This window comes from Cupressus sempervirens, chromosome 8, assembly GCF_028749045.1.
Source record: "Cupressus sempervirens isolate cs-2001-9-10 chromosome 8, ASM2874904v1, whole genome shotgun sequence".
Classification (NCBI taxonomy): domain Eukaryota; kingdom Viridiplantae; phylum Streptophyta; class Pinopsida; order Cupressales; family Cupressaceae; genus Cupressus; species Cupressus sempervirens.
The window spans coordinates 38,398,587-38,470,675 of NC_143125.1; the positions used below are offsets into that span (position 1 = coordinate 38,398,587).

Sequence of the window (72,089 nt, forward strand, 5' to 3'; positions counted from 1 at the left end):
CTACCAAACAGAATAAAAAATCCAAATAAACTACACAATCATGATGGTCTCAGAATCATCTTTTTGTTGCTTCTTTCATATTGAAAAATGGAGTCTAGATGGACAAGTTATAGCCAAAAAACCACATGTAGGTCAAAAAGCACTAGAAATAAAAAATAAATAAAATTTACCGCCTTAGGATCCATGCCAAAATGTCCCAAAAAGTGTGGCCACTAGTACCAAAATTACCTTGGGAAGTGTGTCAATTCTATACCAAAGCTAACTTGATTTGTGTGCCCCAAAATTGTGATTGTTACACAACAAAAAAATCTCATTTTTTTGCCAAAATACAAAATTTTCACCTCAAAAGATGTGCCAAAATTTCAATTTGGATGAGCCAAGCTCTTAATTTTTTATAGGTTTTTGGTACCAAAAATCACAAAGTCGTTGCCTTGAGAAACATGCTAATAATCTCATTTTTGAAAAAATCTCAATTTGAATGCAAAATAAAAAATTGCCACCTCGAGAAATGTGCCAAAATCTCAAATTTTAAACAAAAAATCTTGTTTTGTGTGCCAAAAAATCTAAAAATCATTGCCTTTATAAACTTGCCAAAATTTAGAAAATCATCACCTTGGGAAATGTTTCCAATCTTGGAGCAAAACTTTTAGCCTCAAATTCCAACTATGTCCAAATTGGATAAATTTTATATGAAAATAGGGCTTTTTAGGTGCTCTGAGCTTAACGGTGATGTCCATTTGGGCTCAAAGTGCATAAAAATTTATGACTTCTTAGATTCAATAAAAAAAAAAATCTGAAAAATAAAACCCTCTAAACAAAAAGAACACATATAAATGCCAAGATAAACTTCTCATAAACTAAACAGGGGCATGAAGATCTAGAGCTCTGATACCATGTTGAACACTAATACATTTGGCATCGATTTGTGATGGCTAAGTGTCACAATTGTGATGGTAATGTGTCGCCACTGCAACAGTAGTAGATGTCATGTTTTTTAGTCGCAAATTGCGATGTTTATCCTTAGACGTCGCAATTTTGATGCCTATTCATCACAATTTCACCATTCTAACTCGGCACGGCTCCTGTCGCAATGCATGCATATCTCATTGCAATTTTGACGTCTTCCCCAAGCATTGCAATGAGGTGGCATCGAAATCTGCCCACAGGTTCACTAAGGCGAGAGCCTTTCCAGTTCTTCCCTAGGTGTCGCACTTACGACAGCCTTGGAAAATTGCGATGGGGACGTGACGGTGCTAGCGGCGCGGTAGTGCTGGTGTTGACATCACTGGCCATCGAAATGGCAACACAAAGTGAGGAATTGTGACAGTGTCGCTAAGCATGTGACACACATTTTTTCGTAATGCGTGGGCGAAAGTCGCAATTGCAACGTTTGCGATTAGCAATATGGCAGGGCCACTATGGCGGTGATGCCAACTGCCGTCACCGCCACAACGGCCTCGCCACAAGCATGATGCATCATGATCTGCTGATGATCTAGATTTACTGCATGACTAGCCAGAACTTGTGTTCTTTTCTAGACTTTTTGAAATGAAATTGACATTTGATAAATTTTCTACCTGTTGGGATATCTTGTTTACAACTGCAACACTAAAAGAGATTGCTGTCGTTTGGAAAGAATGCATGTCTTCTATCACCTGTGGGGCATATGAATCTTGTAAGTGGTTTTCCTTTGGATGTTGAATGTTCAATGTCACCCTCTTCTTTAGTTTAGAGCCATTATACTGAGATTTAGACCCACCTGCTGTTTGAATGCTATATAGAATAGCATGTAAGCTTTCTAGGAAAGCACACTTTTCTCACTGATTGAATAGACCTAGAGTACAAAATGTCATAAGAATAACTTCAATCAGTCTAAGAAACTTCAGTATAATTAGTGTTACCATATAAAGAAAAGGTTCTACATAAAATTGTAGTTCTTTTGTGTATCCTATTATACACAAATTATAATGAGCTTGCTCCACAAAATTAAACATGTCTTCACAACTGTAGCAAATGTATACCCGATTATCATCTAAAGCATGCCAAATGCCTATGGATGAACGAATAAAGCAGAAATAATGACCAGAATGTGTGCTCCAGCCATCATGAACAAGAACACCATAAAGAGTGTTCTTAAAATTGCCCTCCTATGATTGATCAATAGACAAAGAAACTAGAATATCATTCAAATGTGAAATATTTATTAAAAAACCAGTAGATATTACAAAAACTATATTATTAGATTCCACTGAAAATGCAATCCACTGGCAAATAATATTGTAAGGGCTACTTACATGTGAACTGCTAACAAATGGTTTGAGATCCAATGTACAACCTTAGTCTACTTTTTTGTCAATTTTTCCTCCAGATCCAACTACACTGAAGCACTTGAGATGAATTGTAAGAACATGTGGTGCTTTATCAATTTTGAGTTGTTTTAGAGACTTCACTTTTACTTTGCATTGTTCACATTGATCTCTTTTCACACCCCCATCTAACTGCTCCACTGCCGTGTAATGGGATAATGCTTTCAACAAGGAATCTGCTTGAATGATCTCTAGGCTCAAATCTAATAAAGGATCAAATTTATTTGAGCAATAAGAACATTGTGTGCACTTCACCTACAAGCCAGATTAAAGCAATTGTTAATGGATAAAATACTTTTCCAAGACTATAACCTAGAGTTCCTAGCATAAAAATAATTTTGAAAGGTTTAAGTGACTCAAAAAAGAAGAAATAATGACTAGAATGTGTGCTCCCACCATCATGAACAAGAACACCATAATCAATCATTTTCTAACATCTTTTTACCCATTGTGTACCCATTGCACATCAATGTAGTATTGCTAGTTTTTTATTCATGTTATGCATGGAAAAAGCATACAGTAAGGGTCACATCAAAGTTTTCATTGGTAAGGAGAAACCCAAAAAATTACCCACCATATTACATGGGCCTAAGGAAAGCTTTATGCTTGACCAAAGGCAAGGCACCTACAGCTAAAAGTCAGGATGATTGAACTGGAGTGAACAATGACTTTACAGAAAACACTTTGAAAACTTGTTAAGAAAATCTATCAATCTGCAATAAGATTGTATTAAAACTAGAATTATACAGATCCATATTATTAAAACTTAAAATACCTATCAGTATTAGGTGTTCAAAAAAGCACACGCCAGACACCTCTTGGAATGTTCAGGGCCTCCATAACCTTTACTACAATAAGAAAGAAATCCAAATAACATTAAATCTTTTTTGAAACTCCAACTCACAAGGATGTATAGTTATGTTCTAATAATCAAATACTAACAGTAAAAAACACAAAGCTGAAATGGATATGTCACTAGTTTTTCTCCATTCATTCATAAAACAAGCTTGATACTAAAATGTAAGTGTTTTCTCTTTAAATTATATCATGCTGATCACAAATACTAATCACAGATTAGTTATCCAAAAGGGTGCAATAATGATAGAGGAGCCAAATACTAAAAGATGCAATGAAGAGTTGCAATTCTTCAAATGATATTAAAAAAGCATCAATAACCAGTCCAAGGACATTATTTAGATAGAAGATTACTTTATATTCTATACAGACATAAGTGGTAGTAATCCACTAGACATTAGAAAGATAGATCCCATGAGTACAATGATTAAGATCAGGAATAGTGACATATATATCACATAAGTAACAAGAGTTACATTAGAAATTGCAACAGTACATATCACCCATCATTGGGTCATCACCATTACAAAGATATTATATCAGACAGAGATCAAATAAATATCCAACGTCTTTAAAAACCAAAAAAAATCAATCATATCACATTTCAATAAGGCAGATATCAGATACAGTGAATAACTTCAGACCAGTATGGTACATATCACTTTTACATTATGATAAATTTGTAACAGTGATTACTTGGTCTTGCAAATTGCTCTACAAAAATTCTAATGATACTTATTCCAGATCAGTAATCAACATTAGATCGTCAGGATCTATGACATTAGGTCATTTAGTTGACTATCACTATACTTCCAACTTCAATATATATAATCCTTGTTTAGTCTTTGATATTGATTGGATTGGGAATTTTCACAATGTCATTTCCATCATTATTGGAAGTGTTTTTGGTTATCAAAGTTTGATTGAAGATATCATAACTACTTAAAAAGACATTTGCATATTGTTCATCTATATTCTTTACCAAAGATTAGTTGCATCTCTCTAGCAGTGAATTAAAGAATATATCAGAAGCATGGGTGATATTACTTGTACATAACATCAAGATACATGCACAATTGCATTGATATATCTACCCCAAAAAAATATTGTTATTAATACCTAACATTTATTTGTGGAAAAATAAAGAATTGAGTATAAGTAATAATAGAAAGAAGTTTATTGTGATTTAAAATATAAGGATTTAGTCACAGACCCTTAGGATTCATATAAGGGAACATCAAACATTAGCTCTAACCTCAAATAAGGGATTATTAACAAGGTGAAAGTTATCCTTATTTCTGAAGTCAAATCTCTCTTCTTCCAAACTTTCCTTGTCTGATTTCTCTGGACAACGTTTCAGGTCATAGGTCTCAGCTAGATTGTCCACTTTATCATTTCTTCCTTTGTCTTTTGGTTCCTTGAAGTTTTTTTTTCCTACACCTTGATTTTCTATTTTTTATGTTTTCATGAACATCTATCAACTTATCATTTTTTCGCTTATATCGATCCAAGGTCCTACGATATATAGCTATTGATCTATTCTTGCTTACTGTCTTGTTACCTCATCCTTAAAGGACTTCAATGCTATATGTTGAGATTTTTGACAAGCTAAATGTTAGTGAAGTTCTTGAAGCAATATTTGAATTACAATACTTAGTCTAAACAATCTCTCCTATTTAATTTTCTACGACTTCTCTATTTCTTGTGAAGCTATCGTCTTGGCATGCCTAGATATCATAGAGCTCTTTCAAAATCTTCAACACGATCCCTTAATTTCCCTAGTTCTTCGCTTGCCATAGTTTCATCAAAAAAATTTCTCACCTACTTGTTCCTATCCTTCACTATCACATCTCTATGTCTATCTTCCTCGAGGTGATTAGATTTGACACACAATGTATTTTTTGATTGACTGACATTAGAAATATTACTCTTCTCATGCACAAACACTGACATGCTAGTCAATGTCATGTACTTTTTAAAAGGTGAAGGATAATTTTGATCAACATCCTTATCTCCAAGAAGCTTCACATAATCTAAATGATGATCCCTAGATTCAATCCCTACTATGTCATCCTCAATGTATGACGTTGAGATGCAGTAAGAACAATCTCATAATCATCATCAATCCATGTACTCATTTCATTTGTGATAGAAGGAGGACTCAAAAAATTAACTGCTTCTATTCCTTCCAAGTGTCAAAAACTATTTTCTCTCCTTGTATCTTGTTACCAGTATTTTTGGTGGTCTATTAAGGTTAGATTCTGAAAATCTTCCTCCCATTCACTTCCTAACTTGGTTTTTTCTCATTCTTCCTTTTTCAAGTGAGGCTTCAGTTTTTCCTCTTTCTCGATTTAAATGTTGTGGTTGTTGTATGGAGACAAGTAGCTTTAGGATTTAAATTCTCCACCTCTAGCTCATGGAAACCCTTTGCTTCTACATATGCATGAATCAGTCTTTTGTACATAGCACTATGCATTGGAGTGGCAGTTAGATTTGTACTTTTTACACCATTTACCAATATTTGGCATGAGTAAATTGAAAAATAGAAATAAACACAATTTGAAAGTTAACATCGTGGATGGCCCCAACACATGAATATAGAGGATGGTCCCTCACAATGACCTTAAGGACAAAATTTTGAAGAAGTTTACAAGGACACAGACATAAGGCTATTATCTTCAACTTTATACATTAGAAAAGTAACAACTTAGTACAAATAAATAAATCAATCAATCATTTACTAAAAATTTCAATTTATTTTCTAGCTTTTCAATCTCTAAATTTTGTATTTGTAGATTTGTAGTGAGAAGATTGTGGTGCATAGTCTTCAAAGTTTGCTAGCCCTGTAGTAGTTCTAGTTGTGAGTGGAATTTGAGCACATTTGAAGCCCTCCACACCAAGAAGTGCAAAATACTGACTCAATAGTACTTAAATAACCCTGTTCTTGTGCAATACATTTAGCATCTACCTCTCATTGACCTTCATGACATACTTTCATATTTAAATTTAATTGTCAATGATATGGACGAGCCTAAGAGACACTCTTTTTTAAGGAAGGTAAAACTAAAATTAATAAAGAAGTAGCAGAATGGGCAGAAGGTAGAACCACATAAGAAGGCAGAAGGTATGTGAATGGATGTAGTTGCCTAAAATATGCCTATTAAAGAGATAATATTTCTCAAGTTTAATCAATATCATCAACTTCAAGAGCACCCACATAGCCACTAAGAAGTTCTACTCATAGAAGAAATTTGTAAAATATTAATTGTAATTGCAATTTTTTTATCATATAACACCGTGATTGTATTAAGCTTCTTTATTGATTGTGAATGAATGACAAACCACTTATTTTCTCTTTGATATCAGTTTTATAAATGTTGTTAAATGTACTTTTTTTATGTTTGGAAATTTTGTTGAGATGAGTCCAAGTCAAATTTGGGTTTGTCAAGTTTTATAAAGTTACAAGTTTCTTAATTAGTAACTAAGGAATAAATAATGAATTCATTAGTGATGTCACAATCACCTTACTACTCATGAAAATTAACTCTTCTCCATTTTCACCCTTCCATGAGGTCACTTGTCCACCATACAGCAATACCTACACAAATATAACATTAATAATTTATACATATGACCTAAAAAAGAATTGATAAATTGAAAATGACATCAGAACCACAACATAGATTAATCCATTAATTTCTATTGACACAATGTTAAAATAAAGGGATAGAGAAAATAAAAAGGAAATATAAAGTGGATCTAATGAGCCATATCAAATATAAGATCAAGGTTACATTAAACCATCCTATGCTTTTAAACTAGTATCAGCAACCGGCAACAAATGACACAAGACCTACTTGGACTTGTTACAATCCCAAAAACTAGAACCAAATATTTTTTCCTTTACTCACAGGGTTATAAAAACTACCATAACCAAAGTCCAAAAAATCCAAAATCCAAAAAGGCATGAATTGGAGAGAAAACTCAAAAGCTTGATAGAAAGAACTTAAAACAATAGATCGTTTCAAATCTCAGTACAACCTCAACAATGAAAATAATTCAAGAACAAAACTTATTTATTGACCAAAAGAATACCTTAGAGCTTCTCTTAGATTGAGATTCTTGTGTAGATTTACTATTATTTGAACCAGACATTGATGTCCAGGCATGGTTCAGCATAATTTGAGTTTCTAAGCCTAACTTTCTAACCTCTGAAAATGGAAGTTCAAATGTTGATCCCCAAAAATTAGTTGAATAATTGACCTGCAATAAAAGAAAGTGAGCAAAATTCATATACATATTCTATTAAACATTTGAAGACATGAGATTTCTACATTCCATCAGGTGAAAATTGAAAAAGCTTCTAGCAATAACTGTGTAGAGATTTTTCAATCTAACTAAATCAAATTAAAACAAAAATCATGTTAAAACACCATACAATTAGAAGTTACAGACTACACAACATTTTTGTAGTAATAGAATCTCGAAAAAATTGTAAACCATATCTAATACAATGCAATTACATACCTAGGTCTTCACAAACAACTAAGTGGTTGGTCGTGACTAAAAATTTGAAGTACAGGATCAAACATTGTTGGATAGAAAGGCTTCCCAGCTTCAAGCCATCCAATCTCATGTTCATTTTTTTCCAGGACTGAATCCCCAGGTTTCTCCTCCGGAAACTCGTCCAAGAATTGAAAAAATGCCTCAAGTGTCAGATAGCCAACCTATTGGGGAAAACTAAAGCTTTCAGGGTGAAACCAATGATGTTTGTTGAAATGTGATAAATAAACTTAAAGTTTCATCTAGAGTTACTTGTTAGTGAATGTACATGTAAGTTCATAAGGATCATTGTGATGAAACTAATCATGTTTGTTGAAATGTGATAAATAAACTTAAAGTTTCATCTAGAGTTACTTGTTAGTGAATGTACATGTAAGTTCATAAGATTCATTGTGATGAAACTAAGTTACAATCATGATTCCAGGAATAACCTATCAAATAATAAACAAGTCAGAATATGAATTTTATTAATTTTTAAAAGTTTAGAGATTAGAGATTGGATCTGTGAAATTTTAAAAGGTTATTGTTTCAAGTGGTTCATTTAAAAATCTTGTTTCATTTGAGATGGTTAACAAATTGAATCTACCAAGAATAGCACATGTTAGGCCTTACAAAGCACAAGGATTGGATGTTGGATGTTGTGTTGATGTGAAGGAGCAAGCTTATATTCCCTTCACCATTGGATCATATAATGATGTTGTGTTATGTGACATTGTACCTTTGAGTGGTTGTCATATAATTTTAGGAAGGGCTTGGCAGGTTGAGAAGAGATCCCTACATGATGTCAGAAAGAACACCTACACTTTCACAAATAATGGAGAGAAGATGGTATTAACACCATTGGAGGAGCACAAGAAAACTTCGAAGGTGTCAGCGAGCATTGGCATCTTTGAGAGGGAAAGGTTCCTAAGAAAAGAGGAACATGGTGAGGCAATGGAAGATGTTTTGATAAAAAAGGATGATGCTTTGAAGCAAACAACTAATGAGAATGAGGTTGAGGAAAAGAACCTAAAAAGGGATGATATGAAGACAAGTTGTCCATTTGAAGGACAAATAACAAATGAGCACCAACCAAGTGTTGAAGAGCAAGGAGAACCTAACACCAAAAAGGTTCAAAAGGTTGTAGCAGAGCTAAAGAGAAAGGATGCTGATGAAGACAGAAAAAGATCAGGTCTTGAAGGGCTTGAGGGAAAGGAGATGATTGGAACAAAGATGAAAAGTACAAATGCTGATGTAAATAGCAAAGAAACAAGGCTTGGAGAAGCAGATATGATATTGATTGGTTCTATATGGTGTCCATTGAAAGTTGGACAAAGAAAATTCACAAAGACAATGATGACTGAATCGGATAGAACAACCACCAACCAAGAGTTGGTATACCAAGGCAAATGGTGAGGGTGTGAAGACATGTTGTATACAGTAGTAGAGGTCTCAAGGTGCAAAGATAAGGATGAGAAGACAATGGAGATGAAGAGCCAAGGGAAGGCTAAACAAGGTGATTATATTCCAAGCATGGAGAAGTATGAAAATATGAGTTGTTTTTGGTTAGTTATTATAATTTTGTTGCAGGCATATGAGAATATGATGGAGATTCCTAGTGTGGGGAAGATAGCAATAATTGGTAAGAGTTATGTTCTAGAAGGAGCTTGTTATTGCTTCTTTTTTCTACCTATTGTTAGTATCTTATTGAGCTTCACTTTGTTTCGAGAATAGTTTAATATTCTCTACTAAACAGGGCCAACCACATGAAGGTGGAAGCTCATTTGGCCCCACCCCCCTCCCCCTAACATCACTCTACATTCCTCGTTAACATCTAACATTCATTCATTCTTTCAACCATTAATAAAATGTAACATTCAATTAATATCACATGATAACATTCATTAACACATTAGATTCGTTAACATGCAACATTCATCAATATTCTGCATTAACACATAATTCATGAACATTCATTAGCACATAATTAGATTTATTGAGACATAAAATTCATTCATTATCAATTAAGGTATGTAGATGACAATCATTTGTTTTTTTCTTTCTATTTATTTTTTCTATGTAAGCTCTAAGAGGAGCATCAGTGTCATCATCAATTCCCTCCCTCATCAGTTGTTCCAGTCTCTGTTCTTGATGATTTCAAATTCTTATGCTGTTGCAAAGGGGGGTCCTCTGCAATAACAAATAAAAGAGTTAAATTAAAAATAATTTATTATAATTGTTACAAGTATTTAATTATTTTAAATAACATAACTATGGTGCTCTTTACCTGATCTGACCACATCATTTTGTCTGGACTCAATGTCAACACGGTCATGAACATCAACCCCTCGATCCTCTACAGCTACTATATAAAATGTTACTTTAATCCAAACACCAATTGCAATTATATATAAAAAATTTAATAGCAAATGTATACCTCCACCACTGGGATGCACATCATGCGAACCTTCGACATCCACAGATTGTGTAGAAGGATTGTCAGGCTGCATTCCAACATCCTACGCATTGTTATCATTGCTTTCTTAAAACAGATATACTCACTTTATATTGGAACTTAACATCAAATAGACTAATTGGTAAAGTATTCAATTTGAAATAAATTTCATTTAGCTTATTTACCTGTGGCTCAGATGCATCATTATTAGAACCTTCCACACTGATTTCAGCTCGTAGCTGTTCAGCCATGACTCTATAGCCTTGTTGGAAGCCAATTCTCTTATCCTCTTCTATGAGGCATCTCTTGAACTCTGAGCCCTGCATTTTTGCGTGGTATGGTGAATTTTACTTGCATTGTTTCATCAACCAATGGAGGGTAGTTAAAATATCAATAGAAAATCATCTATATCCATCACAATATAATAGGAGAAAAATCAAGCAGTTTTGATGGAGCAATCTACTATATAAATGTTGCGTGTTTGTATGCTTTGCATGTACCGACATATTTTCTCCAAATTCTTAAGTTGGGTAAGAGTTAGTTCAGCTCTTTGGAAATAAAAATGGTTGCAAGTGTTGTTGCATTCCCTCATTCTTTCAATCACTGCCTTTATTCTCAACTATTGGAGGAAAATTCAGTCTCAACCATGGCCTCCATTTGTGAGATTTCTTCATATGAGGATTTAGTGAACGAAGAGAAAAGTAAAATATTAGTGATTGGAGCCACTGGTTATATTGGTCGCTTTGTTGCTCTTGCAGTTGTAAATGTAGGCCATTCTACCTATGCTCTCATTAGACCCATCACTGCCCATGATTCTGCCAAAGAAAAGTGGCTCCATTAATTGAAAGATTCTGGTGTTAACATTGTCTATGTATGTCACTAGCTCTGTTCATAACTAAGGTTTTGTGGTAGATATGTATGGCACAGTTGTAAAGTGTGTGTACTTGTTTAAAATATTGATTTTACAGACTGTAGATTGTTTTGATTGGTCATATAGGTTTAGAATATATGATTAAGCTTTTCTTGTTTGTTCATGGTAACTACTATTGTAGCTATTTGCTAAATTGTTACATAGTAGTCATCTCACAAATAATCATGTTTGACTGTCTTGTTGTGAAGTTGGGTATTTAGAAATTATGTTAACAAGGGGTGTTTGGTCAGTGATCTCCTTATCAATGAGTCTAATTTGGTTGGGATCATGAGCTATATTATAGTTGTAAAAATTTGTGTTGTAATGGGTTTTATTAATGTCTACATGTTCTATAATGGGTCTTATTAATGTGCATGTATATTATAATGGGTGTTCTGCAGGGAGATTTAAGTGATCATAATTCAATGGTAAAGGCCATGCAAGGAATTGATATTATTATTTCAATTGTGGGCGGTGGTCAACTTACAGATCAGCTTAAGATTGTAGACGCCATTAAAGAAATTGGCACTATTAAGGTTAGAACATAGGACCCTAACATTATTACCATGAATTCTTGTTAATTGTAATAGACTTAAGAATTGTTGAACTTTGATGCAGAGGTTTCTTCCTTCAAAATTTGGGCATGATATAGACAGAGCCAATCCAGTAGAACCAGGGCTAAGCTTTTACAAAGAAAATAGAGTTTTTAGGAGGGCAATTGAGGCATCCAACATTCCACACACTTACATCTACTGCAATTCTATTGCTGGGTGGCCTTACTTTTATCATACCTATCCCTTTGAGCTTGCTCCTCCCCAAGATCAGTTTGAAATCTATGGAGATGGAAACATCAAGGGTGAGATTTTAAATAATGTCATATTAGTAAATGAAGGAATCTTCACTAATCTAGATTGCAGAGTCTGACTTCAATTGTTGAATTGTTTATATTGAATATGAAAATCCACTACTGTTATTATATTCTATTGACCTATTTATAATTGATGAGCTAAATAAGGAAGTCCTAGCATTTCCCATCACATTATATAAAAAATTTGATACAATTTTTCATTTACTAATACTTACAACTCTTTCTTGAAGTTTCAAAAAACCACCAGAGCCGAGCTTGTGTGTCCTATGCTTTTCTAGTCTTGCCTTTGTTGCCTTTGATGTGTCAGGAAATCTATGAAAAGTTTGAAATATTTTAGATAGTATAAATATAGAGGTTAATTAGTACATAATTAGATTCTCAAAAGTTTCACATACCTTGTTGTACTCTCCACTGATGTAATATTATTTTTCTTGTCAGCTTTATACTTTCCATCCAAAATTAGAGCTTGCCACTCAGCCTTGGGAACATAGGGTGGACGCTCGTACCTGGGGTTATCCCGTAATTTTTTTCTATACTGGTCCCTAATATACTTCAAACATAAACCAACTTTTTCAAGGAGCTTGTTTCTCTCGAATGCACGAGGTCCAAAGAGTTGGGTCATTCTCTCTATAAGATCATCCTTCAATGGTTTGCGTTGGTTATTCCACCTTTTAAGTAAAAAAAACATGTTAGAATCATAAACGAAGTGAAGCAACCTTTAATATAGTTCAAGAAATGGATGAAAAGGAAAACTATTATAGCAATGATATGAAATCAAAATAGTGGTTTGGGGTTTTAGTTAGGATATGATGTTCCACCAGGTACGCATGGTGGGCCTGAATATTCGCAAACACTCATCACCAAGTTTTCTCCAAAAAAGATCATTCCCTACAAAACAATCATGGGATCATTAGTCGATGAAGAGTGATCAAAAACTAAATTACTATTATATCACTATAGAATAATAATAATAACTTTAAAGTACCTGGAACTTTGGCTACTTTTAATGGAATGCCTTCATCGTCGCTGACGATCAATGTGACATCCTTCAGCATTCTCGTACTAGGAACATAGGAACATCCAAGAAATGATGCTGCAGCTCCTATTGCAAAAAGTTTCATAAGTTTCATAAGTCTTTGTCATGAAGTATAAAAGAACAAATGATAATTGATGTAGAAAAGTTGTAAAAAAAAAACTATTTGTTGCTATCATAAGAGAGAAAAAGAGGGATTTGTGTACAAGCAGATGGTGCAATAGTCGATGCCTATAAGCTGCGTGTTGCTGACTCAGCAGTCGAAAAGAGATTTATGGTTGTCTTGGATGGAGGCGGTGTCATCATAGGATTCAATTGATGTGAAGCTGAAGAATAAAATTGTTAGAGCATGCATAAATATAGAACGCATGGACTAGCATGGACAAGATTGTTAGAGCATTAAAAAAAGGATTGTTCAAGCATGTATTGTCAATGATTATGATCATTCCTATATATTCAGTGGAAAACAAAAGTGGGGAATGGAACATGTGATCTACCTGAACCACCTGCAACACCCTCATCATGGGAACGGGGCTCGAAATCACGCAAAAAAATTTGTAAAGACAATGCATCCATATTTTAATTAATGCCATAAAAGAGCATAACATAAAAACCATTGTTGAGCTCTTGTTATATTTAAAACTTTCATTAATACGTACTTTTAAGGTTTTAGAGGTGTGCATCAATTCAGCTCCCCTTTGTCTTATTTCCTGAGTAGTAGGCTTTATGGTTGCCAAACGTAAAATTTCTTTGCCAATTTTCTTTAGCAACTTTTTAGTCAAACCAATCGGGTCATCGGTGTCTGCTAAATCAATATAAAAAGGGTCCTCCTTAGGGGGGGGCTGCTAATTAGCGACTGCAAGTTCCTTTCCCTCCCTCCGACCACTGGCCCTCTATGACAACAATAGTATTAGCATTATTAAAATTACTCCAAAACAATGAAGAAAACAACATTAAAAAAATAAAATTCTGCTTCTATCTAGTTTGCACAATTACAATGAGTTTTACCTGCTCGTGTGTAGATGAGTCAGGAACATCGCCAGCATTCCCTCCGAGCGGTTGCTCCATATTGTGCTCCTGTGTCAAAGATCAAGTATAAGCATGTTAGCAAAAAATTTATTGACTAAATGGTATGTTGGAGTCATTGATTAGAAGTTGGTTTAATAGTATGTATGACCCCCATGATAGTAGCCTTGTTTTTATCTATGCGGTTCAAATTGTAATCAATAAGAAACTCTTCCCCTGCATGTATTGATTTTATGGCACAGATGAATACACAATTTCCCTCGCGCACCTCAAATATGCAATTGGGTTGCTTTATAGTTGACCCAAGTCATGTACTATTTATAAAACCCACAATATTCTTTGTTGCTTTTGGCCTTCCATCAATGTATATAGCCACACTTTTACTTTGATTATTGTCTTGATGTTGTATATAATTTTCCGAGAGGGCATACCTATGCATACTTTTTTTATATTTAACAATATGCATCCAACTTTTGTAATTGTAACATGGTCCAACACACTCCATCAATTCAAAAACTTTGTTGTAAGACACCTTTATGCTGTCTATAGAAAATAGGCCCAAACCATGTAGTGATGATGGTGCTATGCGATATATCCTCTCGTTAACACAAAAATCAATGTTTATTGGAGGAAGTTCCTTGGGTACCCAATATTTCTGTAGATGTTGGTACCTCAAGGGCACCTCGATGTCGCCTTCCATCTCATCATCATAAGAAAATGACCCCCCTTGAGCAAGGAAAAATTTCATGCGTTTATTGAATTTCCTTCTAGTCCCTTGACCTCTAGTTAATCTCCCTGTTCTAGATAAACTGCATGTCTCACTTTCCTCTTCTATTCCTATATTTCCCTCACTTGAGGAAGACACTTTTGAAAAATACCTATTCACTGGTACCTAAAAATGGGAGAGATCTTAGAAGAAATCAATCTTACTATTGATAAGTGTATTAAATAGATTGTCTATAAGGAGTATTGACTTATACCTGTCGATCCATGAGACTGTGCGGGATGCTCATGAAAGGGGTTCAATTTCCTGCAAATGTAATTCAATTATCGTGAGCATAATCACATCATAATCATAATAACATCCATCATTAGCATCACATAAAAATTAAAAACATTAAAAGGTACACAATAAAACACTTAAATCAGGCTCACATTATAAGCCTACTAGGGAAGTAGGCCTAGTGAAGGGCTAAAACTGGGTTTTTGTATCAGCTGATGAGTTGAGGGATTAGTCACCTTGGGGACATGCTATTTGAAGTTGTTTGATGTGTGTGGAGGTGGAGGAAACACCTAGTTAAGGTGAAGTCAAGTTTAGCGCCTATTGAGGCATTGTGAGCATTTGATAGTTTGTTGATTAGATTGCTTGGATGAATCTATTGGATGGATTGAGGGACATTCATGGGATTATTCCAAAGATGTAGAAACTAAGGCGGCATAAGGATTTGGTGTGCACTCTGATAGGTTATGGATTTTTCTTGGATCAAGGAGAGGGATCTTATGAAGATGCTTGGTTGGTGTTGTGAGAACACTATGGAAGTCCCTCTTGTTATGAATGATTGCAAGACCACCTAGGATCTCTGCATCACCTATGGAGGCAGAATTATTAACCAACAAATTGGGTAAGAACTTATATTATGTTTTCCCTATGATATTCTAGGTACAACTCCCTTTTATAGATATTTAATGAATTCCCTTTTCTAAACTAAACACTTACAAATGTTTTTGACCTGAAAGAAAATAAGGCTCAATACATTTATGCATCAATATGTGTTTTAAATAGTTTTATTTAATTAATTTAGATTAGCAGTATTCTATTTGTAGTTGAAACTTGTAGCTTTTAAATAGATAATGAATAAACTATGTAACCATATATATAAGACAAATATATTTCTATCAAGAAATGAATATTAAATAGATTAAGGATTGATGGCATACCTCTAAATTCCATCATCATCATCCTCATTGTCATCATCATCATCATCATCATCATCATTGTCGTCCTCATCATCATCATCATCATCCTCATCATCATCATCCTCACCATCATCATCGACGTCGTCGTCATCATCAACATCATCATCAACATCAACATCATCATCATTAGTAGCAGAATCATCGTCATCATCTTCTTCTTCTTCTTCATGAAAATTTGTGTCAGGAACATCATCCAAAAACTGTCGATCATGATCACCATCTACATCATCTTCTACTTCTTTTGTATCTTCTTCTTCCATCGCATTATACTTTTTGGCCTTCCTCTCGGTTCATGTCTAACAAAAAATGACCAACCCTGTTTATGTGGAACCTCTAAGTAAAATACCTGCTCACATTAGCTTGGAAGAACATAAGGCTCATCCCCAACTAGCTCAAATGACCTTGTATTAACCATTGTAAATCCATTATCATGTTTAATAATAGTTCTATTAGAATCATTTGGATTAAGTTGTAGCTTGTACCATTTGACAATGAAGATTACTAATTTGAAGGAACTAAAGTCACACTCAAGTATCTCATTCAAAATGCCATAGTATTGATTTTCGGACTCTTGAGGATGTAAGTCATTTCTAGATGAAATATTAGTCACTTGAAAGACTGCAGTTATTCCTAAATCACAAGTTTTCTTCGTGTCATCCAACACTTTGATGCAAAATTTGTAACCATTACAGAACATAGCCTTGTGGTGTTTAACCTGCAATAATATGTGAAACATATCAAAATTATTGTATCGTGAGTTGATAAACATACGGGTGATTAATAAATTTGTACGTACCTAAAAATCTCTTGAACCACCTTCTAAATCTATTCCCCTTTGCGTAACATTGGAATCTCCATTATGATGAGCTTCTTTAACTAATGAAGATACACCTTCCAATGTTAATGTGCAACCAAAATGTTGACATCGTTCAATCTGTACGTCATCCAATCAAGATTGTTTGCAATATACAAATGTAGTGCATCCCACTCTTGAGCACCTGTACAAAAAAAAAATAGACAACTTACAACCAATTTATTTTGAAGATTAAGAAATAATTTATTACAATAAATCTTATAATTTATTACCTCTCACTTTCCTCAATGTACCTTTCCCCATCAAGTAGTCCCCTTCTAATTTTTTAAAAGGCTCGAGATCCCAAATGCGATCTACATGGATATTTGATGCAAACTTAGGAAGATATTCAGTAATGTACACCATAGACTGGTATACCATATATCCCTCTACCATAGAACCCTCAGGATGTGCTCTTTGTTGAACCAAAGCCTTCAAATATTTCAAATGCCTCTCAACCATCCACATTGACCTAGTGTGTACAGGTCCACACAATTCAATCTCCTCAACTAGGTGTATGAGGTAGTGTTCCTGTGCATTGAAAAAAGTTGAAGAATTCTTCTCTTCCAATAGTTTATATCTTCTTTATAGATTTCTTTAGATGACAACCACCTTCGTTAAGAGATTTAAGTCACAAAAAAATATAGATATGAGACTTTACAAAATAATATACAATAGATTACATAGCAAGAAAAACAAATCATGAATATAATAAATATATACTACAAATTGAGCAGATATTACTGATTACCTCATATATTTTCCAAGATCGTATATCACTTGTTTGATGTTATTGTTGAAGTGCTCTGGGAGAGATAGAGGAAGAACATACTGTAGTAATTATAAACCAATCATTTCATTATTTTCTAACATAACATAACGAACAATACACGTAGTTTATGAATATATTGTAAATACAGAAGAACATAAGTTACCTTGACCAAAGTATGCCAATCATGCGTTTTGAGCCCTGGCCCAAATTCACTTTTTTTTGATATGAGATTGTTTATGTTCATAGAAAATCCTGTGGGAAATCGAATTTTTTGTATGACTTCTTTTATGGCATCACTTTGTTGCTCCGTTAATAACCATGGAAGGACACTTATATTAATCTAATCTCTGTTGCTATTTGAGTGAATGAAATTTTTCAATGCATGATTGAATTCATGTATGTCATTACAAATTTTGACAATTTTTTCTTTGTCACGCCTTCCATCCAATATTTTCCACAATGTCTCTGTTATATTCTTTCCAATATGCATAGTATGAAACAAATGCACAATTTTTAAGTGCTCATAGTAGGGCAACCTACTAAATTGTCTAGGATATCTTTTTAGTCCCTTTGGAAGGTTGTTAGTATCTCCTTGACGACCTTCATGATCATCAATTACACAATTAGTCAACAAAAATCACAATAGAAATATATAAAATTACAAACATAAACCATTAGGTGGAACGACATTACCTCAACGACTAATTCTATTATATTCCAACTTCCATAGGCGAGGTGTCATTCTTTGTGGCTTTGATGTAGTCTCTTCTTTCCCATTGAAAAGAGGTTTTTCCGTACTTTGATACTTATAATTCCTATGGAGGAAGTGTCTACACTCATCAAACACTTGCTTTCCTAAACTTTTTGAATGACGAGATTTCATCTTTGGACCACAAACTAGACATGCAAATTTTCCCTTTGTTTGATGACCTACAAGATAATGATGTAATTGGATTATTAAATATGTTGATTTTTATAATTAGAATTATTGTGCAACTTGAATTCATTATAACATACCACAAAAATGTGTTAGCCCTAGGGCATCATGTATTGTCCATGCAAGTATTGCATGGAATTGAAATTGTCTTTGTCCTATTAGTCTAGACATGTCATACATAGTGACACCGTTCCACAAATCCAGCAACTTGTCAATAAGAGGCTCAATATATACATTCATATCTTTTACTTGATATTTACCTACTTGAATGAACAGTAACATTACATAATTATTGTGATCGTTTTACTACAAGATTTGTAAGTACATGTAAATTAATAACTATCAAATGATAAGATACCTAGAACAATCATTGCCAACATAATGTGCTCCCTCTTTATTGACATCCATGGAGGAATGTTATTGTTGATAACAAAAACAAGCCACACCGAGTAAATAGATCTCATCTCTCCAAATGGATTGACACCGTTCGCTACCAATGAAAGCTCGAGATTACGAGGTTCTTCTTTGAAGTGTTGCCACTTTTCCTCTATGTGCATAAATGCCGAACCATCCACAGGGATTCGAATAATGTCATCTCGACTTCTATTGCATGCATGATAATTCATAAATTGATCCAAGCTACTACACCTGAATAATTGTCGCATCCGTGGAATAATGGGGATGTAACGAAGAACCTTTTGAGGTACCTTTTTTGTTAGTTGATCTATTCAATATCTACTCGTATGACATACAGGGCATTTTTTTGCAAATTCATGTTCTTTATAATATATAATATGATCATTGGGACAAGCATGAATTGCTTCATACTCCATTCGAATATCTTTCATAACAATACTTAATTCTTGATATGAGCAAGGTAGAATATTTGATGATTGTAACAGAAACTCACCTATCAATCTACAACAAAAAATATAAGTTGTTAACATAAAAAATATTAGTGGTACATTATTCACCCTTTGTTAACTATAAAGACATATATGACATACCTTAACATACGTGACATTGTTATGTTGGATAAACCATTCATAACCTTCAAGTTCAACAACAACAATACATCAGAGAGAAGAGTTGTTTGGGAGTCTTTGTATAGGGACTCGTATGCCTTCTAAAGTAGAGGTACATCGAGGCTATCATCATCATCATGATCAGATATGCTTAGACTAGATGTGTCATGGATCAATATATTTATACCATCCTCTTCAATTGTGTTTTTATCTTCACCTTGGATATTTGCACCTCCATGTTCCTCCACTTCGAAAACCATATTCTTCAAATTGTTGTGGTTCATATCATGTATTTCCCTAGGAAGATCAACCTATATAAAATTGATTAACATAAATAAACTATGATCATCAACTCATCATCAAGTGATTTCATATGTATATAAATTGTTAAAATGATATAATGAACGACTTACTAGTGGATGATAGTCATGCCCCCTTTCAATGTGACCATTCTCCCTACAATGTCTCTTAACTGTTTTGATTAGCAGTCTTCTACGGTTTAAGCCCTTACAAATATTGCAAGGACAATAACATTTTCCATCACCTTTTCTTTTCAAGTTAGACCACAATCTAACGATTGTCTCCCTATTTTGTTCTTCACTTATATTATCTTGCATGATCGTTCTTTGCAGGAAGCAAAAATCAGGCTATGAAAACTTCGGTCTACAACTTTCACAAACTAAGCAAAACTGTGAAAAGTACACAAATCTTCTTAGACCTAGCTAAATACTTTAATATTTTAAAAATACTTTCTTTGACTTTATTCCTAAGATTATTTGTAAAACTTTGACCAACTGCCTGAAGGTCTTATTTCAAGAGACCTTACAACATTAAGCCACTAAAAGCAATTTCAAAACATATAAGCTAAAAGTCTAGTTAAAATATAGATTAGAATTAAAAAAAAAAAATTCCATACCTGAGCGCATGGCTATAACTCATGCAATGGCCTTCTTGCTTAGCTGTAGAAGCTCTCCAGCAATCAAATTATACAAACTACAAGACCTAACAAAAATTTCAAAACATATAAGCTACAAGTCTAGTTAAAATATACATTAGATTAGATTCAACAATAGCAAGCAATGTTATTCAGAATTAGATTCAACAAACCTTAGCAGTGTAAATAGCCATCTCCTCTAAACTGGACTCTAGACACGAGGGGGCATTCACATACTCTTCCCCTAAAGGTATCCTGAAGAACAAAAGCCACTATTCTTGAGTTTGTGAATTGCACCTCGAGATGAATGAAGATTAAAAGGAATGAAAATTGTTTTCATACATTTAAATCAAGATGTAATATTTATTCATAAGTATATACCTTGCAAGCACTTAAAATTGTTGTTATATGTGTTGCGAGAAAAGAAGAAGTTTATACTTATGTGTATAGACGCACTTCCTGTATGCGATCCAAAGCTCAAATGTTATCAAGTGTGTCCAATGATGGGGAGAGACCTCCGTGCAAGTAGAAGATCTGCAATGAAACAAAAGAAAAGAAAATTTTCTTATAGTAAGAACAAGTTTGTTGTGCTGCACAGGGTACCAACAAAATAGTGTATAATATCTTTTTCTTTACCTAGCTTTCAATTCAGCATGTGAGCCTTTAATAGAAAAGTCAAGCTGATAACATATTTAACAAGAGCTGCAGGGAAGCATAGTTCCTACATAATCCAACAAAATGTGTGAGGATTGACATAGATTTGTGTAAGTCCAAGAAGATGTGTGAGCATTGACATAGATTTTGTGAACATTTTCTATGTAATGAAGATTTTAGTGCAAATGGAATGAACCTAGGGGTCGATTGGTAAACTGATTATTTGTATCAAATGGTGTAAAATTGAAACTAAAACCATTTCAACTGGCCATGCCACTCATGGACTGTTCCTCCATATGTTATAATACTTTCATCATATATCACAAATATGAAATAGAATATGTAGCACACTGAAATAAAGCATTAAAAGATAGTGTCTAAACGTAATTAAATAAATGGAACTGGTTATAAGAATCTGTACAAATCAATCAAAATGGGTTGAAATCAGTGCATCTTACTTCAGCATTTCATGTAACACAGCCAAATCCAAAAGAAATCTCACAGACAAACTACCTACAATTTATAACCTTTATCTTCCAATATCCAATGGCTCCTTATAGGCGTTAATACAAAGAAGCCAACTGTCAAAAACTATGGCAGTGATAACCATTTTGAAAAATAAAATTGTATTAGGTATAAATAAAAAATAGTGAAGAATGATGTAGACTTGTAGCCAGAAGATAACACAGTGAAAATTGATGAGCTCTTTGTTATCACCCACCTCAAAGAAACGTGCATACTCCAAGTGTCAAATTTCAGCTGTAAGTGCAACAATGCAAGTGCGACAATACGTGTGTTGAAAATATGATTTTTTCTTGATTGATTCGTGATAGTTCGATAATTTCTGAATCTTTTGGTTTGCCTTTTTTTACTAAGAAGATTTTTACTACTATGGTAGATAGTAGGAAACCACTGCAAACTTTCATTTACATAAAATATAATGCCATGATCAATAATTTCACAGGCTCTTTTAAAAAGAGAGAATTACAATTAACTCTTGAAATGAGCTAGCCTATTACAATTAACTTTATCAATGTGCTGGACTATTAAAATTTTGATTGGAATTACACGATATAACAATGCACTTGCAATCTGGTCTATTGCAAATTGACCACTATTTCCAAAAGAATATGTTGCATTTTTTCCATTACATAGAATATGATACTGCGAGCTTGCATTCCCTTCCAAAAACTGCATTGTATTATGGTTATGGCACACAACTTAGGAATTTGACTTCAATTCTTTTGGCATCTTTGTTGCTCTTGTAGAAAAAAATGATATTGCAAATATATAACCATGCAACTCAAGACAAAATTGTAAACCTGCTATATTATAAAACCCATTGCAACCATACAAACTCAAGAAGAGAATCATCTAGAGGACAATGCAGGGTTGTTGTGCCTCCTACCAACATTCCTTAAAGTGAACTAAAGCAATAACCAACTCAGATCACCTTGAAAAAAGAAGCGACTAGGTTACCCCCAAATTTTCTCAACAATTGGGTTGCTGCCATCAAGCAAACCCATAGTTAAAGAAAGCGGTCAGACCAACCATCGACCAAAAAGACTTGAAGGAGCTCAAACATTTGGACACTAAAATGAATGGGCATGCTTTTGATCCTAAAAAACATGGAGAATAAAGGACTAATGGGTTTATTTGTCTTACACCTTGCCGATGCGCGTCTCTGCCCGACCCTCCAAATACCTCAGGTTCACCTCAATGCCCCTCTCAATGCTGCTAAAGTGATCTCCCGCGCACACGCCTTTCCTTTTAGAAGAACCATGTGTCACGCAATTTTATTCAAATGAGGGTTTTTGGCTCTCTTTTTTTCTCTTATATCTCGTTGTCATCGCAATTGCAATGCCTATCATCGCAATTGCGATGGCATCAAGCTAAAATTGAAAAAAAAAAACCAAAACCACATTACCTTTTCTTGCCGTCACAAATTAACGTCGCAAATTGACCCCTAATGTATTAGTGGAAGTTGATGAAAGATGAACCGCATAGCTCCCAAGAATCATCTGCATGCAAACACCTATCACAAAAAGAGAGAAGCAAAAGTTATGGAGGCTAGAATTCCCAGATCCATAGATGAGACATTCTCGATGAGCAAAAAAGAGATAGCTATTATCAAAAGTGAATGAATAAAATTGCAAAGAGATAAATCATTATAAAAGGAGATCAAAACCCTAATAGGGTAAAACGTAGGTTGCATGATAACAATTAATAAAAGAATTAAATATTATATGCCTAAAGTTTAGCTTAAGTAAACTAGAGATAATAAGTGACTTAATAATTAAATAAAAATGATTTAATTAATAAGGAAATATCTTATTACTCTAATAGGTGTTCCTTCTAGTTTATTGATTTGAAGTAGACGACTTAGTTTATCATTAATTCCGTTACCATTAAAACTCAAGAACTAGAAATGCACTTGTAATTTTTTATGTTATTGTTGGCTCCCACTTATATTCTTGAAACAAACGCCTCTAGTATCAACACACAGCTCAGGGTCATATTTTTTCACCAAAACTACAGATTTTTGCTAACATGAAAATTAATTTTCAATGAAATGTTTATTTAATGTATCTCTCAGTCTATATTTTTAATCTATACAACCCAATTTGAATAATACACAACTAGCATTTTAAAGTTTGAATGAATTTTAGCCTCCTTTCTCATTATATATGTGTTGAAGTTTTAAGTAAAAGAAAGAATAGAGTAGGAAATTGAGGAACTTAAGAGGGTAGTGATTGATAAAGAAATGGACATGAAACTCTATCTCAAAGAAAAAAAACTATTAGTTGGTTAGGAGGATATTCTTGTTATGCTAGTTTGAGCTTCACTTAGTTTCGAGAATACTTTAATATTCTCTACTTAACAAGGCCAACCACGTGAAGGTGGAAGCTCATCTGGCATCACCCCCTTCCCCTAAAATCAATATAAATTCCTCATTATCATCTAGTTACATACTTCACATTATTTCATTCATCATTTATGAACTATAACATTCAATCAATACAATCACATAACATTCATTAATATGATATAAAATTCATTCACATATAATACTAATCAAGACTTCATTAACACATAACAATATTCATTAACATGAAATAAACATAAATAATAATACATAACATTCTAGATAATTATTTAAAACAACATTCTTTCATTATTAAACAAGGTTTATCAAAGAGCATTTACAAAAAATCATTTCTTCTTTTTGTTTTTCTTAGCTCTCTTAAGGAAAAGGCTAATAGTAGCGTCAATATCTTCCTCATTCTCCTTATTTTGTAGCACATGTAATGTCAAATTATGATGCCTCCACCTATTTTGATGAGTAGGTCATTGCTACACTAAAGGGGGCTTTGTTGCAAGAACAAGTAAATTGGTTAAATTGGCATACTCTTTTTTTTAAAACTATTACAAGTATTTAATTAGCCAGTACAACATATCATACATTTTTTTTACCTCACAATGCCACATCATTTACATTAACATTTTGATCTACTACCATGTCAACATTTTGAACACTTGGAACATGCTTCACTCCTTCACCATGATGTTCAACATGCTCTAAAATATTCAAAAAAAGTTGCATGTCAAATTGCAATTGAAAATGTTAAATTGTATTTGTAAATGCATAATTAATTTCCAATACCAAATTAATACCTCCACCACTATGATGCACATCATGGTCTTCATGATGTGCAGGTTTTGTGATAGGATATGAAGGCTGCAGTGAAATGTTATGCACATTGTTATGTAATCAATTTATGTTCAAAACTAACACCATTTTTTTTTTTCTCAACTATTCAATTTGATTTACTTTTCATTTGACCAATTTACCTATTTCTCATTTGGTGCACCAGATTCTTGGGTATGGCTTTTAGATTCTTGGCATAGGCATGCAACCATGACTTTATAGCCTTCCTTCAAGGAATTTTTTTTTTTTCAAATTCATTCGTGAGCTCTACGTTGAATTATGTGACCTATAATTTTTTGCTTAATATTTTCAAATTTTCTTGTATGATTTGATTAAACAAAATTATTTTCAACATTATATTAAAAAATAATATGAAATTCCATTGCTACTACTTACAAGTTGAGACTAAAGATTCATATAGCCACCAAAGCTAAGTTTGTTTTCGCCAAGCTTTTCCAATCTCTCTTTTGTAGCCACTGATGTGTCCTATAGTTTATGAACAATTTGAAACATGATAGATTATATATTTACAAATATCACTAATTAGTGTATGATTACATTCTACTTAATACTATCATGACATACCTTGTTTTTCCCTCTTCTGGTTGATTTCTTTTATTATCATGTAGCCTTTTCTCTTTTGCATCTTCTATTATTTCATTCCACTCCATTGGTGGAATCATAGACGGATGGCAATTTTTTGGGTTCTCCTTTAGACCCCTTCTATATTGGTCCCTCATAGTCTTTATATGTTTTGATGCTCTTTTAAGAAATAGGGCAGTGCCAAAAATATTTTTTCCAAAAAGGTCCTCAAAAGGATGTAATGAGTTGATTTTTTAATTTAGGACCTTAGTCATTCCATCTTTTAAAAAAGTAAAAAAAAATTAGATCAATAACTTTAATATGGTATAATAAATGGAGTAAAAGAAAAATATTGTAGCAATGTTATGAAATTATGTACCTTTTACATATGGTGGGTCCAAATACCATCAATGTCATATAAAAAAGATAATCAAAGAAAACATTATTTCCTACAAAAGCATCATGAGATTATTAGTCCAAAATAAGTTATTTATAAGTATTGGTGTAAATATGTATTTACTATTTAGACTTACTTAAGTTTATTTAGGTTAATGCATTATTTTATTATTTTGTATTATTTTATTATTTTATTTTTTGAGACACTTAGGATTTTGTTCACCTTTTTGAGTTGTCATGTTGACAACATAATTATTTGCACTCCCGTTTTAGCACATGTTATCTTACAACATTGATTTGCATGTCACACCCTTGTAGGCTTATCCTCTCATCATCACACTTAATTTCGTGCTTAATGGAGGATAACGCATATGTAGTGGACATGTGTCTGGTTGTACGACTTATCATGTAGCTAATTCAGATGCATTCTAGATGCATCTTAGAGGCCTTTATATATAGGAACTTCTAGTGTACTTCAAGGCATATTGAATGAATATATTGTTATTCTGATCATACTCTCTCTTTATGATCTACAGTTATGCTTGTGTTTGAGTTCTTAGTTCTTGAGTGAATTTTTTTGTAAGGAAAATTCTTACATGGTATTAGAGCTTGGAGATTTTCTCATCACATAGCCATTCAAGATAATTGTTGCTTCAACACCTCAACCCAAATCTAGAGTACTATAGAAATTGGGAGCATCTAGAGTCAGATTTGACCTCGTCATTGCATCTGAAATGTTGATTCAGTGAAGATCAACTATAAGCTCAGCTACCTTAGGCCGAAGTCAACTGTGAGGCAAACTTTTTTTGCAAATCGGCACCCGGAAGCCTCGATTTATAGTTCAGGTATGGTCTTTTGTAGATCTCATTAGTTGATTTTCATATCTATAATTTTTTTCTGTATTTTTTATTGTATTTTTTTGAATATTTTTTTACACCTAGTCAGGCTAATAGAGAATTTTTTTTAGCAAAACTAGGCAATGAGACCCTAGCTTTATAATTTGGAGGTATAACTTTTTTTTTGTAGAGCATATTCCCCTATGTTGAGAATATTTTGAGGAATATTCCTTCAATGGTGAAATTACAATAGTGATAGTATCACATATATCGACATCAAACCCTTCACTAGATTAGCCACTCACATAACTGGCGGGTGCTTCATAAGTTAAAGCAGGGAACTTGACTATTTTTACATTGTGGTGGAAATTCTTTCAAACAAGTCTAAAGACCTCTATGTAGTGCATGTGGGATAAACCCACAACACTCTTGCCAGCTATCCCTTCTTCTCCCTGGTCACTACTTATTTAAAACTGTCACCGCAAGGCTATTTCTATGTACAATGTAGTAACTTATTTTTTTTGGCATCAAAAATTTTAATTGGCACTCATTATCAATCTCTAGCGAAAATTAATTTCCAACCCGATGAGGTTTATTTTTGGAAGTAGAAACAAGCTTCCTGCCAATTATCCTTTCCCATGTCCTTTCAAGTCCATGTGGTAGAAAATTCCCTTCACACATTGACACACATCCGATTCTACATAGAGCCATGTGGAGATCTGCCATCAGTGCCATGTGTACCTATTGACAAGTCACTGTTGTATAGAAGCTTTCAGCACCACGTCAGCCACCAACTACACCTAACACATCATCAAGGCCCTATGCCATGTGTTGTCCTTATAGTACAATACATCTAGTCATCTAACACATCAGCCTATGCACAATTTTTTTTGCTGATGTAAGCAAGGCACTATTGCTAAATAGATTTGTCATTGTAAAATTTTCCCAATGGAGTGTATGTGGCAAACTGTTCAAAATAGTTGGATAGGCCCTTGATATGCAGCCTTCCTCTACATTTAGAGGGGCAGCTCCCTCATATGATATAAATTTTAAAGGGTTTTCAAATAAATAATCTAAAACTTTAAATATTAGGAGAAAGTTGTTCAAGACGAATGCACCACATGACCTTGCAACTTTCTTGAGTCAACAAGAATGACAACAAAGTTGATCAAGACCGACACTTGAAAAGGACCAGTATTACCATGCAAATTCATCATTCATAAACATTCACACAATACCATGAGAATTTTCACTACAAAAGAATCAGTAGTTAATTTTAGAACAAGAAATCAAAATCTTATCTTATTTCATTTCCTTGTACCAAGAACATAATAGAGATTTTTGATCTCAGAGACAAAAATTGTACATACTTTCCAAAATTTATCTCTTGATCAAAATTTCAGCATAGTGTTCCCTTATTCTAAAGCCAAAAAGTCCCTTTAAAAAGTTAAAAAAAGCCCTTATATAGACACAGAGGTTAATAACTACCTCTTCCTGGTTAATAACCACTCTCAAAATATGTAATTCTAGAGAGGTTAATTAACCTCAATAAAATCAACCTATTCAAGGAAAACTTTCAAAACAAAATTTTAGCTATAATTTCTAAGGATGTATACATATTCAATCACTGATCTTCTAACTATGAACTCTATCTATCTGGAAATGACCAACTTATCCCAAAAAGCCCTATAAGCATCGAGGATGATCATCATAGAATCATAATTTGGAATGAACACATTCTCCATCCTAAGTTTGGCTGTGAAATATTTATCCTACATCTCTTCTGACTCTTGTTGATAGGCTGAAATGTTGCAATCTTTTAGAGTGACTGTGACCAGACTGAGTTTCATCATAGTTTTCACATTTGATACTCAATTCTCTATTTTTCACTGAATCTAGATACTAAAAGAGTCAAGAATAAATTGGCAATCAATACATTGAAGATCACCTACTACTTACCCACTTGTGATAGTAGAGATTAACTCATCTGTAACTTTCATTTTTAGCTACTCCCAAGAAGTTATTAGTTTTTCAAATTTAGTGATCCCTTTGGTGATATTTATCATTTTCCAATTAACACTTTTACTCTAGAGATGTGTTTGATTCTCACTTGGATTACCAATAATTTTCTCAAGAACTAGAGTGCTTGCGTCTAACTTGGACATTTCTTGTAATTTGTCAGCTACTTTTTGCTAAGTGAATTTCTCTTCTTTGTTGATTTCTAGTTCTTTAGAAATTTCTTGTATCTGTTCAATGGCTTTTCCATATATTTCCTTCACTCTAGTTATGAGTTTTGAAGCATCTTCTATCATTTTTCTTATCCAAGTTTCAATCATCATACTGTGTTACTTTTGTTTATTTACTCTTTTAGCAACTACTCGATCAAGAATGCCATCAGGACCTGCTAAGGTTGGTGAAGTAACTATTGTCTTCTCATTAGAGGAAATGCTAATCAAATTGATGTAAGAGACTAGCATTTGGACTTTCTCCTTGGTTCTTTTCTCCTTCTTTTCTCTTTGTTACATTTTCACAATAGTCACTTCAAAATTTTGAACGTCTCTTTCTATAGTAGATGGACCAAGATCAACCTTATCCAGAATGAAATCTAACTCAGATGCTTCTTCAACATTCTTTTCAATTATGGGCTTGGTTATTTCTACACTTAGATTGCCTGAAGTTTTATCAACAACTAACCTGGACATCACTTTAGTCTTTTTCTCTTTAGGAGGCTTCTAAAGGAAACTAGAGATCACATCAAATGGAGGTGGGATCATTTGAAAAACTTTCTTCTTCTTTTGAAGACTAGATTAGAACCATGATTGCATAGCATCTTAAACTTGCATGTCACCTTTTATATTTTTAGAAATCATAATTAAATCTTCTAAACTAGATAATTGATTATCCAACTATGTGATGTCTATTAATAATATCTTAGAAAGAGAGAAACTCGAATGAGGGATTTCTACATCATGAGATGATGTAACAAGAATGTGTGGTTCAACAGCTTGGGGAGTTCCTTGATCCTTCATATTAGGATCATTTCCTTCCTAATTTGATCTAGTAGATTTACTTTTCATCTTTGTCCTCCTCTTTTTGACCATAAACTTAGCCGAATGATTTAGATCTTCATCTTGATCTAGAACACTTGCATCTAATTACTACATTTTCTCACTAGAAGTTTCCTTTAATTCCATTCGAGATGATTCTCCTTGATTGCCTCTTCTCTCCCTACTTTGGAATTTAGTTGTTGCTTTTTCTACTTTGACTTTACTGACGCAATCTCTTGTTTCTTTAAGGACATATGCAGTTGTTTCTTTTAGGCTTTTTAACTCCTGAATTGACCAATTAATAGGAGGAAGATCTAGTAATTCAATTTTCTCATAGTAGAGTTGATCGACCAAGGAAACTTCATCATCATCTACACCTATCACATCAATATCCACCTAGAAGTCTATTACCCACCTTACTATAAGTCACATCCAATCTCTCTATTAGACTTCAAAATCATTTTCACAATCCTCGCAAAAGTCCTCTAGAGCTAGAAAGTGACCAAGGCTAGGGTTTAGCTTTAACTCATTAACTTTATAGCCTTTACTATCATAAGGGAACCACATACTATAAGGATAAAAATTTATTGTGGCAACGGATCTCTCTATATTCCTTGCATCTGATGCAGTGTCATAGCTATAATATTCGATGTCAATAGGAAAAGGTATTTCATCTATCTTCTTGTTCCTGCAAAGTTTATTGATTTGACTAATCTACCTGCACATTTCAATTAGGAGCAATTTATCATCAATGAATCTAGGTAGCATTAGGGGACACCCATCATAGGCAGCTAACCTAATATAAGTGAACTTTGGGAATTGTATGAAGACACTTTCATATTTTTGTACTTTCATTACTGGTTCAGGTGAAATTCTAAGTCCCATGTTTCCTTGGATTTCTTTTACAGTCAGCATTGTGAATGCATCATTCACTCTTCTAAAATGTTGCAGGCTATTTTCATACTATATCTAAGGAAGATGACTATAAATCATGTTTGTATCATCATATATACCTTTTCGATTAAGCCCTAGCTAACTTTTGGTACTTGCAATAGCATAGAAAAGGTATGAGGTCATGTAGAAGCAATCATTTTCCTAAAGTTCCATGAGTTGTCTATGTAGTGAGTCACTGATAATTTCAGCCCAATCAATGTGTTGCTTCCCTTCACAGACCATGTTAATAAATAGGAACATCCAACCTTTGAACTCATGTGAATCTCAAAGTCCAGCTATCCTGCTTAATAGAGTTACTATGTTTGCTATGTCTTTCTTTAGCAATGATCTGTGGATGGATTTGGCCAACTAAGATTTTCCTTTCCTTGGTTGCAAGAGCCATGACCTAGCAACAATGTTTAAACACTAAGTTTCATTTGTGATAAAATACTCCTTGGCAGTTCTTAGATTGATGTTGGCATATTGCACCCTGGTAGGCAATTGGAAAGCAATGGCAATAGAGACAAGATCTAGATGAAAAATTACTTTATTATTTCATGAAATAGACTCTCTAGTATTTGGATGACAAGCCCTCATGCATTACAATACTAGGTCTGGGCACTACTATTCGAGCCAAATTTCTTTCCAATATCTTTTTGGTGAAAGGGCTCCTGTCTTCACTCTCAAGAGACGACAAAAAATCTTGAAGGAAAACGCTTCCTAAAATAGTATCACCAATGTCAGGAAGTGTACTTTTTAAAATAGGAGCATAATCTGGCCTTTGATATTTATACTTCATGGTTCGGCTATTGATACTTCCTATTGATTACTTTGAATTTCTTCAAGGTTCTTCAAAAATTGGATACTTCACAATTCTATTTGGAAACTATTCATAAAATACCTATGTATTGCTTGGAGTTTTCCTATTAAGGAAATCTAATGAATAACTGTAGCTTTCAGCTTGCATCGAAGCTTGGATGTACCTTTAAACTATTGCCCTTCCTTTATCTATGATATCATCGATTGGAATGTGTTCGTGTTTTCAAGTTTAATGTAGATGAAGTTGCCACTTTAATTCCAAGCATATGTATTTTCTTTGCATTTGATATTTCACAAGCTAGAGTGTTCATTCATGTAGACATTTCAGAAAATGGTTTGAGTGCCTTTCTCTATATTCTTGTGCTCTAGGGTGGTGAGTTGTCCAATACACTATCCAACACAGAAAAATAGTTAATCATATCATTTTCTTGCCTCTATCCTATACCATTTTGAATTCTCAAGCTTGGATTTCAATGTTCACCAAACATAAACATTTTCATGAATCACATGTCTTATCATTCATCCATTTGAAGTTTGGATAATTTTGTCAAATATTTGGTGTGCTATGTATGAGATTACCCTATTTGAGACATAATTTATCTTCCTCCATTTTTTGTACAAGTAAAAAGGAAATCATATTTGACATTTTTCATATGTGGAATCTCACAGAAACATGACTACACAAAGGTGTCGTATCTGCCTTTAGGTGATACTAGATTTCTTCTTTGCAAGGTTCACTCGTAATCCTTTCTTAAGAAAGAATGTGGGTGACTTATTATTAGTAGGTTCATATACATAAGTTTTCCACCTTTCCATTAGTGAACCCAATGATTATAAAATCATATTGAAAATGTTCATTTGGGTGCCTACAATGCATATAAAACTCTAAAACTAGAATGCTTGACTGAAGAAACATAATACTCCTCCTCCCATGATGTTGACTATAAAAATGACTTGCATCTAAATAATCTTAATCCTTAACCTTCTAAAAGGTTAATTTTTTGAACACATCTTTACGAATTTTTGGGCAAGTTAATGGTTAAGATTGTAAGCCTATCTTAACCATTTTGTTTGTTTCAAAAGATGGGTCAGTGGTTAATTTCATAAGCTCATATTAACCTCTTTTTAGAAGTTAATTTTAGAGGTCTGTATTAACCCTTTTTTTAAAAGGTTAACTTTAGAAGCTTATATTAACCTCTTAATGGTTGATGAAAGAATTGAAAATATGTATTTTAGGTCTTTCCATTAACCTACGGCAACTCTTGACTCAGAACCCAAATTTTGAAAATTTGAAGTGATGAGAGAAGATGAAAATGAGGGAAAAGATCTTTAAAAAACTCAAAGATGAAAAGACCAATTAAAAGCTTCGAATGAGGAAAATTTCAAAAATAACCAAATTGAAACAATTTGATAAGCGGGCAACAACTAGCTCTAACTAGGGACAAGGACTGAAAAGGATGAAGCTCAATTCCAGAACAATTAGAATAGTGCCTTATCCATTGGGCTATAAAGTAGAGTCATCTGAGGGACCAATTTACAAAAGAGGGAACATACATCAAAAATGGGACAAGGGAAAGAAAAACTAAAGCAACACAAACTGACAAGACCACACCAAAAATAGAACAACTTATATATGAAAATGTGTACTACACCTTCTACTAATGATAATGCTTCAAGTGTTTCCCATTATAAGGTAAGGGCAACTAGGTACCACTTAGGTATGAAAAAATAAAGGAGTTCTTTCCACATACCTCTTTAATCTATAAAGGGCCTCTCCATACAAAGTCAAATTTTCCATGTAAACCCTTTGGCTCTCTATGCTTATTCTAGAGCAAGACAAGATCACCTTCCTATAACACCCTCTTTTTGGCTTTTTTATCAAATAGCTTCTTTACATGAGATTGATGTTCCTTTATTTTGTCTACAACCACATCTCTCTATTCTTCTAGCTTGGTCAAATATAACATTCAATTTTAGAGAGCATCTTTGAATTTATAATTTTCAATAGCATCTTGTAGCTTTAGAGAAAATAATTCTAGAGGAAGAGGGAGGATTGGTTTAGTGGCATATAGGATCTCAAAGGGAGATAGTCCTATTGCTCTCTTCTTATTAGTACAATCTACCCATAATGCATCATATAAGTGTTTGTGCCAAGACCTTTGATTAACATCTATCAATTTCTGCACAACAGACATAATGTTTTTGTAGCTTCATTTTGCTTGACTATTTCCTTGTGTGAAATAATCTGAGGAATGAGTGAGAATGATCCCATATTGATAGAAAAAAGCTAATATTTCATGGGAGGAGAAATTTTTAGCATTATCGGTAATAATTTTGTTAGGAACACCAAACCTAACCAAAATATTTTTCTTGATGAAACTGCACACAACTTCTGAAGTTGTTTTTTTAACTAGGATGGCCTCTACCCACTTAGTAAAATAATTAGTTGCCATTAAAATGTGTGTATGTCTGACAGTGGATGAAGGATGGATAGGACCAATGAAGTCCAAACCCCATTGTTGAAAGGGTTCTTCAATCACTACTAGCTTTAAGGGAAGTGTTGCTAATTGGACTCTTCCTTTGAAATATTGACAAGAGTCACACTTCTTGACCCATTCTTCTACATCTTTGAACATCCTAGGCCAATAAAAATATTTCTCAAAATTTTGTAAGCTGCTACCGATGCTAAGTAATGACCTCCACATGCCTCATTATGAAACAATTGAAGCAAATCCTTTTTCTATTCAGAATCTACACACCTTAGGAAGGTACCATCTATTCCCTTCTTGTACAAAGCATCACCCCAGATAACATACTTTGCAAATTTCAATTTTAAGGTCCTCTTCTCTTTGGGTGACAGATGGGCTATACATTCTCCATAAGTCAATAAAAAGGTGATATTGGAAAACCAATCATCGGTATTACTAATGAATAAGACTAATGGAATTTATTTTTCTATCTCTTCTTTAGTTAAGGAAGATCCTTTTGTGATAGCTTTATGCAAACCTTTTCCTTTGATAAGCTTTGTAGGTTTGATATCAAGATCATATTCTTGTACTTTAGCAATCCAAGAGGCCCTTTTGTTCACACTGATCTCCTATGGTGTCAGAATAGTCTTCATTGCTAAATCAGGAACAAACACCTTGGAATGAGAGTTCAGGATGTAAAACCTAAATTGTTTCACTTCTCTAACTAGAGCATATGCATTCTTCTTGATCAAAGAGTATTTTAATTCATGTTCCTTAAGAGGGATACTCATGAATGCTATTGGGGCCTCAACATTATCTTTGTTAGGTTGGGTAAGTATAGCAGATAAAGTGTAGGGGCATTAACAATTGCAGTCTTGATTTGTTCAAAAGAAGCCTTACCTTCCTTTGTCCATTTAAAATTTGTATTCCCTTTCATCATATCTAAAATTGACTTTGTGATCTCAAAGAAGTCTAGTATGAACCTCCTTATGAATTTTATTTTCCCAAAGGACCTGACCCTTGTTTTACTCATGGGAAGTGATAACTATTGGATAGCTTTCACCCTTTTAGGGTTTACTTGAATTCCCTCCTTGGAAACTAAGTTTCTAAGTAGTTCTCCTTCTATCACTCCAAATATAGACTTCTTAGGATTCAACGAGATGCAATGGATTCAACATTGATGGATGACAACTTCTAGATGTTATATGTGGTCTCTTCTATGTTTGGAAAACACTGTAAGATCATCAAGGTACATGAAAATGATCTTGTTCTTGAGATTTGCAAATGAGTGATCCATTGCTTGCTAGAAGGTGGCTCTAGTATTTATCAAACCAAAAGGCATACAATTGTATGCACACATACCCCATGGAGTGGTAAAAGTTGTTTTATGTTGATCTTCCAATGCCACACTAATCTAATTATAACTAGAGAAACCATCTAACATGGACATGAGCTCTAAATAAGATACCAATTACAAAATATGATCCATGATAGGGATCCCATAATTATCTTTAAGTGACACCTGATTCAAATTTCAGAGGTTGACACATATTCTTATCTTAGGATGATATTGGCTACCTACATTGAATGGTGTATAGGATAGATAATCCTTGCTTTAAGCATTTTATCAACTTCATTGAATATAGCATTAGCTACCTTGGGATTGAATTTCCTTTGTTTTTGTCAGAAGGGAGTTGAACCAAGTTTCAATGGAATCTGATGTTTAAATTTTCCATTCATGAATTCCTTAAGGTCTTCATAACCCCAAGCAAAAATGACTTGATTATCCTTTAGCAAATTTACGAATTCTTCTTTCTCTTCTAATGACAAATTTCTCCCTATTAGGACCATCTTGGGATTTTCTTTACAACCAACGTTCATCTTCTCATAACCCAAAGAATTAGAAGATTTAGTATCTTCAACTTTCTCTTTCCTTTTATCTTCTTTATAAAAAAGACTCTCAAGGGTGACTAACCCTCTAGGAATAACATTACTTTGTAGTTGAATAATCTCAAGATTATCCCCCAGTGTCCCATCATAATTCTATGATCCTTCAAAATTCAAATCTAAAAATGGAGGTCTTCCCTCAAGAAACGTAATGATTTGTGCATCATCATCAAAAAGTTGCAAGTGTCTATCATTATTAGGCACACTGGGTCTATGAATCATCTCTACTATGTAAACATCTTTGTTGAACTTGAGATGATGAATCATGAGAGAGGCAAAGACTGCAAGACAATTAGCTTTGGATTTCTATTCATAAGGGATAGAAAATAAAGAAAAATCATCGAAATGTTCAATCTCATCCCACACTTTATTTCTATATGCCTTCAATTTGGCATTCTTTGTTTGATATTGTCTTCCTACCTGATTGACAACTAATTCTGCATCTCATGATACCTTGAGTTGTTTGATTCCTTTTTCTCTTGCATATTCGAGACAAATTAGAAGAGCTTCATATTCTATGGTATTATTAGTAGTTTCAAAAGCCAACTTATAAGCTTTCAGGAATTTCTCTCCTTTTGGTGATTTTAACACTATCCCAACACCTAAACTAGAAGAAGAAGAACTTCCATCAAACTCCATTGACCATAATTCATTAGTTATATTAGGCATAAGAAGCTCAACTACATCTTCTTTAGTGGATTTCATCATGTATATCCCATGTCCAGTATCAACATACAATATTTCCTCCCTTGGATCATCTAATTTCAAGACTGTATATTTAGCTTTAGGTTTTGGATTGAGTTTAACCTTTTTATCTCTAATCAGAATAAGGGCATGAGACATGTCCATCTTGATTTCACCACCAAGATCTTTACAAAAACTTCTTCTCAATAGCATCCCATAATTAGCTGGGATATTAGCAACAAAGATATTCAATTTTAACTTCTTCTCTGGATGTGTTGCAAGGGTTACTTGAGCATCTTTTAACTGGCCAACTAGCAGAACTTGTTTCATCTCCATGGAATATACCTTTCTTGATGGTTTGTTTAATAAGAGACCTAGTGAATGAATCACCTTCAAAGGCATGACATTATCAGATGCACCTAAATCAATGATACAATTGCTTAACTTGCATCTAGCTATATAGAGGTAAACATAGAAGGGATCAGGTTTATCTAACAAAGAAGCTACAAAAAATGATTCTTTATCAGTCATGAGCCCTTGCAAATTATCTTCCTCTTTTGGAGAAACTCCTGACGCATGGTTGATAGTGATTTTAGGTGAACCTTTACCTTTACCAACACATTGAATCAACCTTTCTAATTGATGTAGGTTGGCTTTTAGATAGTCCAACTGAGAAATTTGTATTTTGGTCTTCCTACAATGATCAATAAAATCAAAAGAGTCTTCCACGATGGGAGAAATTCTACCTTTATTTGTCTCCTTTTCTTTTGAAGGCTCTTCCGAAGTATGCTTTCGAGATAGAATTTTCTTAGCAGTCTCATTAGAAGCTTTATCCTTTGCTTCTTTTTCCCACTTCTCTTCTAATCTCTATCTCCAATTTGGCGTAGCTACATTGCAAGAATGATTATTGATATCTTTATCTTTGTTATAATTAGATTCATATTTTAGAAATTTTATGGAAGAGGTCCTAGTAGTAGGTTCTGTTACATCTTTAGGAGCCACATAGTCTTCTATTTTCTCCACTGTCAAATGCATTTGCATGAATCTAGCCATCTAAGGATAGCTTGCACCATCATGATCTTTTGTTAGGTGAAAATCACAAATAGCAACCTATTTTCTAGACAATGCAGGATGTTCAATGGCTAATCTTGGTGCTGACTTGGGTAGCCATTTAGCTTGTATATTTTGTTGATATGGCATATAATTTCTCCTTGGAATATCTTGATATAGAGGATGAGGATCATGGGGCAACTACTTTTTGATTTGTAACACATCATTAGCCAACTTCTAATATAGAGGATTAGGAGGTTGCTTACCTTTCCCCTTTTGTAGATCATGACTCCATTCTCCTGAACTAAGCAAGTCATCTTCCACCTTGATAGCCAAAGTTTGTGCAACAACCAAATTAGCGGGTCTTGCCCTTCATATTTGAAAGCTTACATCAGAAGGTTGAGTACTAATGAAGAAATTCATTTTATTTTCTTTAATGGGTCTTTTGTTGACAAGAATTTGATTTACTATCAAATTAAAATGAGCAATGAATTCTCACATTGGCTCATGAATTTCCTTCTTCATTTGAGTCAACTAGTAAAGAAGCAAATGTTCATCTTTGGCAGTTTTAAATCTCCTCTTGAAATCTTAAATCAAGGTTACCCATGATGTAATGGATTCAGCCGGTAGCTGACCAAACCATTTAGCTGCAAATTTTGTGAGTGTTTAACCAAAAAGATGAATAGAAACATCTTCATGTTGAATTGCAAGAAACTCGCTTGCCATAAAAAATGCACTAATGTGTTGATTAGTGGTAACTTTCACGTCCCCAAAAAACTTAGGAAGAATCTTTCAGGAGCCAATGGGCATGTCATGTAACTGGTTCCCTAAAGCTAAAGGATTGATAACAGCTCCCCATGGGACCAATGGTTGCAATGCTTGTTGTGCCATAGTTGGGAGAATGATGTTAAAATGCTACAAATTTATAGCTAGAGGTACAAGGGTACCTGGTAGGATCAAGGCTTCAAACATTGTAGGAGAAATAGTAGCCTTGGGTGGTGAAGATGACCTACTAATAGACTTAACCTTCTTCTTTTTCTTAGGAGTAACTGGCTTGAAATCTAACTTCCAAAGGGCTTCAAAATCCTTGTTTAATAGACCCTTTTGTCTGTCTACCCAGGTTTATGGTTTGTCAACCAACTTAGTGGTTATTATTTATTTGCCCTTGGATATGACCAAGATTTCCTCAAACTCTTTTTCTTCTTTAAGAACTTGATTTACTTGATGGTCTTGATGTTCACTTCATCTACACCTCCAAGCTAGGGTGTTCAAGTCTAAAATAATATCCTCCTAGGTATCCTAGAAGCCAAGATTTGGTTGGAGAGTAGGAAAAATGTTCTCACATGGTACCACCATTGTACTTCATTATAGGTGACTGTTAATCTTTACTCATTTAATCTCCCCAGTTGAGTTGCCAAAAATCTGTTGGTGAATAGATTTGTCACTATGAAAATTTGCCCAATGGAGTGTATGTGGCAAACCATTCACAACAGTTGGGTAGGCCCTTGATATGTGGCCTTCCTCTACATTTAAAGTGGTAGCTCCCTTGTATGATATAAATTTTAAAGGGTTTTCAAATAAAGAATCTAAAACTTTAAAGATTAAGAGAAAGCCATTCAGGATGAATGCACCACATGACAACAAAACTTTCTTGAGTCAACAAGAATGATAACAAAGGTGATCAAGAACTACCTTTGAAAAGGGCTAGTATTACCATGCAAATTCATCATTCATAAACATTCACATAGTACCATGAGAATGTTCACTATGAAAGAATTAGTAGTTGATTTCAGAACAAGAAATCAAAAGCTTATCTCATTTCATTTCCTTGTACCAAGAACATAATAGAGATTTTTGATTTTAGAGACAAAAATTGTACATACTATCCAAAGTTTATATCTTGATCAAAATTTCAGCATAGTGTTGCCTTATTCTAAAGCCAAAAATTCCCTTTACAAATTCAAAAAAAAGCCCTTATATAGTCACAGAGGTTAATAACTACCTCTTCGTGGTTAATAACCACTCTCAAAATACGTAATTCTAGAGAGGTTAATCAACCTCAATAAAATTAACCTATGCAAGGAAAACTTTCAAAAAAAAACTTTAGCTAGAATATCTAAGGATGTATACATATTCAATCACTAATCTTCTAGCTATGAACTCTATCTATTTGGACATGACCAACTTATCCGAGAAAGCCTTATAAGCATCGAGGATAATCATTATTGAATCATAATTTGGAATGAACATATTCTCCATCCTAAGTTTGGCTATGAAGTATTTATCCCGGATCTCTTCTAACTCTTGTTGATAGGTTGAAATGTTGCAATCTTCTAGAGTGACTGTGACTAGACTGAGTTTCATCATAGTTTTGCCATCTGATTCTTGATTCTCTATTTTTGAATGAATCTAGATACTAAAGAGACAAGAAGAAATTGGAAATCAATAATTTGAAGATCACCTACTACCACCCCACCTGTGATAGTAGAGATTAATTCATCTATGACTTTCATTTTTATCTACTCCCAAGAAGCTATTAGTTTTTCAAACTCAGTGATCCCTGTGCTGATATTTATCATTTTCCAATTAACACTTTTACTCCAAAGATGTGTTTGATTCACACTTGGATTAGCAATAATTTTCTTAAGAACTAAAGTTCTTATGTCTAACTTGGACATTTCTTGTAATTCATTAGCTAACTTTTTGCTAGTGACTTTCTATTCTTTGCTGCTTTCTAGTTCTTTAGACATTTCTTGTATCTATTCAATGACCTTTGCATATATTTCCTTCACTCCAGTTATGAGTTTTAAATAATCTTCTATCATTTTACTTATCGAAGCTTCAATCATCATGCTATGTGAATTTTTTTTGTTTACTCTTTCAACAATAGCATGATCAAGAATGTCATTGGGACATGCTAATGCTAGTGAAGTAAATACTATCCTCTCATTAGAGGAATTGCTAATCGAATTACTATAAGAGGCCATCATCTAGACTTGCTCCTTGGTTCTTTTCTCATTCTTTGCTCTATGTAACATTTGGGCACTAGTCACTTCAAAAATTTGAAAGTCTCTTTCTATAGTAGATGAACCAAGATCAACCTTATCCAGAATAAAATCTAACTCGGATGCTTCATCAACATTCTTTTCAATTATGGGCTAGGCTATTTCTACACATAGATTTCCTAAAGTTTTATCAATAGCTAACCTGGACATCACTTTAGTCTTTTTCACTTTATGAGGCTTCTAAAGGAAACTAGAGATCACATAAAATGGAGGTAGGATCATTTGAACAAGTTTCTTCTTCTTCTGAAGACTGGATTGGAACCATGATTGCGTAGTATTTGAAACTTGCATGTCACTTTTTATATTTTCAGCAATCATCATTAAATCTTCTAAATTAGATAATTGATTATCCAACTATGTGGTGTCTATTAATGATATCCCAAGAGGAGAGAGACTCGAATGAGGGATTGTTACATCATGAGAGGATGTAATAGGAATGCGTGGTTCAATAGCTTGGGAAATTCCTTGATCCTTCATATTAGGTTCATTTCCTTCCTGATTTGATCTAGTAGATTTACTTTTCATCTTTGTCCTCCTCTTTTTGACTATAAACTTAGCCAGATGATTTAGATCTTCATCTTGATCTAGAATACTTGCATCTAATTGTTGCATTTTATCACCAAAAGTTTCCTTTAATGCCATTTGAGATGATTCTCCTTGATTGCCTCTTCTCTCCCTAATTTGGAATTTAATAGCTTCTTTTTCTGCTTTGACTTTACTAACCCAATATCTTATTCTTTTAAGGACATAGGTAGTTCCTTCTTTCAGGCTTTTTAAAACCTGAATTTACCAATCAATAGGAGGAAGATCTAGTAATTCAATTTTCTTATAGTAGAATGGATCGACCAAGGAACCTTCATCATCATCTACACCTATCACATAAATATCCACCTTGAAGTCTATTACCTACATTACTATAAGTCACATCCAATCTCTCTTCCTAACTTTGAAATCATTTTCACAATCCTCCCAAAAGTCCTCTAGAGCCAAAAAGTGACCAAGGCCGGGGTTTAGCTTTAACTCATTAACTACATAGTCTTTACTATCATAAGGGAAACACATAGTATAAGGATGCAAATTTATTGTGGCAATAGATCTCTCTATATTCCTCTCATCTGATGGTGGTGTCACAACTATAATATCTGATGCTGATAGGAAAAGGTATTTCATCTATCCTCTTGTTCCTACAGAGTTTATTGATTTGACCAATCTACCTGCACATTTCAATTAGGAGAAATTTATCATCAACAAATCTAGGTAGCATTAGGGGACACCCATCATAGGTAGCTAACCTGATATAAGTGAACTTTGGGAACTATATGAAGACACTTCCATATTTGTGTACTTTCATTGCTTCTTTTGGTTAAATTCTAAGTCCCATGTTTCCTTGGATTTCTCTTATTGTCAGCATTGTGAAAGCATCATTCACTCTTCTAAAATGGTGCAAGCTATTGTCATACTATATTTGAGGAAGATGATTGTAAATCATGGTCGTATTATCATATATACCTTGCTGGTTAGGCCTTAGCCAACTTTTGGTATTTGTAATAGCATAGAAAAGGTATGAGGTCATGTAGAAGCAACTATTTTCCTAATGTTCCATGAGTTGTCTATGCAGTGAGTCACTGATTATTTCAGCCCAATCAATGTGTTTCTTCCCTTCATAGACCATTTTAATAACTAGGAACATCAAACCTTTGAATTCATGTGAATCTCAAAGTCCAACTATCACGCTTAATAGAGTTACCATGTTTTCTATGTCTTCCTTTAACAATGATCCGTAGATGGATTTGGCCAATTGAGATTTTCGTTTCCTTGGTTGCAAGAGCCATGACTTGGAAACAATGTTTAAACACTGAGTTTGATTTATGTTAAAATACTCCTTGGTAGTTCTTAGATTGATGTTGGCATATTGCACCCTAGTAAGCAATTGGAAAGCAATGGCAATAGAGATAGGATCTAGATTAACAATTACTTTATTTTTTGATGAAATAACTTCTCTAGTATTTGGATGATAAGCCTTCATGCCTTCCAATACTAAGTCTGGGCATTGTACTGAAATTGGGTGCCCTCTTGCTCGAGCCAAATCACTTTCCAATATCTTTCTGGCTAAAGGGGTCATGTCTTCACTCTCAAGAGATGACCATAAATCTTGAAGGAAAACAGTTCCTAAAATGGTATCACCAAAGTTAGGAAGTGTACTTTTTAGAATGGGAGCATAATCTGGCCTCTAAATTTATACATCATGGTTTGGCTATTGATCCTTTATGTTGATTACTTTGAATTTCTTCAAGGTTCTTCACAAATTGGTGACTTCACAGTTCAATTTGGAAATTGTTCATAAAATACCTATGTATTGCTCAAAGTTTTCCTATTAAGGCAATCTGATGAATAACTATAGCTTTCAACTTGCACTAAAGCTTGGATTTACCTTTAAACTATTGCTCCTTCCTTTATCTATGATATCATTGATTGGAATGCATTCATGCTTTTGGGTTTAATGTATATGAAGTTTCCACATTAATTCCAAGCATGCATATTCGTTTTGTATTTGATTCTTCACAAGCTGGAGTGTTCATTCATGTAGACATTTCAATGAATGGTTTGAGTGCCTTTCTCTATATTCTTGTGCTCTAGAGTGGAAAGTTGTCCAATAGACTATCCAACATAGAAAAATAGTTAATCATATCATTTTCTTACCTCCATCCTATTCCATTTTGAATCCTTGCACTGGGATTTCAATGTTCACCAAACATAAAACTTTTCATGAATCACATGCCTTATCATTCATCCATTTGAAGTTTGGATAATTTTATCAAATAGTTGGCATGCTCTATATGAGATTACCCTATTTGAGACAAAATTTATCTTCCTTCATCTTCTGCGCAAGTAAAAAGGAAATCATAGCCGACATTTTTCGTATATGGAATCTCACAGAAACATGATTGCACAAAGGTGCTATATCTACCTTTAGGTGATACTAGATTTCTTCTTTGTAAGGTTCACTTCTAATCCTTTCTTAAGCAAGCATGTGGGTGACTTACTGTGAGCATGTTCATATCAATAGAATTTTTCCACCTTTCCATTAGTGAAGCTAATGATTATTGAATTAGATTGAAAATGTTCATTTGGGTGCCTATAATGCATATAAAACTCTAAAACTATAATGCTTGACTGAAGAAACATAATATTCCTCCTCTTGTGATGTTGACTAGAACAATGACTTGCATCTAAATAAGCTTAATCCTTAACCTTCTAAAAGGTTAATTTTTTGAACACATCTTAACCATTTTTGGGCAAGATAATGGTTAAGATTGTAAGCTTATCTTAACCATTTTTTTTGTTTTGGAAGATGGGTTAATGGTTAATTTCGTAAGCTCATCTTAATTTCGTAAGCTCATCTTAACCTCTTTTTAGAAGTTAATTTTAGAGGCTTATATTAATCCTTTTTTTTAAAGGTTAACTTTAGAAGCATTGAAAATATGTATTTCAGGTCTCTCCATTAACCTGCAACAACTCTTGACTTAGAACCCAAATTTCAAAAATTTGAAGTGATGAGTGGAGATGAAAATGAGCTAGAGATATTGAAGGAAAAGATCTTTTAAAAAATCAAAGATGAAAAGACCAATTACAAGCTTCAAATGAGGTAAATTTCAAAAATAACACTAATACATTAGGGGTCAATTTGCGATGGTAGGCAAATGTGATGTGTTTTTGGCTTTTTTTTTTCTATTATAGCCCGATGACATCGCAATTGTGACGCTAATGGAATATAAGAGAAAAAAAAAGAAAATGTTGCTCATTTTTATATACAGACAGAGGATATTAAATGCTAACAGGATATATAGACAGAGGATATTGAACCCGTTCCGCTACAAGACACGATGTCAATGGATGGATGGATGATTTAGGGCAAGTTTGAGGTGAGGCCATTTTTGGACTAAGTTGGCTTTGGTTTTGCTAGTGAAGGGGAGCAATGGAGCTGCTAAAGAAGCAGACATAGTGGAAAGCCTCCCAGGCCAACCCCCTGTAGGTTTTGCTTAGTTTTTCTCCATAGGTCTTGTATTATTTTGTGAGTATCCACACTTCCTTTGTTTCATCTTTTGGCTTCTTTAAATGCCCTAGCAATTGACTTAGATTTGTATTGATTCTTTTCAAACACTTATATTAGGTCAGACATCTCTAGTCAATTTGTACCTCAATGTAGACTTGAAATTCTCTTGCAGCATTAGTGTTTAGTAGAATTGTCTTTTGTGTAGCATGGTGATGATAAGATGTCTAAAGATAAAGCTAAATATATTTTTTTTCATGAACACTTGATAGAAATTGAACAATCAAGCTTTAGAAAATGAATAATATCAAGGAAGAGATATTAAAGGCAATTTTCTATCACATTGCAACTCCATAAACTTATGGCAAAGGAAATCTCAAATAAGATCTAAAAAATATTGGAGGAAAAAGCATCAATATAACGCCTCAATATAATGCCTAATTCACTAGATGATTAGGAATGTGACCTTTGCTATGTAGGATTAGAGTCTAGAGAGAACCATTTGTGAATTTTTAATTTAGCTGTCTATAGAATTGATTGTTCATATGGTTCCCTTAATATTGGAGAAACTATCCACTTTATTGCTCTCACAAATAAAGAACATAATGCTGACATTACACATGAATACATAAACTAATATGGACTTTTAAGCATTGTTTCAATACAAAATACCACATTGATTTCGATGAAACCAAGTTTCTCCATAAGGAAGAATATTATTGCAAGTGGAAATTAAGAGGTATTGTTGAAATTAATAGGCATTTGCATAATCCTAATAGAGATGAATGGTGAGGTTTAAGTTACTCCTCGCAACCTATTGTAAATGCTCACAAATAAATTTGTACACATTCATTGGTTTCTTCTTCCTCCCAATTTATTGCAATCTCTTGGCTTTTTTAATATAATTTTTTTGTACTTATTAATGCACCTGACCTTAAAAACACTATATCACACACTTATTTTTTCTTGCAATGAATTCTGGCATCAGTAATGTTAAAGATTTTAGTTGTGATAGAAATATTATCTCTAATTTTTCTCTATGTATTGAAATTGAGATAATACCTATGGATTCTATTTATAGTTAGATATTTGAGATAATATTATATGAAGTGACATGTTCCATGCATTTGGAAATATGAAGAGACTTGTATTTGGAAATTGAAGAGAACATTGGTTGTGATATGAAGAGTCTCTCAATTATATATATGTGATTGCTTTGTGTGTTGAGATAACGTATCAAGTTGAAAGCATTGTACTTGAACATTTTTATATCAATAAAAGATATATTTTCCTAGTGTGGTTGGGTCTTTCCCTTCAAGCCAAAGTGTTCTCCCAGAATAAATGTCTTGTGTCTTTTGTACCTTTTTTGTGTTCTTTGTTGCTATTTATCCCTACTTCTGGGCAAAACATTAAAAATCAAGGGGAATGAGGCAATTTCTACCAAGATTATTTGGGAATGGAGAGATTTATGGTCCAAGCGTGAATGGGTAATGAAGGTCTAATACAACACACAATGTCTGAATCAACATTGGAATTAATTAGTTTTACAAAATGGTTGATATTAGTTCCCCATGTTGATTGTGTCCTAGGTATAGTTGGTTCTAGTATAAGTCTATAAAGATAATACAAAAGATAAAGCAACTTAAGATGTGTCAAGCAACTATTTTGTTAAGGGTCATAGTTATCCTTATTTAGGATTGCCATAAAATGATGAATAGAAAAACCCTTGATCTCTCCTTAGCAAATAAATCATATACCAATAATCTAAGTGCATATCAATCCATTGAACAAAAGTCATCTTATGTAAACTAAACTTTTGTTTTGTTGCAAGATGTCCAAATAATTAATCGGATGCATATATGCAACAAATTGAATAAAAGATATTTGAGGTAAACTTTGAAAAAAGTAAATGAATGTAGAGCTCATAAGTATATTTCTAATTAAAGATAGCAGGCTTCCACAATCCACATTGAATTCTGTAGTATGTTTCTAGAATTTGATTGTGTAATACTATTTTTATAATTAACATTTCAAATCATACACCATGATCCAATTTTTGGTTCATTGAACTCTTTCATCCTAATGATGGATCATGGAGTATGATTCAAATGGTAGAAAGCATGTTTTGGAGCTAGAGGCTTCTATCTTAGTAGTATGAGTAGCAAAGTAGCTAGGAGCCAAAAAAACTTCATGTTGAGGGTGATTCACAAATTGTTGTAAATGCAATAATAAAAGGGACCTGACGGCTTAGCACTTGTAAAACTACATAGATCAAATTAATGCAGAATTAGATTCTTTGGATTACTCCAAATTATCACATTTGAGAAGACAAGGCAATAAAGAGGTCAACACCATGTCTGATTGGGCACTATCAACTTCATCCATTGTGATTATTTATTTCCTTTCTTTTATTGGCCACCACCAACTTCATCCATTTAATGAGGTATGTAGGCAACGATAGTGATGTGATGGGAGTTCTTGGCGATCCTTGCCAGAAGTGCCATGTAAGTACCATCAATTAGGTTGATAATAATTGAGAATGTTTGTCTTGTGTGCCCCAAGAATTGAATCCTCGATACAAGCTAGATTTGGTAACCACTGTATTGTTTGAGAGGCTTTTTGCAATTGGAGTGATGGAAATTGCTTTCACTCTCACTTGCACCAAGTAACAAAATTATTATAATGGGAAGAGTAAGAAGACTAGGGTTGATAAAATGTTCAATCTTATGGACAATAAATTAATGGAGAGTGTTTTTCTTTCGCTAAGGGAGCTGTTCCACCAAGTTGAGAAATGTCACAAAAAAAACACTGACATCCATTCCAAGATCATGTTATGGGCTCTGTAGTTGGATAATCATGGTATGGGCTCTACAGTTGGGCATTGGGTGGAATGGAGGAGCTTTTTGCAAAGTCCATTCCAAGAATTGGGGTAAATTTGGGTGAAAAGAAGAGTGGACTATCAAGGATTAAGGCACCAAGTACATGTCATTTTTGGTGGTTTGATGAAAGATTTAGAAATAAGAGGTTTATAGAGGCCAGAAAGGGATAGTTTACAATGAAAATGGTGGTAACGATCAAGTTCCTGGATGAAGACAAAGAGAGCTATGTTTTTCACTTTGTGTCACATTTTTCATATTATTCAACATCCCTGAACTCTCAAGAATCATTCCTCATAAATTATTATGAGATTAATCTATAATTTGAAGATTCTTGAACATAAACAACTTTGGTGAGAGAATCTTTTACAACTCATTAAAAGACAAGTTGAGAAATCGTAACTCTACTAGTTCTCCAATCCAAATTGAGATACACCCTTGAATTTTTTTTTGCAAGTCAAATACTCTAATTTTTGTGCAATTTGCAATAGGAGGAGGAATAATAGCTTGCAATTTTTTCTTTACTCAGATTTAGTGTCTCAAGTAGAGGAAGATTCCCTAACTCTTCTAGTACCCCACCTTTGAAATAATTTTGAGTCAAATTCAAAATTCTCAAAAATTATTATTCAAAAATAATTTTTATTCACAATTATTCAAAAATTAGAACTTTTATAGTCCTACACATATCATTGAGGTTGCTTTTGGAATAATATATGTATGGAAATGTATTAGCTGCTATTAAGGCATTCCTATTCAATCTGAAAGTGATGCAATGATTCAATTGGAATGGAGTTATGTGGATCTAGGATATATATAATATGAAAATATATCTCACCATGTTGTACCCAGATCATTCTTGAAACTTTAAGTGTTTGTGAAGATTCTAAAACAGTGGATAGAAATGCAAAGGTATGCAATACCTAGAGTACTAGATACTTCTGATATTGCTATCAGGATTCAATTGAGGATTTTTTTTTTTTGTTTTACTATGTACCTGTCATAATTGCAACATCAACCACTAGCATTGCAATAGGGTTGTTGTAGCGGCAACACCATCTATCGTTGTAATTGCCAAGGTGTCTGTCATAATTGCGATGTCCACCACAAAAATTGCGATAGGGTTGTTGTAGCTATGATGGAAACTACTGTTGCAATTGCTAGGGTTTCTGTCACAATGTTGACGTTGGCCATAAGAATTGTGACGGGGTTGATGTTACAATAAAGTGGTTTCATAGCGATGGATAGGCATCGTAATTGTGATGGTATAGGATAGACATCGTAATTTGTGACTAAAAAACAATGACATCTATTACTGTCACAGTGGTTACACATTTCTATCATAATTGTGACACATAGCCATCGCAAATTGATGCCAAATGTATTAGTGTAACCAAATTGAAACAATTTGATAACCAAGCAACAGACATGAGGTTAAAATTGATGGCCATTTGACCATCAAAACCAAGATATTTTGAATTGCTATGATAGCTATTTGACTATCAAATTTAAGCAAGTAGTTTTCCTGCCAGACCCCTCGTCAGATGCATTTTTTATTTGGCAACCTGACTTTGTGAGGCCATAACTTGGTCGTCCAGACTCTAATTTAGGTGCAATTTTTTTGAAATTGGGTAGAATTTCTTGAACTTTCTAGTAATAGAATTATTTTCTATTTTTGGTGCAAGAATTTTTCAAAAATTACATTTTTTGATGACTATACCTACTTAATCCTACATTTTGCAACTTTAAATGCTCTGTACGGGCTCATTTGGTCACTTTTTCAAGTTCCATTTTTTTTAAAGTGTATATTTTTTCATCTACTTTCTATATTTGTAGTCAAATTCAAGGGTTGTGTGGACAAAATTCTCACTTTTAAAATTTAGTTTTTTTCTATATTGTAAATCTTTGATTACTTTTCAAAATTCTTGTACATCTAAGCTATAGTGCTTAGTGATAGATTTGGGCCTCAAAAGGTAGTTATAAAAGAAAACTCAAAAAGTCCACTTTGTTCATTTCAACAAGTGGCCCATTGTACATGCACTATTTATAAAGTGTCAAAAGCATCTTTTTTGGGGTAGTCTTTTGATTGAGTGAAAAGGGAGGGGGGGGGGGGGGGGGGGGGGGGCGGGGGTGTGTATTGTGCTCTTGTGTCTCCCTTTTGTGCTCTTTTCATTTTCTACATCATGGATTCATTTAAATGTCCACCTCTAACTTCATGCAATTATTCTACATGGAAAGATATTGCATGGAGTAGATTAATGGAAAAATGTTATAGTCTTTATGTTGAGGGTATAATTACCAAACCTATTGATGGTAAAGAACTCATTGAATGGAAAAAAAACAAGACCAATAGGTTTTAAGAATTATCAGGAGTTGTGTACATAGAGATCTCTTCTTTCACATTACCAGTTTCACAGAATCCAAATCAGCTTGGGACAAACTTGAATCATTGTATGGTAAGGTAGATGAAGAAAAGGGATTTCAAATTGAGGATGATCTACTTCTCTTGAATCTAAAGAACTTTGACACAATTTAGGATTACTATAGATGCTTAAAATTATCCTAAACACTATATTAATTGATTTAATATTTTCTTTGACATTATAGTTAATTGTTTACTAATTAATTATATTTATCATATTTTTCTACTTATTTAATTAAATAGGTTCACTTTCCTAATTTATTTAAATTTAATTTTAATACTTCCCCCCCTAATGTATTAAATTGATTTAATGCACAGTGCTCCATAAATCCCCTTTTAAATAAATCTTATTTATTTAATTCCCTCCATTACATTAAATTCTCTAAACCTATGACTAAATTAAATATTATTTAATTTAGTCTTAAACCTATCCTAAAACCTAGTCTACACCCATCATTTTCATCCTTCTAAGCATACCCGCTACTTAATTCCACTTATTTATCCTAAATACCTTGCTAAACCCCTTTTAATTCCTAAGTGTGTGCTCACATGTGTGAGAAACCCTCACACTTCTCGCACCTCTCATGCCTTTGACTTGTCTCCATGTCTCCCTTGTGGCACCTATGTGGATTTCACCTCCCCAAGACCTCTCTCAAGCCTATAAATAGAGCCCTTGTCTCAAGCATTTTACATCTCCCTCATTTGTATTGCTATCATGCTAGTTTGTTGTTAAAGATCTTTAGTGATTTTTAGAGTTGCATTGTTACTAACCTTTGGTAGTTGCTAGATTTCTATTTCATGTGCATTGTTAGCTTAGTTTGTTTCTTTCATCCACACTCATATCCTTAGAATTCTCTCAAGCATGGTTGCTTCCATAGCCATTGTTTGAAGCATTCTCCACTCATTTAGCATAGTATCATCCTCATATTGCATTTCTTATCAAAGAATTCAAATAGTTGTGTTTTGGGAGAGCACACCACATTTCTCCAATCTAAAGTACACCAATAGGGCCTCTTATGGGTGCCTTTGTTGAGCTACTTTGAGGTTGCACGAGGACTTTTATTTTTGGTTGCATTGAGTTGAAAAATTCAAGCATAGTGTTAGTTATATTTTATTTTATTTTGAGTATTTGATATATGTATACAACTAACATTTTCTTTTTTATAATTACTTCTGACAGGTTAGATTTCTTGCATACAATTACATCAAAAAAGCCAATGAGTATAGGACACTACTTAAAGATTTTGGAAATCACATGAAGGATGAAAATTTGATTCATCACATCCTTAAGAGGCTGCCTTTAGAATATGCTTCCTTTTTTTTGAGTTTTAATACTAGTAGGTTGACCATGGGAACTACTTACCAAAAGCCTACATTTGATGCATTTATAGATATTTTGATTGTTGAACAATCTCACTTGATGGATTTAGGACTTCTTATGACATCAAAGACCAAAACCTTGGTGGCTAGTGATGAGCAACAATCAAGTCAAGGAGGGAAAAGTTAGAGCAACAAGAAGAAGAAGTAGTGGAAGGAAAAATCACAATCTAGGACACAATAATCCTCCTTATAGCAAGGCAATTCTTCTTCGAACAAGAAGGGAAGGAATGAAAAGAAGGGAAAACTTTTTTGTGCATATTACAAAAAGACAAATCATGACATGCATCATTGCAAGACTAAAAGAATCAATGAGTTGGAAAATCTACTCAAGAAGAACAAAATTCAAGTGTCAGGTACTTACAAGGATTCAACTCCAACCTCTTCAAAGGGTAAAGGGAAAGCACTTATGGAAAACACAAGTTCTTCTTTAGAATGGATACTTGACTCAGGTGCCTCCTACCATATGGGTTCCTCAAAGGCAGATTTTTTTTCATTGAAGTCATCAAAGGTATTGCACATATTCATGGGAGATGATACCAAAATGGAAGTTGAAGGAAAATGACATGTGGAAATGGAAAATGGGGAATTCAAAGATGTTCTCTACATTCCAAACCTTAGCTCTAATCTTCTCTCAATTTACCAAATCACTCATCTTGGAGATGGTCATAAAGTTGAGTTCCTTCCAGATTCAGTGATGGTCCATAGTCTTAGAGATGATTCATTGGTTGTAGTGAGGAAAGTAAATGATGACAAGAGACTTTATTCATTCTCCCACTTTGTGCCTAAGTCTCCTTCTCAAGCCTTGTTGACTCACTCATGTCCACAAACCAATTTATGGCATGAGTAGTTTGGTCATCTTGCCTTCTGCTATCTTTAGAAGCTTTTCTTTAAACACATGGTTAAAGGTCTACCTAACATCAACTTTTCTAAGGGTGAGTGTTCATCATGTTTAGTGGATATACATGTTGGAAATGATTGAAAATATCATGAGGAAAGTTGTTGGAATGATCATATGGAACTGGTAAAGAATGTTCTCAATCATTGTTTTGTCATTGATGTCAAACTTGCTACTTGCAGGAATGACAATTGCTTTAGTGATTGAAATACTATCAATTAGTTGATTGACAAGAAGGAGGAAATCAATAAGATGTAACTAGAACACCAAGAGAAAGGTTGAAGTTATGATGTTGTAATGAAGTACAAGGTTCAGTCAAGCCATTGATCAAATAAGTGTGTTGATGACATACTATAAGACACAGAGAATGGGCACACTAAAACATATCAAAGATATAAGGTTTTAGCTAAGACATCTGTAAAGTCTAACTAAAGTTCATTAGAGAAAGGGAGCCGAGCAAAGCTAGTAGGTGCTAAACAGATTCCTAGTTGAAGCCGAGCAAGTTAAACTTTAGATGCTGAGTGATATAGAGTTTATCAAGTGCTGAGTAATATCAAGTGTCGAGAAAATACAAGTGCCAAGCAAATACAAGTGTCAAGAAAATACAAGTGTTGAGCAAATACAAGTGCCAAGAAAATACAAGTGCCAAGACGATATAAGTGCCAAGTAATATAGAGGTGTTGAGCACAGTAAAACCAACAGTGCCGAGTAACACAGAGGTGTTGAGCACCAGTAAAACCAACAGTTTCGAGTAACACAGAGGTTCTGAGCACTAGTAAATCAATAATGTCAAGTTGCTGCATTATTTCAAAAAATAAAGATTTGCCAGATCTAAGCTGACAAGGTTGTTATCTAGAAGTATTTGAATTAAATGGAAGATAAGAATGATGAGCTGGTGGCACAAAACACCATGTAGAACATTTTTGAGGTTACAACTGGAACCTAGATGAAGTTTCTAGATAAGAGCAAGATATGGGGTAGATACATTGTATCCTACCTAATCCATTAGAAACCCTAAAATTAGAGAGGGAGAATCAAGTGGCAAAGGCAAATCAGATTTTTATTTAAGAAGTCATAAGTTCATGAAGGAGAGAGAGAGAGAGGCGGTCAAGCATAAAATCATAAAATGCTGAAGGAGATGCTAAGGAGGAAAGAGAGCATAGTTACTCTGTCTCAATAAGAAGACCTCAGATATGGATGCATTGGTATGATGAGTAAGAAGACTTGAGGAGATGAAGCTTGAGAGAAAGACAAGCAGTCAGAGCTGAAGTGATTGAAGCCAAGCAAAAGATTGAATTGAAAAGTGTGATCTAAAACTTGCAAAGTATGTTGTAAGTTGTATCAAATCAAAAAGCCATTATTGTTACTCTCTAGTAATTGTAACAGATAGTTTAAATCCTATGGACTTAGGTTGGTTTAATAGCCATGAGATAAATCCTTTAACAAGGTAACATTCCAAGTGAATGTTCAAAAGTCCTTTAACCAGGCCCATTCCTAATAGTTTGGTGAAATCCTCTAACAAGGTCATATTTAACAGTGTGTTGTAAGCCTTTAACAGGGCAGGCTTTTAATAGGGCATCACTTTAGAAGAGTGAAAATCAAGTAGCATGTTACTAGTGGTTTTTTCCAAATTGGGTTTCCACGTAAATCATTGTGTCATGTGTTGATCTTGCATGTTTTATCTCTGCATGTTGATTTATTGTAATTTGCTAATATGGTTGATTTAAGTTTGGATGGATGAAAAGTGTATAGATTCATTAAAAGTAGTAAAAAAGTGTTATTAGGGCATTTGGACCTTGAATAACTGATTCACCCCCCCTCTCAGTTATTCTAAAAGAATTCTAACAATACATCTTGAGGAGAAGTATGATAAAGGAAAGTCTTCTAGAGCACCAGTTGTTCTCCACTTGGTTCACATGGTTTTAGCAGGTCCTTTTGGAATGACATCAGTCAGCCAAGGCCACTACATCCTTACTTATGTTGATGACATTTCCCATTTCACATGGGTCTACTTCCTTCATTACAAGAATGAAGTGGTTCATAAGCTTCAAGCTTTTAAGACTCATGTTGAACACAAATTTAGGAAAGCCATCAAGGTTCTATGGGTGGACAATGAGAAAAAATATGTGAATAGAAGAATTAGAGACTTTTGTAAATATGAGGGAATTGATCTTCAAAATCCACCAACATTACATCCACACAAGATAGATGTTGTAGCTATGAGGAATAGGACTCTCAAATCCATGGCAAGTTGCATGATAAAAGCCAAGTCTCTTGATCCAAAACTTGAAGTTGAAGCCATTAGTAGTGCTACTCACATACTTAATAGGTCTCCTCATAATGCCCTAGATGGGAAGACTCTTTTTGAGGCATGGTGAGGCATGGTGTGACTAGTTGTGATTCACCTTAGAATCTTTAGCTGTCTAGCATGGGAAAACCTATCTTATAGGGGATGCGAGGCACTAACACCTAGGCCTTGTAGTTTCATCAGTTATGAAGACAATATAAAGGCTTACACACTTATGGATCCTAAGACTCATGAGATTTTTGTGGAGGAGGATGTTCATTTTTAGGAAAGTTCACCCAATTTATCCTCTACTCCTCTTTGCACTTCATACACAATGGAAATTGATAGTGACATCAATGATAGTGCTTCAATAGATTTAAACACATGGAATTCTATCGACAGTTGTAGTTAGAGGTCATGACATTAGTCCAGTCCACATGCTTATATTGCCACAGTAAAATTTCTAGTATAGTGGGGTACATTTTGTCTTCTAGCTCCAATTTCAATTGATGAACGCATTGCAAACTTGGGAGATAGCCTTGATGATTTACATCTTTTCTTTGATGGAGATGATCCTTCTACAATTGTTTCGAGGGCTCACTCTGACCCTCATGTCCATTCCCTACATGATCAATCTTCACAGGTTGACATGAGTGTGGATCCTTATGTACAAGAGTTGTTAGAGGTCTCTTTGTCAGTTAAGGAGATAGATGGTTCATTGGAATAGGTTCAACAAATATCCTTTCCATATCTGCATTCATTCTTTTTAGCACATTTGGAATGGGTGAACATCAAGATCAACACGAGGATACTTGAGCAGGTTTCAGGGCCACCATACATCTTTAAGATTGTACCTTTGTCTTTGTTTCTTCCAAATGGGAGGAACGTCATTCTGCACTCTTGGACCAGCTTCTTCCTTGGATCAGCTTTCATTGATAGGCATTCTTCATTTGGGGGGGGGGGGGACTACCTTGTCTCTCTTCCTCTTCTTTCTTATGGGGGGAATTTTTTCCTCCTATGAGGTTTTGTTCTTCTCATTCTTCACTTTTGTATATACTAGATGTATGTTGTAATGGGGGGGTCTTGATTACTCCATCCATCCATGCATCCCTATTCATCTCTCTTTTTGGGGGAGGGTTTTTCCCATGAAGTTTTCCCTCTTTCTCTACCTTATGAGAGATTGCATGTCATTATGTACATGGGTACCTAACATGGCCTAGTAGCTAGGACCCATCCTACATTTCATCCTCATTTTCGTAAGCTTAAGGGCATTCCCCTAAGTTGCACTTAAGGGGGGGAGTGTTGGTGCAAATACATATTTACTATTTATAGTTACTTAAGTCTACATAAGTTAATGCATTATTTTATTATTTTGCATTTTTTTTTGTGAGACACTTAGGAGTTTGTGCACCTTTTTGAGATGTCATATTTTAGCACATGATGTCTACAATGCTAGAGTTTACATCATTCACTAAATTGAAATGTTGACACCATATTTATTCACACTCCCTTTTTAGCACATGTTATCTACAACATTGATTTGCATGTCACACCCTTGTAGGCTTATCCTCTCATCATCACACTTACTTCCATTCTTAATGGAGGATAACCCATATCTAGTGGACATATGTCTAGTTGTATAACTTATCATGTAGTTGATTCTGAAGAATTCTAAATGTATCTCAAAGGCATTTATATGTAGGCACTCCTAGTGTACTTCAAGGCATATTGAATGAATATATTGTCATTCTGATCATACTCTCTCTTTTTGGTCTACAATTGTGCTTGTGTTTGAGTTATTAGTTCCTGGGTGAATTTTTCCTAAGGAAAATTCTTATAATAAGTAAACTACAATTACACTTTAAATATTAACAATTTTAAAGCACCTAGAATCTTTCATAATTTTAATGAATTTTTTTTTCTTATTCAGCAATAATGTCCCTGCAAATGAACTAGTACTAGTCACATAGACTACTCTAGGAAATGGATCAACTTCCATAGTACTATCATTATTGCTTTATCGACTGAAGGTCTATCTATTAGTGCACAAAATAGGTACATGAGTATAAAATCCACCCAAAAAAAAAGCAATGCATGATTAGCACATTACAAAATATAGAAAAACAAGGTTTTACCAACTATACTTGGCATAGTCAAGGATGTTTGCATGCTCCTTGTTGCCAATTATGCACTGAGCAATACCAAAGTGATGACTAAAGGAGGCATCTAAACTTCATCATTAGTTAAAGAATACAACATTTCTAAAAAAGAAATTTGTAATGGATAAAGATCAAATAGGATACTAGCTGAACCAACCAAAAATAAAAGTTAAGTGTTATAATGTTGATGAAAACAAGAAATGTTGCACTAGTTTCACTTTCAACATTAGATGTCCTATATCAACACTGAGTAGGATAGGCTAAAAAGTCAACCAAATATAGCCATAATAGTCATAAGGTTATAACACAAACACAAGGACTAGGTTAGGTAAGACAGATCAATTTTTTTGTACTACATTCAAAATGGTCCACCTATTGATGCCAACACACATAATCGACCTTGCTCATGTACCTAACTTTTGAAACACATTAGTAGATTAAATAAATTTTGTTGGTCTTAATATATTGTCGGTACCTATCTCTAATGTTACTTTTATATTACAACTTTAAACTTTTATGAGACATCTTATACCTCTAATATTACTTCTTTATTAGAATTACAAAATTTTATGAGACATCTTAAACCTCTATTTCTTTACTTATGGTCGCTTACAATATTGCTGAACACACATTAGATATATTCAAATTCAAAGGAATTCACATTTAGGTCACTTGGTTGAGTCTATTAATTTTAACTCTAAATGAACAATTTTAATAAAATTAATATAATAGGTGAAGTGGTATTTTTCAAAAAAAGGGTATTGATTGTTCTTTCAACAACAATCTAGATGTATCTAGAATTGAAGAATATTCTAAAGAGGGTTGAAAGAAGATAATATGTGATATGATATGAATTTCACTAGTTTGATATCTATTTTAAAATAGTGGGAGTTTTTAATCAATGAATTCTAAATTAAGATAATTATACTCTTTTGAAAAAGGAGGATTTAGATAGTGATGCTTTAATCCTCCTTTTATCCCATGTGGATCTTGTGTTGCTATATTTTAAGAAATCAAATATACCATGAATCAACATCCATGAATGTATAATTAAATACTAGACTTTGTTGAAGAACTAGAATGTGCAAGGAATATTACAATGTCTAGAAACCCTGTGCCTAATTTAGTGGATTATCATTGATTTACCTAGTGTAATATTTCTACTACATGGATCTATTAACAGTAAATAAGTTCTTAGTTGAACTTGGTGGTCATAACACTCTTGCCTTTCATAGTCAAACACAACCTAAACTAGTTCAAATAGAGACCCAAGAATGGAATAACACCTAGTGATAACTGAATCTACCTTAAATAAAATCAATGGTGTAATAATAATGTAATTTTTAGTAATGTTGTAAAGAGAAAGTGTTACTTACATGAAGGTTGTGTGCTACAACCATCACCATGTTCACCATGTAGTCTCACGGGTGTCACAATTTATTGTAGAAGAACACATAATATTTTAGATCATGATTCATAAGATACTATAAAATATAAGAATCTATTGAAATTCTATTATTTCTTGAGATTAATTACTACTTACCTTCAAAGATTAAACTCTATGGACCAATTCTTCTTTTAGTGCTTCTGTCTCCTTGCTTGTGTCATCCTCAATGATAATGTTAAGAATTTTATCACTGTATCTTTGTATGAGTTACTAGGCCATGAACATGGGGTCAACACTAAGGACGATGTCATCTAGAAATGGCGCTCGTGTTTTTTATTGCATTTGATCTATTGTCATTTTAGCTTTTCCCTATCAATAATTATCAAGTTGTGACATCAATATTAGTAAAAATTTATCAAAATAAATCCAAAGACATAAAGAAAAGAACATAATAATATGACTTTTTTCTATATGATTTGAACAATTACAATAATTAAGGTTTACCTTTGCTAAAGAAGGTGTGTGAGATGGTGCATCCCTGCTTGTTAGTGGTGGTCTATCCATGTTGCCCTATGAAAAAGATTGCTAATTCTTAGCAATCAACAATGAAATGAAAGCAATAGACTTACCAAGAAAAATTATCAATGAAACAATACATTGTATATTGGAGTCAATATTAATTGGAAGCAATTGGTTTAAATGTTATACTTACTAGTCCCATGATAGAATTTTTTTTGTATCTACACAATTCAAATTGTAATCTATTAGAATATCTTCCCTTTCACTTATTGATTTTATCACACATACAAAAACATGATTTCCCTCGCATGCCTTGAATATACAATTTAACTACTTATTAGTGGACACAGGTCAAAAACTATTTATAAATCCTAAAATATTCCTTGTTTGTTTTGGCCTTCCATCAATATACATAGAAAAAAATTTACTTTGATCATTTTCTTTACATTGTATATAATTTGTTGACAATACATACTTATGCACATTTTTTTATATTACACAATCTGCATAAAATTGTTGGAATTGTAACAAGGTCCTACATACTCCATCAATTCAACAACTTTATTGTAATAGACCTTTTACACCATCCATTGAAAATAGGTCCAAACTATGTAATGAAGATGGAGTTATGTTATATATCCTTTCATTAATATTAAAATTAGTGTTAACTAGAGGTAGTTCCTTGGGTACCCATTCTTTCTAAAGATGTGTGTACCTTAATGAAACCTTCCTATCACCACCACTCTCATTATCATAAGAACATGACCCTTTAGCAAGAAAAAATTGCATTCATTTATTGAATTCTGTTATAATATTTTGACCTCTAGTTGATCTTCATATTTTAGACCTACTAGATGTCTCAGTTTTGTCTTCTATTCCCACATTTTCCTCACTCAAGGAAGACATATCAGAAAAATACCTATTTGGTGATATCTCCAATCCATAAAATGAGAGACATACTAGTACTAAAGTTGATGTTTATATGCAAATAAAAAATTGTATATATAGGGTCTATTGACTTATACATGTCGATCCATGTGACTATGCAAGATCCTAGTCAAAGGTGTTGAATAGCCTACATATGTAAATCATTTATCTTAAGTTATCTAAAAATTTGGTCAAATTAATGTGTATATCTACAAAAATATTGGACATGTTGTACTTAATGTTCATATCTACACATATGTCTTTGAAAGAAAAAGTTGGTCACCTTTCTCGTCAAATTCATCCATATTGCAATGAATGAAAAGTTGGCTTCTTACAATGCTCTATATACTAAAAATTACATAGATTAAAAAAAATACATAATGCATTCATTGAAATCACTATATATTTTATAATTCCTTACCTCTACTTTATGTGCGATAGCTATACAATATCATTGTATATACTCCATGACACTAGAGTTCAACACATAATAAGTTAATTATAAAAGCATACAAGTCAAACAAATTTCTATAAATAAATAATGACCCCATCATACTTGACACTGATCGTACCTCAATAGACATTTCATTGATCATCATCTTCATCCATGTCATCATCATCATTACTATCATTATACTTTTCACTTTGATCATCACCATCACCACCACCATCTTCATTACCATCATCATCATCTTCATCACCATTATCATGACCATCATTGCCTTGATCATCACTATCTTCATCAACATGATAATGATTTTCATCATTATCGTTATCACCATCATCATCAACATCATCAAAATCATCATCATATTTTTCTTCTTCATTCTGTAATAGTCATTTGTGATCGTCATTTACTTCATATTTTGATTCTTCAATATCTTCTTCTTCCATCATATTATACTTTACTGGCCTTCCTCTTGGATCATGTCTAACAAAAAATGACCAAATTGATTTGTATGGAACACCAAAGTAAAACACTTTCTTGTATTAGCTTTGAAGAACGTAGAGCTCATCTCCAACTGGCTCAAATGACCTTGTATTAATCATTGTAAATCCACTATCATGTTCAATAATAGTCCTATTGGGATCATTTCAATTTAGTCATAGCCTATACCATTTGACGGTGAATAGAAAAAAATTGAATGAATTAAAGTCACTCTCAAGTATATCATCCAAAATTTCATAGTATCGATTTTCAAATTGTTTAGGATGTATGCCATTTCTAGACAAAATATTGGTGACCACAAAGATTGCATTTATCCTAGAATCACAAGTTTTCTTCATTTTGTCTGACTTTTTTATGCAAAATTAATGGCCATGGTAGTGTATAGCATTGTGGTGTTTGATCTACAATTATTCAAACATGTAAATATTATTTTCATCAATTTGTGAGTTGATATTAAACTCATGGGTCATTATTAGTAATTTTCTATGCACTTTTCTATCTCTTAATCCATATGCTAGATCAAGTACCATTGGCATAACATTGGGACCTCCACTATGATGATCTTCTTTAACAAATGATGCAATGTTGTCCCATGTTAATGAGTGACTATTTTCTTGAGACTATTCAATCCATTTATTCATCCAATCAAAGATTGTTTACAATATACAAATGTAGTGGATCTCACTCATGACCAACTATAAAGGAAACAACTAGACCATTTAGAAATAACTTATATTGATGATGGATAAAAATTAATTAACTACAAAAAAACTTATAATTACCTCTCACTCTCTTCAATCTACCTTTTCCCATTCAAATACTCCCTTTCAAATTTATTAATAGAATTAGGATCCCAAATATGATCTACATGGATATTTTATCTAAACTTTAGAAGATATTCATTAATGTACACCATGGTCTAGTATACCATATATCCCTTTACCATAGAACCTTTATTATGTGCTCTTTGTTGAACCAAGCCCTCCATAAATTTCAAGTGCCTCTCAACCATCTACATTGACCTAGTATGCACAAGTCCATATAGTTCAATCTGCTCAACTTGATGTATGAGGTAGTGTTCTTGAGCATTCAAAAATGTTGAAGGTAAACACTTTTGTATTTCACATATAAGTTGTGGAATTTTTCTTTTCAAAAATTTTATATCTTTTTTATCAATTTGTTTAGATGATAACCACCTAAAAGATATTCAACATGAAAGAACACATAAATGAGATTTCAGATAAAATTAAATAATAGATTACATAAAAAATAGAGAAACTCATAAATATAATAAATGTGCAACAAATATATAAAGATATAACACTTCTAACCTCATGTATTTTCCAAAGTCATATATAAATTGTTTGATACTATTGTCAAATTGGTGTTGGAGAGATAGAGGTAGGATGTATTACAATCATCAGAAAATGATCATTACAATATATTATGAAATAATACAATAGGTAGTACATACAATTTTACAAATATAATGTAAATAGATAACATTACTTACCTTGACAAAGGTATGCTAATCATGTGTTTTCAACCTTGGCCCAAAACTACCTTTATTTGATACAAGAGTTCTTATAATTGCAACAAATCCTATGGGAAATATTATTTTTTATGACTTCTTTTAATACATCACTTTGATGGTCCATTAATAACCAAGGAAGGGTACTCATAGTTATGCTATCTCCATTGCCATTTGATTCAATGGAATCTTTTAGTGCATCAATTTGTGACAATTTTTTTCCTATAACACCTTCCATCCAATATTTTCCATAGTTTCTTTGTTACATTCTTTAAAATATGCATCGCATAAAACAAATGCACAATTGGGAAGTCCTTGTAGTATAGTAAACTACTAAATTGTGTAGGATAACATTTTATTCCTCTAGAAAGTTGGTCATTGATGCCTTTACAACCTTCACAAGCATCAATTTCATCATTAATTTCATCATTACTAAATAAAAGACAATAAAAAAATATAAATTTCAAATGTTGGACCATAAATTGGACATTATCTCGATGATTTAGTCGATCGTATTCCAACTTTCATGGATGAGGTGTCATTCATTGTGGCCTTGACTTTGTCTCTTCTTTCCCATTAAAAAGATGTTTTTTAGTAATTTGATACTTATGATTATTGTGGAGAAATTGTCTAAAATCATTGATCACCTACTTTACTAAATTTCTTGAATGACAAAATTTCATCTTCAAACCACAAACTAGACATGTGAATTTTCATTTTTCTAAAGACCTAAAATATCATGTAGAATTATCATGAAAAAAAAAACATAAAACAATAATGCGTATGAACTATAATAGACCAAAAATATGTGACCTTAATAATACAATATATCGCAAACATGAGTTTTCCCAGGGGCATCATGTATTGTCCATACAAGCATTGCATAGAATTGAAATTGTCTTTGTCCTATTAGTATAGAGATGTCATACATAGTGACCCCATTCCATAACTTCAAAAAATCCTCAATAAGGGGCTCAATATACACATTCATATCTTTAACTTGGTACTTACCTTAAAATTGAATGAACAAAAATATTACATAATTATTATGACCATTTTTATGCATTGTTTATAGATTAATTTAGATATATATTAAATAAAAAATACATAGTACAATTATTGACAACATTATGTGCTCCCTTTATGGACATCCAAGGAGGAATGTTATTGTTAATAACAAAAATAGGTCATACTGAGAAAATAGATCACATATATCCAAATGGATTGACACTATCTACTGCCAATAAAAGCTTGAGATTATGAGGTTCTTCTTGAAAATGTGGCCATGTTTCTTCTATTTCCACAAGTGTAGAATCATCCACATTCATTCACATAATTTCATCTTGACTTCTATTGTGTGCATGGTAATCCATAAATTGTGCCAAGCTAGTGCACCTAAATAATCGTTGAAGATATGGAATAATGAGAATGTATCGAAGAACCTTGTGAGACACCCTTTTTGTTATTTGATCTAACCAATATCTACTAATATGAAAATTAGGGTATTCTATTACAAATTTATGTTGTTTATGATATAAAATGTGATCATTGGGACATTCATGTATTGTTTGATACTCATTCTAATTTGATTCATAATGGTAGATAGTTCTTGGTATGAATGAAGAAGAATATTTGATGGTAGTAACAAATGCTCACTTATCAACCTATAACAACAAATATGACTTGTTAATATAATGAATAATAATGGCATGCTAACATTGAAGATGAAAAAAAAGGCATACCATAGCATATATGATATTTCTATATTGGGTAAATCATTCATAACCTTCAAGTTCACCAACAACACTATAACAAAGAGAAGAGTTGTTTGGGAGTCCTCATATAGGGGCTTCTCAAGTATAGGTATATCAAGACCATCTTCATCATCATTATCAAATGTGCTAGTACCATTATTGTAACCATCTTCTTCAATCATATCCTCTTTCATATTATCATCTTCTTACATGGGAGTGTTATCCTTAGCTTGGATATTCACACCTGCATGTTCCTCCACTAGGAAATCCACATTCACCAATCAACAAAAACTGTGGCTCCCTTCAATGTGACCATGTTGCCTACGATGACTCTAGGCTGTTTTGATTAGAATTCTTTGATTCTTTAAGCCCTTATATTTTTTGCAAGGACAATTACATTTATGAACTTTTCTTCAGAACTTAGACCACAATCCAGCAATTCTCTCATTATTTTATTCTAGGTTCATATTTTTAGGCATGGTCTTTCTTCATAGAAAAATATATCTACAAAATTATTAGACATGTACTTAATATTTATATCTGCACATATGGTTTTGAAAGAAAAATTTGGTGTAATTAATGTGTATATCTACAAAAATATTGGACATGTTTTACTTAATATTTTTATCTACACATATGGTTTTGAAAGAAAAAGTTGGTCTAATTAATGTGTACATCTACAAAAAATATTGGACATATCGTACTTAATGTTTATATCTACACATATGGTTTTGAAAGAAAAGTTTGGTGTAATTAATGTGTATATCTACAAAAAATTTAGACATGTTTTGCTTAATGTTTATATCTACACATATGATTTTGAAAGAAAAAGTTGGTCTAATTAATGTGTATATCTACAAAAATATTAGACATGTTTTACTTAATGTTTATATCTACACATATGATTTTGAAAGAAAAATTGGGTCACCTTGCTCAAATTCTTATAATATTAACAACTTTCATTGAGCCTTTCTATTACTCCTTGTTTTTCATAAGTTGGGATCATTTAATAGGGCAAGTTTGTATTCAGTATAGAGTATGCACATATTAGAGTTGTGAATTTTTATTTTAGTAGTTTGGTATGATTCATTTTGGTAGTTGTTTGGCTTTCTTTGTGTACATGTATAACTTTGTGTTCAAGTACCTATCATTAGATATTAACCCAAAAAAATTACTATTTTATTCATAAAATGTGGTAGGATCACTTTTTACCATAGTAATTTTTCTTTCAAAACCATATCCAATTTACAATCCATCATAAAGAACCTTTTCCCTAATCTAGTTATTTCATCCCCTATTTGATTTGTTAACACAAAGACATAAATTGTGGGAGACATAAATAGTACGAAAAATAACTTATTTACTATTATTTTACTCTTGTTCATATACGCGTCAAATATCTACTCACTACTACATACTACCCAACCAAAAGTGATACAAGGACTTGAAGACTAGTTTTTAAAGGCAAGTGAAATATGGGGAGGTTGACTTCTAGAATATGTCTCTCTATCTTAAACTTATAAGGAATCTTAAATAAAATATTTTATTTTCAGAACAAGGAAAATATTCGAGAACTTGGAATACAGTGACTATAGGCTAATGAAGAAGTGATCAAAAAATTAGTTTGACTTATTACACCTCCACCTCATCCAACTTCCTACAAATATAAGGTTACATATATTAGCCATTATTCCTATAAGATGTGTCATGAAAAAAATAAAACTAGTTTGAAAAAATTTTATAGGTGCAATTTTCATAGAACAAATTGATAAAATAATAAAATATGATTTTCAAGTACCTCAATCTTCAATAGAGATGTTGTGGGTTCTTGTGTATCAATTTGATTAGATTTTCCTTCAACCAAAAAAAAAGACTCTTTCTTATATTATGTTGAATTTTGAAAGCTAGACATCACAAGTGTGAATGCAATTATCACAAATGTGGCTTCGAAGTTTGTGAATGTCTAATGCACAAACTATATTCGGTTTGTGCTAGGTATATAAAGTTTTCTTGATTATCTTACTATCACTAGTTTTTGGTTTATAGAGTAATTGTGCTATTCAAATAGCATAAAATTGCATACTTGGCATTATATCCTTATTTGTATAGAGCTCTTACTTTCACTCAGTGGTTGACAAGTTCTATTTGTTTATTTTGTGATCATTTCTCCTCAAGTTATTTTGGATATGGAACGCATAATAGGGCATAAAATGGATGTTTTGTTTCGTGATTTCACTTGATTTAGTATGAAAATTGACTATAGAAGCTACTCCTTCAGCTTTCACATTGTACCAAAAACAAAAACTTATGTGAATAATAGTTGCACTTTGTTTTCAACTTCCATTAGCACATTGTTTGTGATATTAACCTTCTATAAATAAATTTGGTTGTTCCACACTAGTATATAGATTTCAAATCATTTATGTTTTATAAGATATAAATATGGAAATTGAAGACTAGTAAATGGATTTTCATATTGTTTCATAGCCCTCAGTTTCTCAAGCAATGCTATTCTTAAATATGAAAAGTTCTACAAGCCATGGTTTTTGTATTCCTCCAAGAAATCTATATAGTTTTTTTTCAAAACACATATGAAATAAAACACATAAAACACAACAAACATAATTCACATCACGATACTTCCAAACTTGATGCTGAAAAACCAAATTGAGCCATTGAATTTATAATAAAATGTATATACATTCTAGATCAAATCATTTATGAGGATAGGTAAGAAAAACTACTCGACGATGCTAAACATTTTACATGTGAACTCTATGCACTTTGAAAAGGTACTTGGTCTATGCTGACCAAAGTAGATTGTTGGTCTTTGAGCCCTAGATATTATTAATCATAGTGCATGAAAGTATAGATCATAAACTTTTAGAGAGATCATCCAAAGATTTTTGTGTGGTTGAGAGGATTTGGAAATTTCTTACAAAGATTATCCAATTATTGTTGGATAATTTAGATAATTTCTATTTCTTAGTAATGCCAATGATGCATGCAAGAACATTTAACTAAGAAGCTAATGTAATTATGTAGTTATTTCATTCAAATAAAGAAATCCTTGATACTCATCATCATTGAAAAGTTCATCAGCTATAGTAAAATAAGGTTTTTATTCTCTTCTCAGTAAGTGAAAAGGTTTTTCTTCTCTTATCAATAGCTAGCTTGTCACTATTGTTATGTGTAAGGCTGAAATGAAATGCTACTTCAAATAATATAGCTCATATATATCCTTTGACTCAAATATATTCTAGCCAAAAATGGAAAACTTTTCTATAAAATGAGTACATGCCACCTCTACAATCCCCAAATTATCACCTAGTTCCTACACATTATTTTGTTCTTGTACTACATTTATTTTTTATATTCACTTTAAGGATGCATAAGTTCAGTTCTATCTTCCATTATTCTATAGTAGTATATAGATCAGTGTAGTTTTAGAGTAGTATATGGATCACTATCCAAAGTAGGTTGTAGCTTCCATTATTCTATAGTCATCTAGATTTACTTAATATTTTTATTTCTACTTTAATTTGATGTCTAGAAATATTTTATTATGTTCCTTTCCAAGTTGTGGTCCACTTTGCATGATTATTGGATTTGAGTGGTTGTGCCAACTTAGAGAGCCTTCTAGAGTCATTTGGTCAACTCAAGTCTTTGAAATATCTCAATGTTGGTGCTTGCCAAAATTTGAGGATGCTTAATGGCAGTTTCAAGGCCTTAAATTCACTCATCAAACTAGATGCACAATATTGTGAATCATTAAATTAAGAGGCAATGAAAATTTTAGTGATGCAAGTAAGAGGCATACACTCCAAGGATATCCTACTATCCCTTCCTAAAACAAACTCAAGACTAGGGAAGAGGTTAAATGGCCTTACACACATACCAAATCAACCCTCTCAAACTCACCCTATCTTCCAAGTAGTCTAACACCTTCCCCAAAGAGAAAATCCACCCATACACCTCACTTCACCTACATCCTCAAAGATCTTAAACTTCCATACACCCTAATACATCATTCCCCATTATTCCACCAAGATTCTTGGCCAATTGATAGGTCTAGGGCTTCTTACTACACAAAAACCACAAATCACACTAGGAAGCCTAAAAGGAGCTTAATCCTAGTAGCCATGTTTTACCAAAAAAACTCTAAACTCCAAATACTTGAAAAAAGCCTTCCAAAAAATTTGTAGAATCTATTATTACATGAAAAACTATATCTAAATCCCAAAGATGGTTTTTGGGTCTCAACAATAAAGCTCTTTTCTCTCAAGCCCTAGTTTCTAAGATTTATAGCTTGAAAATGTTGTTTAGCATTGTAGGCTCACAACCTTGATTCCAAAGGTGGATTTTATTTCTCCACCAATATGAAATTCATCCTTACTTACCTTTTTCCAAAGGTCCAACCTGCAAAATTCATAAAATGATCACTATGCCATGTTTTTTCTCCTTCAACATGTTAATAGTAGGAATAACAATTCCAAACTATAGCTATTACATCTCAGGTAGGTATAGAACACTAGGAACCTCACCATGCATGTTCTTAAAAATAAAGACCTTCAATTTTACCAAACACTAGGAAGTTTCACCATTTATATTAAGAGAAATATAAACTGTACATATAAACCCTTATCATAGTCTAGGGTAAACAACATATAAGGAGAAATCCAAAACCAACTATTGCTTTATCATATTCTAAAAAAACAATGATTTCCTTCATTTAAGAGAAAAGATAAAACTTTCTAAGAATGGACTTAGTCACTTACTATCACCTACAAACAAATATGGAAACATAATTGTTTACTATATATAAATTACCTCCTAAAAATTGTATCTTAACATTCCAAATTTGTACATATCACATTAACATCTTCTAGGTGGAAGGTAAACAATTTATATAACCTCCCCTTTGACCTTAAAACTTCACCTATTCATTTTATATCCAAATAGAGCTCTAACTGTTGGACTTCCAAATCTTTGCAAGAAAAGTTGCACAAATGTTGCATGACAACTTTTATTGTATTTTTTTGCAATTTTATAATTTTTGCATAATCTAATCACAAAAAATTCACAATGCCTACCAAACTACACCAAAACACTTAAAAGGTTTAAGAAATTTCAAAATGATTATTTTTGGTCAACTACCAATGTTTGACCAATTGTTAATCATCCTTTGACTATGCTTCTAACCTTATTATAACATGAAATCAACTTTCCTATATGCATAATAAGAATGCCTAAACTATCTTGTGTCATCTTGTGTCATAATTTTTAGTTTTCTTTGCTACTTTGCAACATCAATTAGATAGTATATTTGGTTCTCAAGTAGAGAGACTCTTATGGAAACATGTGCTTAACATAGAAAATTTTATGGAACCTCCTTCTTAGGATTTTTAGAAATAAATTTTAATCTAAAACTGCCAACATTAATATCTCCAAGTGAAGTAACCTACCTTTCAAAAAGATATCAGATTTGGTAAAAGATATTGGTTAATGTGATAATTGCACAAGGTTGCATCAACTCTAAAATTGAGGATCATTGGAGACAATCTATTTTTATTTTATGAAACATCGCCTTCTAGGTATGCGGCTAACCTACAATCTTATCCAACATAGAGATTACTTGATGATAAACCATTGCAAAATCTATATACATGATTTTCCTAGCCTATAAGAATAATACTCATAATCCACTTGTATTTATGGTACTAGCACTAAAAAAAGAAAAATAAGGAATTCAATTAATGAAGGCTCTTAAGCTTGTAAAGTCACAATGATGGAGATATCTAGTCAATCCATATAAATAATCATTTGGCAAAGTCTCAAAATATACTACACAAAATTCTTGAGCAACCTTCATTATAAGTCCTCCATCATAGGTAATAGAGTTCCGTGTACATCAATCAAAGTCATTCATACATCTTCACTCAAGTTTAATTTAGATTCCTTCTATAGAGTACACAAAAGATAATAGAATGTTGCATGATCTCCCATTAAGTCGATGATAATCTCTTATAATAATCACACCTTATCTATTGTAGAGTATGTGGTCCTTAATCTAGTCATTCCACTTCAAATATATTGATATTGTAGATGGCTAAAGATATATTGATTGGAATGTCTATTTATTATCCTATATTTGTGATAAGAATTTGGAAAATAAAACAATACTAATGCATATTCAAGTTTGTGATATTTTAAGAATGTTGGAATATTCAAATATGGAAAGAGTACTTATGAGAGGGGGGGGGGGGGGGGGGGGTGAATCATATGTATCACGCTTTACCCAATAAAACTTTTAACTGAAAGTAAATTGCATGCATGTAAATACATCAAATAATTATGAAACTAAACACATGCATCAACAACACATAACACTGGAATTTGGTAACCTAGAAACCCTCCAGGAATAAGAAGGTAAAACTGGGGTGGGGATGATACCCACAAAAATTACTGCAGCAATATTGTTCAACCACTTTTCATGGTCTGCCCTGTTAAAGGCTTTACATTGCGTCAATAGTGACCTAGTTTAAGGATTTCAAACACTTAACATGAAGTGTCACCCTGTTAAAGGATTTAATCACCTAATTAAAGGATCTACGAAATAGCTGTTAAGATAACCTATCACCATAGGATTTTCATTCTAATACAATTGCTAGAAAGTATTAGGTATAATGAACCTGATAGATTACAATCCTTCATTGTTGAATGCAGGCACCTATTCTGCTTTCTCTGATCTTGATCCTTTTGTGATCTGATAATCCTCGCTTCTAAAAATAGATTTCCTTGTGCACCCTTGTATGTCCACTCATATATTTTTACAATGATTTTTCTTCTTCCTTAAAAAGACATTTGAAGACTTAGTGTTAGATATGGATCTATGATCCACATTGAATCTCAATTTCCCACTCAATATTTGTCTTTTGTTGATTGGTTGCATGCCTTTCCATTTTTCTTATTGGCTGCATGTAGATTGCATAGGAAAGATAAAAGATTCGATCTCATCATTAAATCCTTCGAGATTTTCCTAATGTTGGCTGCAAAAACTATTTGCATCATAGTTTGTGCAATTAAAAACTCTTATGCTGATATTCTGAGTTACTCAACTCCTAAAGCATTGCTGATGCTCGGCATATGCTAGTTCCTAGATAGCTTGGCACCTAAGAAAAATTGTATCACTCGGCACCTACTGTTACTCGACACTTGTTAACACTCAACACTTGTTAACACTCGACACTTGTTAACACTCGGCACCTACTATTAATCAGCACTTGATATAGCTCGGCACTTCATATTACTCGGCACCTACTCTTTGTTCAGCATTGTTTAGTAGAAAAATGGTTATGTGTATTGACACTTAGTTGTCAAAATTATTCTTTAAACTAACAATCTCCCCCTTTGACATGAGTGGCAAAAACACTTAACTAAGATCCTTATGACAGCTTGTTAGTTGATTCTGTATGTACACTCAGTGATTTTTGTCCTATTTCTGCATTCTGACTAATCCAAATTTGCTATCTCAAAACTTGCTATCTCCCCCTTTTATCATACTTATCATTTCATTCCTGTACTTAACTCCCCCATAATTAATCTCTTCTTATCACTCCCCCATAGTTATTCTCCCCCTTTTTGACACTTATGTCAAGGGTCTTACAAGGAAATGCCATACTTGGCCAAAAATGTACTATTTACTTCAAGGAGTACCTTAAGAGCTGCATCCCAATTTGCTAGTGCGACATCTAATTGTATATGAGCAATGTTAGTATGCTAATAGAAACCAAATTTAAATAAAGCTTCTACAAACTAAAAAAAATTCATAAAATTCAAGATAGACTAAGATGAGCTCTCAATTGAAAATATGAGCCATTAATGGGCTCTCTCAATGAGAAGCTCTCTTGTTGAGTAGCTTTGTCTAAAAAGATAGGATGTATGCTCAATATGCTTCCAAAGGCTTCAATGGATGATTGTGGATTTTTGGTGTGGATAGATGGCTTTAGTATGGATTTGGCTCTCAAAATAGCATTATAACTTTACTTCATGGATTGTGTTATTTTGCAAAGGGGAAGGATCCAATTTATAGGCAAGAGGCTTGAGGGTTTGAGGGCTAAGATGCAAGGATGGGAAAGAGCTTATGGAGGGGTCAGATTGCATGAGAGGAGAGCACATGGATTGTGCTTCCTTATAGCCAATCAAGGAGTGA

The 72,089-nt window shown here is 33.2% G+C and overlaps 1 protein-coding gene across 1 annotated transcript; it reads left to right on the forward strand.

Moving 5' to 3' along the window:
- The first annotated feature begins 10,864 nt into the window (after positions 1–10,864).
- Positions 10,865–44,787, forward strand: LOC149541465 (leucoanthocyanidin reductase-like). The gene is made up of 4 exons (XM_089795614.1): positions 10,865–10,984; positions 11,530–11,664; positions 11,747–11,984; positions 44,708–44,787. The coding sequence occupies exons 1-4, from the start codon at positions 10,865–10,867 to the stop codon at positions 44,785–44,787; spliced, it is 573 nt and encodes a 190-aa protein (XP_089651740.1).
- Positions 44,788–72,089: the final 27,302 nt, after the last annotated feature.

What these genes read in the sequence shown, in the direction of transcription:
- LOC149541465 (XM_089795614.1), top strand. Translation starts at nt 10,865, where the DNA reads ATGGCCTCCATTTGTGAGATTTCTTCATATGAGGATTTAGTGAACGAA. An exon ending in AAGAAATTGGCACTATTAAG is followed by an intron (nt 11,665 to 11,746) that starts GTTAGAACATAG and finishes ACTTTGATGCAG; the next exon opens with AGGTTTCTTCCTTCAAAATT. An exon ending in TGGAGATGGAAACATCAAGG is followed by an intron (nt 11,985 to 44,707) that starts GTGAGATTTTAA and finishes TGGTTTTGCTAG; the next exon opens with TGAAGGGGAGCAATGGAGCT.